Raw genomic sequence first — 72,089 nt, 5'->3', positions numbered from 1 at the left:
CCAGCCTCTGTTGCCCCATGGTGTGCCTCCAAGACCCCCCTGCGCGTCGCTATAGCCCCCGCAGTGCTGGCGACACGCAGCATGTCGCCAGCACAATGTTTACCTAAGCGCTGTCTGTTAGCGCCGCTCCCCCGCCTCCTCCGTATCGGCGCTACCCGCCTGCGTCCCTTCCCTCCCGCTGATTGGAGGGAAGTGACACGGGCGGGTAGCGCCGATACGGAGGAGGCGGGTGAGCGGCGCTAACTGAAAGCTATAGGTAAACATTGTGCTGGCGACACGCTGCGTGTCGCCAGCACTGCGGGGGGTATAGCGGTGCGCAGGGGGGACATGGAGGCACACCATGGGGCAACAGAGGCTGGTGTTAGTGTGCACAACCAGCTTCTGTGCCCCACTGACATAAGTAAACCCCACCTCGGGTTATCTTTAAAGTAGTCAAAAACTGTTTTAAAAAGTTTGTTAATAAACAAACAAAATGGCCACCAAAACCGGAAGTAGGTTGATGTACAGTATGTCCACACATAGAGAATACATCCATACACAAGCAGGCTGTATACAGCCTTCCTTCTGAATCTCAAGAGATCATTTGTGGGTTTACCTTCTTCCCCCTGCAGCTATCATCCACTGAAGAGTGACAGGCTGATTGTTTCTTCCTGCAGAGAGCTCTACAAGTGTCTGTCTGTAATTCCTCAGTATGTGACAGCTCAGCTCCTTCCACAGCCTAACAGAGGACGATTTATCCAGCTTGTAAAAGGCAGCTCTCTTCTCTCACTGACAAGAGAGTAGAGAGGCTGCCTAATGTAAATAACACACATGGGAGTGTGCATAGAGGGGGCGGGACGTGCATAACAGATCAACAACACTGAAGAGTTGGCAGCTTTCCAGACACAGGGGACAAATCCGACAGGGGGAAAGAAGTGGATTTATTACAGAGACGGTGATAGTAGAAAGTGCTGCAGTAAGCCAGAGCACATTAGAATAGGTTTAGGAACTTGTAGGATAGTAGAAAAAAGGATGAAATTTTTGTTACAGAGTCTCTTTAAAGCGATTGTAAAAATCCCTGGCGGAAAAGAAGAAAAAAAAAAAGAAAAGAAAAATGCTCTTAGTGTGACCAAGCCCTTCCTTTTGATTTGGTTTGAATCAAAGGGGCTGATCCTCTATAATTACCATATTTTTCAGACCATAAGACACACTTTTTCTCCCCCAAAAGTGGGGAGAAAATGTCAGTGCGTCTTATGGTCCGAATGTTACAATTTGGACCGGCTCTGGCATCGCTATCAAATGCCTGCCTCCCAGCACCAGCTTTCCCTGGAAACTCTAATCACTGCAGCCCGCCACCCTCCACTAGCTTTCTCTGGCAATCGATCACTGCAGCCCACCTCCCTACACCAACTTTCCATGGCAATTGATCACCGCAGCCCACATCTCTGCACCACCTTTCCCCGGCAATCGATTACAGCAGCCCGCATCTCTACATCCCCTTTCCCCGGCAACGCGATCACAACAGCCTGCCTCCTTGCACTGGCTTACCCCGCAATGTGATTACCGTAGTGTGTCAGGTCATTTGGGAGAAGGAGATCCGCCACAAGCTGCGCCTCTTTCACAGCAACTGCTAGTGAGCCTGGAAAAAGATCATCGGGCATGGCAAGAGAGTGAGGACTTCCAGCGTCCTCACAGCGTGACCCTGGTGCACGTGCACCGTCAGGTCACAGATATGGTCTGGTACAAGCTGCACTTCTTTCCCACAGCAAGTTTTAGGAGGGAGCTTGGTCGGGAGTAAGACCGAAGGAGTCTGCCTGGGAGCCGCGCATGTTGGAGGATAAGGAGCCGAGTCCCCTGTGAAATTCCCTGGTGGCTTTCTGACCCCCTGATCACCCGCTCCATGTACCGGACAGCAATCCCCTACTGTGACACCCTGCACACCGCTAAGGTGAGAGAGAAGCATCAGGTGTCACCTGTGATGAGTGAACATCATTGCCTGATCTCCCTGTGATCATGCTGACAGCACATTATAGCATCTCATGATTAGTGTAGATGGTTTGTTACTCTAAACTGGGGGGGGGGGCAGTGGGGATGGGTGTAGGTAGGGGGTGGCGGGTGTTACTATATATGGGGGGCAGTGGGGGTTACAGTAGCAGTGGTGATTAGTGTATACCTGGGGGCAGCATGGGTTACTGTAGCTGGGGGAGGAGGTGGGGGTTATTGTAGCTGGGGGTTGGTCAGGGTTACTGGTTATTGTAGCTGGGGGTAGTAGGGATAAGTGTTAATAAGGATAGCAGCAAAGACTATTTAGCTGGGCAGTGTAGCTTAACCTATTTTGGTTCCTGGACGTAGTTTCTACGTCCAGGAACCATGCGCGCTACCGCGCGCCCCCGCGGCCGATCGTGCGCGTGCGCGCGCACTCCCGGCCGTGGATTCGGTAGCCAAGGAATCAATGTATCAGGCTATGGAGCCCGATCATTGATTCCTCTCCCCCGCTGAAAAAGCGACAGCTTCTCTCGGAAGCTGAGCTTTTTCTGGCCGTCTTCTTCCTGATGCGTCACTCTAAGCGCGTGCTACGCTTAGAGTGACGTCATGTAAACAAACTCATGGCCGCCATCTTGTGGCCAAAAAGTAATACTACACCTGAAGAAAAAAAAAAAAAAACAGAATTAACACACATTTACATTATAAATCTATTGTTTACCTCCCACCCTCCCAAAAGTACCCAAATAAAATGTTTAGTATAAAAAAAAAAACCATTACAATAAAAAAAAAAAAAACATGTAAATATTTACCTAAGGGTCTAAACTTTTTAAATATCAATGTAAAGATGAAATATTTCTATATTTTTTTTTATTTTAAACTTGTAAATAGTGATAGATGCAAAATGGAAAAAATGCACCTTTATTTCCAAATAAAATATTGTCGCCATACATTGTGATAGGGACATAATTTTAACGGTGTAATAACCGGGACATATGGACAAATACAATACGCGAGTTTTAATTATGGAGGCATGTATTATTTTAAAACTATAATGGCTGAAAACTGAGAAATAATGAATTTTTCCATTTTTTTTCTTATTCTTCCTGTTAAAATGCATTTACAGTAAAGTGGCTCTTAGCAAAATGTACCCCCCAAAGAAAGCCTAATTGGTGGCGGAAAAAACAAGATATAGATCAGTGCATTGTGATAAGTAGTGATAAAGTTATAGGCTAATGAAAGGGAGGTGAACATTTCTCACGTTAAAACGACGGAACCTGAATCGGTAAAATAGAGATAGCTGGGGGGGGGGGGGGGGGTTAGGGGAGGGGGAAGCTCCACAAGACACCCCTGCACCATGGACACCCGAGGTTTATTATATATTTTCCTTGGTTTTTAGCCTCTAAATCTAGGTGTGTCTTATGGTCCGAAAAATACGGTATATGTTTCCCCTGCAGAGTCCTGGCAATTACAAAGTTACTACAGTTCACTTTGTTAGAAATCAGTGTCTCTGTATTTCAGGTTGGATTTCTGTTTGCTACAAGTAATAAATGGACAGATAATACATTACCTTGCCAGTTTCCTTGTCTGAATTTCTGAATGTTTCAGGTATCTGAATTACTTGTTCAGAGATAGAATTGTCAGACCTCTCCGAGTATTTCATTGGCGAACACACCAGCAAATACTTCACCATTAAAATAGGTGTTCCAGGTCCAGATTTAGCATCTTTCTTTGGGGTTTGTTGCTGTGAGCTGTGTCTATAAGGGGAAAAAAAGTGATCAGATTTAGTCATTGTGAACTATAGGAATTGACAGTGAAGGAAACAGAAGTTACTCTACAGCCATTACTTCGGTTATTTAAAGTAAACCTGTGGGGGAAAAAAAAAAAACAGCCCCTGGAAAGTCCTTACCTTAGGAGAGGGAAACCTCTGCATCCTAAAGAGGCTCCCCCCTTCCCCCGCAGCAAAAGGGATTCAGTGCTGGGACCTCCCAATGATCTCCTTGTTGGCACTTGTAGACCTGCGTGTATGAGTCGTAGCGCCACTCTGCTCGGGCTCCGGCGGAAATAGCAGAGCCCGTTTGGGTCCACTCTACTGCGCAAGTGCAAGCTGTCTGCATCTGACCAGTACAGCGGACCTGATCAGGCTCGGCGTTTTCTGCATGAAATGTATAATATTTTTCTTACATATATTGTTCTAATAAAATTGTATTTGATGTTTACCTTTATTACATCCCTTGAGTGGTGCTGTTTTTGCTGGGTTTCTTTTCTTATAGCACTCTAAAGCGCATATATAAATATGGTGGTCAGCTTCTCCTCCAGGCTGCCAGCGCTGGATTGGGTTGGCGGAGGGAGACTGTGAATGTTACAGTGAAAGTCAGTGGACTTTAAAGGGTAACTGAAGTAAGAGGTATACGGAGGCTGCCATATTTATTTCCTTTTAATCAATACCAGTTGGCTGGCAGCCCTGCTGGTCTATTTCTCTGCAGTAGTATCTGAATAACACCAGAAACAAGCATGCAGCTAGTCTTGTCAGATCTGACATTAATGTCAGAAATACCTGATCTGCTGCATGCTTGGTCAGGGGCTATGGCTAATAGTATTAGAGGCAGAGGATCAGCAGGGCTGCCAGGCAACTCGTATTGCTTAAAAGGAAATAAACATGGCAGCCTCCATATACCTCTCACTTCAGTTCCCCTTTAACCTCCCTGGCGTTATGATTTATTGCAGCGCACGGCCACGGGAGGGTTTTTTTTTGCCTAATTTTTATTTTACATGTAGCTAGGCTAGCGCTAGCTACATGCTTCCCCCCCTCCCTGCGGCGTCCGCCCGTACGCTTCGATCGCCGCCGGCGCATAATCCCAACAGGAGATCCCGTTCTGAACGGGATTTCCTGTATGGGCTTCCCCCGTCGCCATGGCGACGATCGCGATGACGTCATTGACGTCGTGATGTCAGGGGGAGTCCCAATCCACCCCATAGCGCAGTCTGGCGGTGATTGGCCAGGCTGCGCAAGGGGTCTGCGGGGGGGCTCTTTCGCATCGGGTAGCGGATGATTGGCGGTGAGTGGCGGCGATCGCAACAAACGCACAGCTAGCAAAGTGCTAGCTGCGTGTTTGAAAAACAAAATTATGCAAATCGGCCCAGCAGGGCCTGAGCAATCCTCCGTGGCGGCATAGCCCGAGCTCAGCTTGAGATTACCACTAAGAAGGTTAAAGAGGAACTGACACGAAAATCTTAACATTTAAAACACATACAAATAAGAAGTACATTTCTCCCAGAGTAAAATAAACCATAAATTACTTTTCTCCTATGTTGCAGTCACTTACAGTAAGTAATAGAAATCTGACATTATTGACAGGTTTTGGGCTAGTCCATCTCTCCATAGGGGATTCTCAGCATGGCCTTTACTCTTTATAAAGACACTCTCTGAAAAAGATTTTTCCATATGCCTCCATGGCAGCATACATATGGGTTAAGCCCCACCCCTACCAGTTAACAGGTCCTTAGCTATAAAAGAAAGTGACCCCTAGCGAGCAGCATTCTCATTTTTGTCCTCACCTCCGAACAGGTTCCTTAGTGTTTCATCGCTATTTATTTTTATTTTACTCTTACCTCGCCGACGGTTCAGCCTCTCCTGGTCGCAGCCCTGTTGTCATGACTAAATGTCAAATTATTCGGGGACCTTATATCTGGGGTGATGGTGGGAGCTTGATCTAAATGATCTTTTCCCCCCTTTATGGCTGCTCTGCATGACTTAAATACGATTGCAGAGCACAGTGTGATCCTTCTCACCTTTTGTTTTCTTCCTGTCTGCTGTCTGCAGTTGCACAGGTTAGTGGTGCATAGTTCAGCTTCTCCTGCTGGGTGTTTGGTGCTGCTGAGTGTTCAGTGTGATCCCTCTAACCTGTATATTTTGCTCTGTCTGCTGACTGCCCAGGCTCCATCATGTGAGGCATACTTCAGCCTCTCCAGGTCCTGCAGCGTCTCTCTGCTTCCCCTGTCTCACAGTGAAAGGCTCTGAAGCACATGGCTTAGAGTGCATTTCAGCTTGGAAAGCACAGCCATCAGACCAGGAAGTGTTTGCAGTAACTGCTCTCCAATCCCTGCTCTGGACACAGCAGAGATTAGGGTTGCCAGGTCGGCTGATGGAGAAAACCGGACAGGGGGTGGAGTTAGGGGCGGAGTCAGAAGCGCACTTTTATGTAGAGTGGGGCTAAGCAATGGGCTTTTTAAAAAATGTTTTTTACAGTATTTATATCGCACTGACATCTTCTGCAGCACATTACAGAGTACATAGCCATGTCACTAACTGTCCTCACCAGTACATGCACATAAGAGACCACTTTTCACCAGTAAATGCACATAATAAGAGACCGCTTTTCACCAGTAAATGCACATAATAAGAGACAGAGCAGAAAACTATTACAAAACTGGAAAACTATGCAAATAATGCAATGCATTTATGGCGTTTTTGCACAGTGAAGTGGTCGATTTCTTGCGGGAAGTTTTAAAAAAAATTTTTTTTTTCCCACCAAAATTTTTTATTGAGAACAATAAAGTGGACATACATAGGCATAAAGTTAAAATATAAATCTGCGCATACATGTATGTACACATTTTGAGCAAATATAACAAATATAACAGTATAACAGTATAAATTGCGGTTCTTATACATTTTCCATTTAATGTCTCTTCATGGACATTTCTGCCGCAGCGGGCTCAGGCGAGATTGAATGAGATTGAAAGTCACGCCTGGACTATACGGAGGGGAGATAGAGCGGAGCCAATGCACACAAAAAGCGGAAATACAACCAGAGAATTATGGGTCACTCACCATATCTCCAGACTCCTGACCTTACCTTGCTTCCTTCGCAGATGCAGAATCGCATTGCAAATGACGTGAGTGACGCACGTCATGCGTGCGTTGGCAACGCAGCGTTGGCGTTGCCGTAGCAACGTCGGGAAGCGCGGGCTCGGGGGCGGTACTTAAGCTGGCGTAACTTACGCTGCGTAAGCTGGCTGGCTGTGCCTTTGACTGACAGCCAGGCAGCGAATCAGCAGTCGCGCAGCGCTGGCGGACGGGTGGCGGCAAGTGGCAAAAGGCATAAAACCGGACATCTTAATTGTCCGGTTTAACATGCCTTTTTGGACAGGACACAGCGGCCAAAAACCGGACTGTCCGGTCTAAAACCGGACACCTGGCAACCCTAGCAGAGATCTCCTCACAGCTGAGCTCTCCTCCCCTCCTCTCACAAGGCTGGATACACACAGGACTGTGCTGGCTGCAACACTACCTCCCTCTATGTCTGGCTTAAAGGTAAAGGCACTATTATTTGCTGTCCCTCTGATGTTATGCTTCTCAAGCTGCAGGAGGAGGTAAGTTATTCCAAGTATCTTGGTAGCACTATGTACTATATTTTATCATCTGCCATTCTCATTATAAACAGTTATATGAACAGTATTGTGTACTATGTGCAATATAAATGACATAGCATTCCTTGCATGAAAGTATTATCTGATTTCTTATTTTTCTGCTACGTTTCATGTACCTCTTATCTTATTTCATCTCTTGCGGTCCGTTGGACTGCATTCTGGATCACACTGTGCCAGAAACAGATAACTCTAAGGTCAATAGGTAAGAGTCATACAGGTAAGTGACCCCGCTTTTCTACAAAAAAAAGAGAGCACACCTTCCATAAATGGGCTGTACTTTTTTATATACAAGCCCAGGAAGAAGAGAACAAAGGAGGGAAAGTTCCCACCACAGTTCTAGGACATTGGTTCTTTGTCATCATTTGAGATCCTGCTTTAGGCCTGGGCCACACTAGCTCCGGGTGCGGGACGCATCCGCGGTCCGGGCTCCGATTTTCAAAACCCGGAACGCAAACGGATCCGTGCTGCCTTTTTTGCAGCACACGTTTTGGATCCGCTTGCGTTTTTTGTTTTTTTTTTTGCTAGAGGGGGTAGCAGCCAGGACGGGGGGCTGCGGGCAAAGCGGCGGCCAGGGGGGTCACATCCCCCCCCCTTGCTCACCTGGGTGCCCCCCTCCCCGCTCCCCCTCCAGCTCGCATATAATGTAATAATTTGTACCTAATGAAGTTCGGTGAGCCGGGCACTTCCGCCCACACCGCTCGCCGTCACTTCCTGCAATGTCGCCCTCTGTATTTCAGTGGGCGGCATCGCAGGAAGTGACGGCGAGCGGTGTGGGCGGAAGTGCCCGGCTCGCCGAACTTCATTAGGTACAAATTATTACATTATATGCGAGCTGGAGGGGGAGCGGGGAGGGGGGCACCCAGGTGAGCAAGGGGGGGGGGGGGTGGATGTGACCCCCCCTGGCCGCCGCTTTGCCCGCAGCCCCCCGTCCTGGCTGCTACCCCCTTCAGCATGGCGGCCCCCTCCTTCACCATGGGACACTGGAAACTGATCCGTTTCCAGTGTCCCAAAATGTCAGTGAAGAGGGAAGCCCGTTTCCCCATTGATTTTCACTACCCGTACGTGTATACGGGTCCGTGAAAAATGCTGCAAGTCCGGACTCAGCGTTCCGGGTTTAAAAACGTATTCCGCGGATCGCACGCGGATACGTTTTTAACTTGAGTGTGTGCTGTTCCTATTTTTAACATTGGTATCCGTGGCTACGTTTTTCGTCCGGGACAAAAAACGTAGCTATGGATACGTTTTTAAATTAAGTGTGAACTAGCCCTTAGACCTTTATATCCTCACTCAGGATCCTGCTCAAGGAGCAGGTAAATAATCTGCCTGGGAACTAGAGGATCAGGTCCCAGTTAAAGGCACCATAGCCCCCCAGATTGCTGGGCTTGTGGCGATAGAACCATGCCAGGGAAATCAGTAAAGTAGATCTGTTTCCACCAGATGGGAAAAGAGCCAGAGTTCCACCAGATGCACACATCCAAGATGATAAAGCAGGCTGTCCAGGAATCAATGGACTCCTATGTAGGCTCTTTGGTGCCCAAGCATCCTCCCAGCAAATCAATGAAGATACTGAATATCCTCAATCATCTATGGTTTAGCATGATTCCAATGAGTGAGCATACAGATATCTGGTTTCTATTTCTCCTTTATCCAAACCATCTGTGAAGCCATTCACTGGGAAGAGGAAACCCTTCTCCAGGCTAAGAAGCGTCTGAAATAATTATCATTCTCCTTTCCTGTCTTGAAAGAGATCAAATAAAGATGAATGGGAAAAGGTAAGGAGAAAGTCCTTCCTGAAAAAGCAGACTTTCCAAACATCATCCTTTTTCTTCAAGAAAATTCTCCAGTCCTAGCATTCGCTTCCATGGTGGACATGTCAGTCATGTGTCTTGCATGCCATGTAAGGTTAAAAGTCTTGATTACTTTTTAAGATGTCCTAGACCATTAACTTGATATAGATTTAACGATGGTGTATACCAGGGGTCCCCAACCTTTTTCGGCCCGGGGACCGGTAACCGTCCAAAATTTTCTCTGGGGCCCGGGGGAGGGGGGGGGGGGGGGGGGTGTCTTCGCGGCGGCACAGCAAGCACAGTTGCCCCAGTATAGGGAGTCTAGGTACCCCGCTGCAGCTAGTATAGTGCCCCAGTATAGTTAGTATAGTGCCCAGTGTGCCCCAGTATAGCTAGTATAGTGCCCCATGAAAGCTAGTATAGTGCCCCATGATAGCTAATATAGTGCCCCATGTGCCCCAGAATAGCTAGTATAGTGCCCTGTGTGCCCCAGGATAGCTAGTATAGTGCCCAGTGTGCCCCAGGATAGCTAGTATAGTGCCCAGTGTGCCCCAGTATATCTAGTATAGTGCCCCATGTGCCCCAGGATAGCCAGTACAGTGCCCAGTGTGCCCCAGTATAGCTAGTATAGTGCCCATGTGCCCCAGGATAGGTAGTATAGTGCCCCAGGATAGGTAGTATAGTGCCCCAGGATAGCTAGTATAGTGCCCAGTGTGCCCCAGGATAGCTATTACAGTGCCCAGTGTGCCCCAGGATAGCTAGTATAGTGCCCAGTGTGCCCCAGTATAGCTAGTATAGTGCCCCATGTGCCCCAGGATAGCTAGTATAGTGCCCAGTGTGCCCCAGGATAGCTAGTATAGTGCCCCAGGATAGCTAGTATAGTGCCCCAGGATAGCTAGTATAGTGCCCAGTGTGCCCCAGGATAGCTATTACAGTGCCCAGTGTGCCCCAGTATAGCTAGTATAGTGCCCCATGTGCCCCAGGATAGCTAGTATAGTGCCCAGTGTGCCCCAGTATAGCTAGTATAGTGCCCCATGTGCCCCAGGATAGCTAGTATAGTGCCCAGTGTGCCCCAGGATAGCTAGTATAGTGCCCCAGGATAGCTAGTATAGTGCCCAGTGTGCCCCAGGATAGCTAGTATAGTGCCTAGTGTGCACCAGTATAGTGCCCAGTGTTCCCCAGTATAGCTAGTATAGTGCCCAGTGTGCCCCAGGATAGCTAGTATAGTGCCTAGTGTGCCCCAGTATAGTACCCAGTGTGCCCCAGTATAGCTAGTAGTGCCCAGTATGCCCCAGTATAGCTAGTATAGTGCTAGTATAGTGCCCAGTGTGCCCCAGTATAGCTAGCATAGTGCCCCATGTGCAGCTAGTATAGTGCCCCAGGATAGTTAGTATAGTGCCCCAGTGTAGCCCCCCTCCCCCCGCGGCCGCCGCTCCTGTCACCTTATGAGCTGGCGGCCGCTTCCTGGGGGGGGGGGGGGGGTCTTCGCGGCGGCACAGCAAGCACAGTTGCCCCAGTATAGGGAGTCTAGGTACCCCGCTGCAGCTAGTATAGTGCCCCAGTATAGTTAGTATAGTGCCCAGTGTGCCCCAGTATAGCTAGTATAGTGCCCCATGAAAGCTAGTATAGTGCCCCATGATAGCTAATATAGTGCCCCAGAATAGCTAGTATAGTGCCCTGTGTGCCCCAGGATAGCTAGTATAGTGCCCAGTGTGCCCCAGTATATCTAGTATAGTGCCCCATGTGCCCCAGGATAGCCAGTACAGTGCCCAGTGTGCCCCAGTATAGCTAGTATAGTGCCCATGTGCCCCAGGATAGGTAGTATAGTGCCCCAGGATAGGTAGTATAGTGCCCCAGGATAGCTAGTATAGTGCCCAGTGTGCCCCAGGATAGCTATTACAGTGCCCAGTGTGCCCCAGTATAGCTAGTATAGTGCCCCAGGATAGCTAGTATAGTGCCCAGTGTGCCCCAGTATAGCTAGTATAGTGCCCCATGTGCCCCAGGATAGCTAGTATAGTGCCCAGTGTGCCCCAGGATAGCTAGTATAGTGCCCCAGGATAGCTAGTATAGTGCCCCAGGATAGCTAGTATAGTGCCCAGTGTGCCCCAGGATAGCTATTACAGTGCCCAGTGTGCCCCAGTATAGCTAGTATAGTGCCCCATGTGCCCCAGGATAGCTAGTATAGTGCCCAGTGTGCCCCAGTATAGCTAGTATAGTGCCCCATGTGCCCCAGGATAGCTAGTATAGTGCCCAGTGTGCCCCAGGATAGCTAGTATAGTGCCCCAGGATAGCTAGTATAGTGCCCCAGGATAGCTAGTATAGTGCCCAGTGTGCCCCAGGATAGCTAGTATAGTGCCTAGTGTGCACCAGTATAGTGCCCAGTGTTCCCCAGTATAGCTAGTATAGTGCCCAGTGTGCCCCAGGATAGCTAGTATAGTGCCTAGTGTGCCCCAGTATAGTACCCAGTGTGCCCCAGTATAGCTAGTAGTGCCCAGTATGCCCCAGTATAGCTAGTATAGTGCTAGTATAGTGCCCAGTGTGCCCCAGTATAGCTAGCATAGTGCCCCATGTGCAGCTAGTATAGTGCCCCAGGATAGTTAGTATAGTGCCCCAGTGTAGCCCCCCTCCCCCCGCGGCCGCCGCTCCTGTCACCTTATGAGCTGGCGGACGCTTCCTGTCACTGATTCCCCGTAGCCGCTTTGAGGATTGCAGCATCTCCCATTGCAGCAGCGCTTCCTGCGCAGCTGCTGTAAGGAGGGAAGAAAGCGGGGCAGCGGCTTCCTGTAGCGGCGATCGCCGTTACCATGGAAACCCGCGCTGTCTCGCTTTCTTCCCTCCTTACAGCAGCTGCGCAGGAAGCGCTGCTGCAATGGGAGATGCTGCAATCCTCAAAGCGGCTACGGGGAATCAGTGACAGGAAGCGGCCGCCAGCTCATAAGGTGACAGGAGCGGCGGCCGCGGGGGGAGGGGGGTGAGAGGCCAGATCCGCCACGGCCCAGCTGGCAACTGCCCACGGACCGGCAGTGGGCCGCGGCCCGGTGGTTGGGGACCCCTGGTGTATACCACTACTGGAGGGGCATGTAAACCAGCCCTGGCTATATCTTCAGTTGCCACGGAAGTGGACAAGGATTCTGATTCTATCCTGGCAGCTTAGAGAACTTTCATATTGTCTCTAAGTTTATTAGGGAAGCGGCTATAGATTTTGTCCAGTCCACTTAATATGCCAGGCTTTTTGCATGACAGTGAATTGGCCTGTTAAAAAAAAAAAATCTACTCTGCTGATCCCAGCTTCCAACAAAATGTGTTTAAAATTCTGTTTGATGGAAGAAATCTTTTTAGTAACAAGTTGGATCTGGCAACCAACAGTCACCAAGGCTGGTATTATACCAAAGGAGAGAAGACATTGCGGAAGGAAAGACCAGACCATAGGAATTGGCAAACTTCACATGCTAATCTCCATAAGTTCACAAAGCAGTCAGCGCAAAGTCCTATTGACAATTCTGAAGTCCAGATAGTAGCTGCAAGACTTCAGCAGTTCCATATTATCTGGACAAAAACAATAAAGGACGAGTGGGCCACAGATACAGAGTAGTTCGGTTTTTCTTGGATGTGCAAGTTCACTCCACCACTCAGTCACTTTGTCTTTAGAGACCTGCTCTTTTACATTCATGACTCATTGCAGAAAACGGCTGTTATGTTTGTTCCAGAAGAGGAGAGCTTTCAGGAAGTCTACTCTCTTCTCTTCATTGTAAAGAAGTCAGGTAATCTGCGTTCAGTACTGGATCTGAAATTCCTAAATCGTCATCTTTCTGAAAACATTCAAGATGGAGTTACAACAAATGAATGGACCAGCCATTCCCTTACAGAACTGAATATATTCAATAGACTTGGCAGATACATTCATTATTTCAAACTTCTTTCCACCATGCAGTTGGTAACAGTCTTCTCCAGTAACCATCCTCCTTCTCGACATTATCACAGCCATGACAACCTTTTTTGGTACTAGTGTGTCTGGTGGCTCAGTTGAGAAAGCAAAGTTAGGACTTTATCACTATTTAGACAATCTTTTGTTGCTAGCCTCAGATCCCAAGGCTCTACTGTGTTAGCAACAGATTCTTCTTCAAACACTGTCTGTCTTTGGCTGGGTAACAAACAAGGAGGAAAGCCACCTCACTCCTGAGGACCTAATCTTTCCGGGGGCAAGATTCCAATCTATATCCAATGCAGTAACCAGATGAGAAAATTGCTGGCAAAAGTTCGCTAGTGCTGATTATCATACTATATTCATTAATCAAGGTGTTGTATACACCTCCTGGGCACTTTGTCATCTACAATCCAGATGGTCAATGGGTTCACTGGCACATCTGCCCATTCCAACTAGGGTTTCTCCATCAATGAAACCACCAGAGTTACTCTGAGACCATCCTTCTCACTCCCACGATGAGACTGTCTGCGGTGGTGGCTAAACACAAGCTCAACAAATATTAACCAATCGTTCACCCATAACTCGTAAAGATGCAAGCATGGTTTGACAAGTCTACAGGTCGTATTAGCCTAGGTAAAATAGTCAAAACAAAGCTGATCGATCACTGCAAATATACTCAAACTCAGGGTGGCTTATGTGGTGCTTCAGACCTTCAGCCATCACTGGGATGAGACGTCAGTCTTTGATATCAGGTAGCAGAGGGACACAAGGAGTCTGTTCCTCGTGTTAGAGGTCAGCAATATTATCTCTTTCAGCAAGGTGATAATTAAACTATAAACTGAGGAGTTGATAGCATCTCCCCTTTGCAGAGACATGGTCTAGCCCTCTGGGAGCTCAGTATTAGATACATTTTGTATCCAACACTGACGCCAAAACTGACGGAGGATTTTACAGCTGAGAGGAACAGCTGTGTGAGGAATCAAATTGCTCCTAGTACTTGCCCTAATGTGTGCTACAACATACAGCATTTAAAAATAAATGCATACATCGATAGTATTCCTTTAATGTTTTTTTTCCTCCAACTCCACTTATCTTCAAAATTCTGAGGAGACTCCTCCTAGAACAAGTGGTACTCCTGGAGGTGGGTCCATTTTGGCCATGCCAGCCATGAGTCCCTCTAATTTGGAGCCTGAAGTTGGAACCTCCTATTCCTCTTCCAGTCAGACCAAACCCCCTGTCCCAGGACTCTATTTATCATCTGTCTCCTCAATCCCTTAATTTAATGGTTTAAGGATTGTGGTAGGAAACTTAGAGACCTGGTAAACTCAGAATCATTGATAAACACACTGCTAAAAGCAGGGAAAACTACCACAAACTGGAAAATATTTTTTCACAATTGCTCTGGTAAATAATTTTGATCCAATGGCTCCACCAGCACAACATATTCTTAGCTTCCTTCAGATTGGCCTAGAAAAACAATTGGCTCGCACTCTCAAAGTGCAGGTTTCTGCTATCTCTGCTTTGACGTATCACTGCTGGGTCTCTCACCCTCTAATAGTGCAATTTATGAAGGCTGCCACCAAAAACAAGCATCCTAATTGCAACCTTTTTAAAAAGTGGGAACTGCGCAGGTTCTCAGTTACCTAGCAAAACCTCTTTTTGACCCAGTGGAAGACTGCAGGAAATGAGACTTAACCTTAAGAACTATGCCTCTAGTCCCTATCTCTTCGGACAGAAGAGTTTCCAAGCTCCAGGATCTAGGGGCTCATTCTTGACATTCTACTCAGTAGTTTTGAGACCACTACAGCACTTCACTTCCGAGCTTCCCTTTAATCAGGATCGGACAGTGCCATCTTTTATGGATACAAATTCCTCTGATCTGCATGTTCTAGATGTTGCAAGAACACTTGGGGCTCGATTCACAAAGCAGTGATAACCCAGTTATCACGCCTAAAAGACTTTAGGCGTGATAACCTTTGCACCACTGAGTTATCACCGATTTGTGCTGCTCTTCGCGCGAAGCTACCGCGCGTACGCGCGTAAGTGCGCGCGCAAAGTCCCATAGGGCTTAATGGGAGCTTCGCGCGAAGCGGGGATGCTGCGCGCGCGCGTGCGCAGTTGCGCGCGCAAAATTTTGCGCGCGAGTTGCTTCTTATCATGCCTAAAGTGAGTTTAGGTGTGATAAGGGGCTTTTCACTAGCGTGCAAACACTTTGCACCGCTTTGTGAATCAAGCCCTTAGAGCCTATGTGAATGTAACAAGGGAGCTTCAGGAAATCAGAACACCTCTTCATAATTCCATCAGGTCTGAGAGCCAGCTAACATCAAACTCAAAAGATCTCTTCATGGCTCAAATAAATCAACAAAGCCTTTTATTAAGGCTAGCCTATTATCGGGGTTTTTTGACCTTGTCCCTCTGGGTGGCATCACAGTGCACTCTTCTCAGCTGTCCCCTGTGCCACCTTCGCTATCCGGGCAAGGATTCACCAGGCTGCCAGCTGGTCCTCTGTCCATACTTTCATTGCCCATTTCAGAGTCAATCCAGCAGCCTCCGCTTCAGTTTAATTTAGAAAGAAAGTTATTTCTGAATCTGTTAAAGCCTTAATTGAAATTATTTTTGGTCAGCAAGTCTTGTCCCACCCTTACTTTTTTCTGCTAGTTAGATCCCATATATATGCTGCCATGGAGGCATATGGAAAACGGAAAATTGTATACTCACCTAACGGTAATTTTCCTTTCCATGTGCATCCATGGCAACATAGGGATTTCCCTCCCTTTCCTTTTGTTGACTTTTTGCTGTTCTCCGGTTGGGCCAGTCAATGAGAATGCTGCTCGCTAGGGGTCACTTTCTTTTATAGCTGAGGTCCTGTTAATTGGTAGGGGTGGGGCTTAACCCATATGTATGCTGCCATGGATGCACATGGAAAGGAAAATTACCGTTAGGTGAGTATACAATTTTCCGTTATACAAAGATGCTGGCCAGCCTCCCTGCTCTCTGTACACTTTAGCAGTTGGATGGAGCAACTGCCATTCACTAAGTGCTTTTAAAAATAAAGAAAACCCTGAGAATCCCCTATGAGAAGATGGGCTAGTCCAAAACCTGTCGGCAATGTCAGATTTCTACTACTTACTGTAAGTGACAGCAACATAGGAGAAAAGTAATATATGGCTTATTTTACTCTTAGAGAAATTTACTTATTTGTATGTGTTTAAAATTTTAATATTTTCGCGACAGTTCCTCTTCAACTTGAAGGTATTTACATCCAAATCTGGTGAACGGTGTAGGAATTACAACAGTTTGCATATGTGCCTCCCACTTCTTAAGGGACCAAAAGTAATGGGACAGAATAATAATCATAAATCAAACTTTTACTTTTTTCTTTTTACTTGGTTGCAAATCCTTTGCAGTCAATTACAGCCTGAAAGAGAACCTGAGGTGGGTTTTCAGAAACCTATTAGCACACAGAGGTTGGTTGTGCATATAATCACCAGCCTCTGTTACTATACAGCGTCCCTCCAGGCCTCCCCTGCTCTCTGCTGATTTGAGGGAAGGGACGCAGGCAGGGAGCGGCGCTATGGAGGAGGTGGGGGAGCGGCGGAGAGTGACTGTGTGAATGTAAACAGCACAGCGATTTTATTTATGGGGACAGCAGAGCGCAGGGGAGGCCTGGAGGGACGCTGTATAGTAACAGAGGCTGGTGATTATATGCACAACCAGCCTCTGTGTGCTAATAGAACCCACCTCGGGTTCTCTTTAAGTCTGGAAGGCCTAGACATCAGCAGACGCTGGGTTTCATCCCTGGTGATGCTCTGCCAGGCCTCTACTGCAACTGTCTTCAATTCCTTCTTGTTCTTGGGGCATTTTCCCTTCAGTTTTGTCTTCAGAAAGTGAAATGCATGCTTAATCCGATTTAGGTCAGGTGATTGACTTGGCCATTGCATAACATTCCACTTCTTTCCTTTCAAAAAATCTTTTAGTAATGTTCTATTTTTCTCCGTTGTACTACACATACAATTCATCATAAGTTTATTTTCACTTTAGGTTTGCTTTAAAATGTGACTGCTGTTGACAATGGTTTGCAACTTCATCCAGGTCATATCACACAGCTTCTAGGGTTGCTTTAAAGTGAACCTGAGGTGGTTCACTAGCGCTACTTTATACTTACCTGGGGCTGTCTCCAGCCCCATAAGTACCGAGGCCTCCCTCACTGTCTTCCTCGGCCCCTCTGTTATGCCGATATGACTCCCGGAAATCCAAGTAGTCGCTGGCTTCTGTGCATGTACGGCTAGGCATGCACCGCTCACATTGCTCCCGTCCCTTGGAGCGTTCTGCACCTGCACAGTAATACTGTGCAGTCGCAGAATGCTCCAGGGGATGAAAGCTTAGTCGAGGCGCGCGAGTGGCTGAGCCGCCCTTGCGCAGAAGCCCTCGACTGGCGGCGACTAACCGGATTACCAGGACTTGTACCGCCAGAACAGAGGGGCTGAAGAGTCGGCGAGTGAGGCCGCGGTCCTCATGGGGCTGGAGGAAGGCCCAGGTAAGTATAATAAATTAAAATAAAGTAAAATAAATTAGCGCTAGTGTACCATCTCTGGTTCACTTTAAGGCGAGTGAATGAATGGCTGTGCGATTGTAGTCAGATGCACAAATCCCCACACCTGCAGCAAGAACTTCCGTATAATTAATCCAGGCTTCATTTGCTGCATCACTCGTGCTCTGCAACTCGGAAGACCCCACAGTAAATCAGGCCCATTCCACCAGCAGCCATTCACACTTAAGGCATTCATGTCACTTACTTTTTTCTGATAGAAGCCAGGATTGCAAAAAGGATCAGGAAAGATGATATTACACCAGCTGCACTTAGCACCCAATATCTGTACACAGCAGGCTCTGTGGTTGTTCCTGGGGTTGTATCTGTTAGAAAAAGGCAGATTCCTGACATGAAATGCAGCAAGAAACTCTCGTTTAGTCTAAACACAGCTCAATGGCGGCCACATGCAATCATGCTTCAAGGACCACTATCACGAAAATAGTGTTATCTTTGATAAGGTGTGCTATTTGTCATAGCACAGTTTAGTGAATCAACCCCATTGTGTGATATCTGCATGGTAACATGAAACTCTGTTGCTATTCATGTTACCGCTCACAGTACAGAAATCCTTCCCTTGCATTCAAATGTAACGCACCTAGGAACACTTTATCACATGATTACCTATCAGTTTGTGTTGGAGCCACCAATGTCGCGCTTAAACGGACCCCTGCTGACCATGCTGTAGCGTGTGCCGCGTATGGATTTCAAAATTAGTGGCTTCCGGTAACGCACAGTACCTTGTTGCCATTCATTTGCAGCATCGGTGTAACATGTATGATAGCGCTTAGTTCAGTATGTGTTATTACAATGGACCCCAATACACCAATGTGAATGGGCTCATGTTGGGACCACTGCGGCACCTTCCTCCGTGATTACACCTTATATTCTAACGCACCACAAAGTGCATAGTATCAATGCGCACTAAAAATAGATTTTGGAGGGAACTGAACTTTCCAGCTGATCATACCTCTGCTGTGCTCCTGTGCTATGCAAATCCAATTCTGAGCTCAGAGAGAATTGTAACTGAAAACTCAGCAGAAAGTATAGTAAGCCTTGGCTGGAACAGACAGATGTCACACAGAGAGACGATGGGACTGAAGCTAGTAAGTGTCTGGAGTGAACAATAGAGCAATACTGAAGCGAAGCTGAGCAAAGGCTGTGGATCCCATTGAGCCACCTGGTATGCTCTCCGGGGCCCTCAGTCCACCACTAAGCCCCCCCCCCCCTCACACACACCCATTGACATTATTCAATCAATTGGTCGAGTAAGCCTTTGGGAGTCCTCTTGCAGCCTCAGCAGTACTTGCCTCTCCAAGTAAACGAGGGGGTCCATATTGCGCACGTGCAAATCTGGGCTCACGGATGAGCAGTCTTTGAAACTGTGGGACGCAAGTGCTGTTGAACCCTACCGAAGGCACAGAATTTCAACAGGGGACAGCAGTGGATAGAGGGCACGGAGAGGGGATCAGATCTAGAGCCGCCCTTTTCCATAAATGGAGTACATAACTTTTTTCAGCTTCGCTTGTGTTTAGTCCCATGGTCTCAAATGGTGCATGAATCACATGACTCGGGCCCTCGCCTCCAGCATGCCAAGTTACCCACCTTTATACGCTTCTATCACGCCTTCCTTCTCTATGTCCGCAGCAGCTGTAGCCGAATCTATTGTGAGAAATCGGAAAATATTCCAAGAAGATTGCAGAAATCACAATTTCAGATGTTGGAGTCGGAGTCGGGGCAATTTTGGGCATTCGGAGTCGTTGATTTCATAACCTGAGGAGTTGGATGATTTTTGTACAAAATTCACAGCCCTGTTAAGTTTTAGACTAAGGAGTCGGAGTCGAGGAGTCGGAGCCATTTTGGGTACCCGGAGTTGGATTCGGAGTCGTGCTTTCATAAACTAAGGGGTCTAAGTCGGAAGATTTTTGTACCGACTCCACAGCCCTAGTTAAAATGGCTCATGTGTATGAGTTGCCCTAAACAATGTATCCTTGCGAGGGGCATATTTATAAAATACCCTGTTTATAACAGTGGTGGTCAGCTGATATAATTATATTATAGGGGATTGCATTTTGCAGAACTGACACTTTGCGATTCGAAAATCATTCATTTTGGGTTATAGAGCAGCGCTTATGCTGATCGCCACTTTACAGACCTGTGCCACTCTGAAAGTGGAGGATGCCATTAGCAACACCACCACATATGGGAATCCTAAAAGGTGCTATCTGATTTAAAAAATGAGTGAATACCCATATCTTTGTAAACTGGCCCATAAATGTATTGGATTGTATCTGATAAGTCATGATAATAAAGGCTTTTCTCTTTAAAGCAAGTCTGAAGTGAAAAAAAATTATGAGGTAGTGAATTGTATGTGTACTACAGCTAAGAAGTAAAACATTAGTAGCGCAGAAAAGTCTCATATGGTTTTCCAGTACAGGTAGAGTTAAAAAAAAAAAAACTTCAGTTATCTATGCAAGAGAGCTTCTCTGAGCTAGTTGGTATATGACCCAACTTGGGTCAAATACAGTCCTGTTTTCTGAAGAACTTAAAAAGTCAAGAAACAGTGAAAGACAGCTTGAGATAAGGTTTTACTGCAGGAAAGTTCAAAGGGCCATTCTCTCTGCTTTGTTTTACAGTTTAACCACTTGCTGTCCCTATGAAGTGAAAATTAGCTTAGATAACACTGTTTATCTCTGACCTGATAGCATCACTACAGAGTTTTAAAATAATGACAGCAAACCCCTCTCCTCCTCCCGAGGAATTCAATGGCAGAGCTAATTAATAAACAAGTGTAAAATACACATTCCGGGAGCAGACAGTAGCAGATTGTATACATTACTTAATTGTTACATCTAATATATTATCAAAACAAACTGTTTAAATAAACAGGAGGGATAGACATAAAATGTGTGGGTTTAATGTACAATAGAACTGTTTGCATTAAAGCTATTATGTATGAAAGTGCATAAATTGTGTATTTTTTCCTTATTTTCCTTTTAAAATGCATTGAAAATAAGGTAATTACTAATAACAAATATCAGCCACAAAAAGCCTTATTTGACCTGAAAAAACAAACAAACAATATATAGATCATTTAGTTGTGATAGTTATTGATGAAGTTATTGCCAAAGTAATCAGTGGTTAAAAGACAGAGTGTGGTTTCTAAACTGGAGGGCTGTGGAGTCGGTACAAAAATCCTCCGACTCCTCAGGTTAGAATTCCACCGACTCCAACTTCCTCTAATTTGTATATGACAATCTTGTTGATTGAAAGTAAGTAACATAAAATGCATCTCTTAACCATTTCAGCCCGCGGGGATTTTTCGCCTTATGCATCAGAGCAATTTTCACCTCCCATTCATTCGCTAATAACTTTATCACTACTTATCACAATTTATTGATCTATATCTTGATTTTTCCGCCACTAATTAGGCTTTCTGTGGGTGGTACATTTTGCTAAGAGCCACTTTACCGTAAATGCATTTTAACAAGATTAATAAGAAAAAAATGGAAAAAATTCATTATTTCTCAATTTTCGGCCATTATAGCTTTAAAATAATCCATGCTACCATAATTAAAAAACCTATGTATTTTATTTGCCCGTATGTCTCGATTATTATACCATTTAAATTTTGTCCCTATCACAATGTATGGCGCCAATATTTTATTTGTAAATAAAGGTGCATCGTTTCCGTTTTGCGTCCATCACTATTTACAAGCTTATAATTTTAAAAATGTTTGTAGTATACCCCCTTCAAATGCATATTTTAAAAGTTCAGACCCTTAGGTAACTATTTATGTCTTTTTTTTTTTTTTTCTAATTGTAATTTTTTTTTTTTTACTATTAAAACTTTTATTTGGGTAATATTTTGGTGTGGGACATAAACTGTTAATTTTTAATGTTGTTAGCTGTGTAAATAGTAATGTAAAAAATGTGTAGCTGTAGTTTTACTATTTGGCCACAAGATGGCCACCTTCGTTTTTTGTTTCCCTCCTTGTACTTCTCTCTAAGCGGAAGTACAAGGGGGATGCGGAAATCTCTCCGGGCAGAAGAGCCGGAGCCTCACAGGTGAGCGCTTCGGTTTTTCTGCGGGGGAAAGGGATCGGTGATCAGGAACCATGTTCCCTTTCACTGATCCCAGGGCTACCGGGCGGCACAGCGGGGATGCGGGGGCGCGCCCGCGATCGCGGGAGAGAGCGCGCCCAAGCGCGGGAGCGCTGCAGAGCTGCCGCCCGGACGTGAGCTTCACGTCCGGGCGGCGGAAATGGTTAACTGCCAACGCTTAGGAATTTTAAAAGACAACTGAAGAGTGATATGGACAACTCCGAGAGTGATATGGAGACTGCCATATTTATTCCGTTTTAAACAATACCAGTTACCTGGCTATCCAGCTGATCTTCTGCCTCTAATACTTTTAGGCCTCTTTCACAGTGCGACGTTAAAGTCACTCGTTAGAAAATGTTTCAACACAGACTAACGCACAGCAATACTAAGTCTGTGCGACATTCACAGTGCACACATTGCGTTTGTATGTACCGTGTAGCGTTATTAGAAAGTGCTGCATGCTGTGCGTTTAGCAATGAATGTGCTGCGTTATTTGTGTTGCACATGCTCAGTAATGTTTTTTTTTTATGTAAGGCATGCTTCGTTTTCGTTCTATCGCTGTGCCACGAAAACGGCGCACCAAGAGACGCATAAAGAAAATGGCCAAGTTAAAGTCTATATGCATTGCGTTAGGGCCGCGTTGTGCGACCTTAACGTCACACTGAAACGCAACGTCTTACTGTGAAAGAGGCCTTAGTCATAGACTTAGGCCTCGTTCACATCATACGCACTTTCGTGCGCATTTGGAAGAGAGTGTGATGTGGAAACATGCAAGAACAGCAGAACGGTATAGACAGCCCTTCTGCGGTTCACATCAAATGCGCTGCACAGCAGTTCAATGTACTATGATGCCCTTGCATACTGCTACATACATTCTGCCCGAGAGAGAGAGGGAGGGGGATGAGGAGAGAGGGAGGGGGAGGAGGAGAGAGAGAGGGAGGGAGAGAGAGAGAGAGATTTAAGTGGGATAAAACTGACAAAATTCAATAAAATGTGTTTTCCTACTTTTATTACCCATTTAGTTATCATATTTGCTTTTGTGCACAAGTAACATTGTCTGTTTACAAAATTACAAGTTCCCAAAGTACCCTAAAAGCTGCCTTTGCATTTTATTGCATAGCTGTTGTATTTCTATATTAAAACATATCTAGTGATCACTTCTCAGCTCATTTTCAGCACAGCTAGGAATGCATCTGAAAAAGAAAAGATAATGCTATTACTGAAGCAATGAGCTTAAAGAGAATCTGTATTGTTAACATCGCACAAAAGTAAACATACCAGTGTGTTAGGAGACATCTCCTGTTCCCCTCTGTCACAATTTTGCCGCTCCTCGCCGCATTAAAAGTAGTCAAAAACAGTTTTAACCACTTCACCACTGAGGGGTTTTACCCCTTGAGCACCAGAGCAATTTTCACCTTTCAGCGCTCCTTCCATTCATTTGTCTATAACTTTATCATTACTTATCGCAATGAAATGAACTATATCTTGTTTTTCCGCCACCAATTAGGCTTTCTTTAGGTGGGACATTATGCCAAGAATTATTTTATTCTAAATGTGTTTTAATGGGGAAATAGAAAAAATGTGGGAAAAAAATTATTTTTCAGTTTTCGGCCATTATAGTTTTTAAATAATGCATGCTACTGTAATTAAAACCCATGAAATGTATTTGCCCATTTGTCCCGGTTATAAAACCGTTTAAATTATGTCCCTATCACAATGTTTGGCGCCAATATTTTATTTGGAAATAAAGGTGCATTTTTTTCAGTTTTGCGTCCATCCCTAATTGCAAGCCCATAGTTTAAAGAGTAACAGTGTTATACCCTCTTGACAAATATTTAAAAAGTTCAGTCCCTAAGGTAACTATTTATGTATTTTTTTAATTGTAAATTTTTTATTTTTTTTTGAATTACAAAAAAAAATTGGGGAGTGTGGGAGGTAATGAGTTAATTTTTTGTGTAACACTAATTTATTTCTATGTAAAAATGCTTAGGGTGTAGTTTTACTATTTGGCCACAAGATGGCAACAGTAACTTTTTGTTTATTGCGACCTGCGAGCGTCCTTCCGGACGCTCGCAGGAAGTACTAGGAGGCTGTGAGAGTTTGTTTTTTTTCACAATGATCGCGCTGCCCATCGGAGAGCAGCGGATCATTGCGGGGCTTAGCTCAACGAACAGAAATGGATTTTCCCGTTCATTGATCTCCGGGCGAGCGGGCGGCGGCGTGTTTACTAGCGCGGGGAGCGGTGGGAGCGCGGAAAGTACAGATTTCTCCATCCCTGGGGGTTAGAGGATGGAAAAAGGGACGGAGAAATTCGTACGGGCGGGGGTAAAGTGGTTAAAAAGTTTGTTTGTAAACAAACAAAATGGCCACCAAAACAGGAAGTAGGTTGATGTACAGTATGTCCACACATAGAAAATACATCCATACTCAAGCAGGCTGTACATAGCTTTCCTTTTGAATCTCAAGAGATCATTTGTGTTTCTTTCCCCCTGCAGCTCTCATCCACTGAAGAGTTACAGGCTGATTGTTTCTTCCTGCAGACAGCTCTGCCAGTGTCTGCAATTCCTCAGTATATGACTCATCATTTCACAACAGAGGATTTATCCAGCTTGTAAAAGATAAGAGAGCAGAGAAAAGCTGGCTTATGTAAATAACACACACACTCACGGGAGTGTGCATAAAGGGGACCTGGAGGGGGGCGTGCATCACAGATTCACAACACTGAAGAGTTGGTAGCCTTCTAGACACAGGGCGACAAGTCCAACAGGTAAAGATAAGCTGATTTATTACAGAGACTCTGATAGTAGAAAGTGCTGCAGTAAGCCAGAGCACATTAGAATAGGTTTAGGAACTTGTAGGATGGTAGAAAACAGGATGAAATTTTTGTTACAGAGTCATAACACTGAAGAACACATTGCTGTTTTTAAAGAGAGTCTGAAGCGAGAATAAATCTCGCTTCAGACCTCATAAAGAGCAGGGGCATGTGTGCCCCTGCTAAACCGCCGCTATTCCGCGGCTTAACGGGGGTCCCTGATCCCCCAAATCCCCTCGGTGCAGCGGGGGAGCGCTTCCTGGTTGGGGGGGGGCTAACCACCGCAGCCCTGCCCCACGCGCGTCTGTCAGCGAGTATCTCCGCCTCTCCCCCGCCCCTCTCAGTCTTCCTTCACTGAGAGGGGCGGGGAGAGGCGGCGATACGCCGCTGATAGACGCGACTGGAGGCAGGGCTGCGGCGGTTAGCCCTGCCTCCAGGAGCGACCAAGTCTGCGACCAAGTGTTGCAGTGGGGGGTTTGGGGGTGAAGGGACCCCCGTTTAGCGGCGCGATAGCGGCGGTTTAGCAGGGGCACACGTGCCCCTGCTAACTTTGAGCTCTGAAGCGAGATTTATTCTTGCTTCAGAGTCTCTTTAACTGTTTGAATGCTGTTCTGCTGCAATTCTTTTTTTGTAGTGGCAAATTTTATGCCAGGGGCGTAACAATAGACCCTACAAGGGATGCAGCCGCAGGTGGGCCCAGAAGCCACAGGGGGGCCTGTCATGAGAGATTGATAACTAAGGGCAAGGAGAGAAAAACGTTCTACTCTCTTCACAATTGTTCTAATGACTGCATCTGCTCAGCCACTGATAAGGAATCATACAAAGTTTGGTAGACAAAGATTTGTAGATAGTCCCTATTCAGTGTGCAGCAGGCTCTTCTGCACAGTGCCCAGCCCCCAGCCTCTCTACCTCTTCCCAAGTGCTGTGTACTGTAGTTATGCTGGAGAAGTCTGCAGAGCCTGTTCTGCTCCATCAGAGATGGACAGAGTGAGTGTAATAAGTTAAGCCTGGGAGCACACTCGTCTGTCAGTTATCTGCACACCCTGTGTGTCTGTATGTGTTAAAACATGCATGTTTTGTCACAGAAGCTAATGTAATGGAAAGAGAAAATGCGTGCAGTGCTTCACTGCTGTCTGTTTTTATCCACATGGGGAAAACACATTCAAATGTGCACTAGCCAACTGAATAACATTGGTTCTCAGTTTACCTGTGCAGACAGGGAGGGTGAGGGGGGCCCATCCAAAGTTTAGTTACGCCCCTGTTTTATGCTGTAAATCTTTTAGAGCAAAGAAATTTGGAGTTTCATACCACTTTAAGTACAGTACATCTCAAACTTCTTATGTTGATTTTCCAATAGGAAGTGATACAGTTCCAGTTTATGCAGGTATACATACTGTGAATGAAGTTGCAGTTTATCTTGTGCTCAGCAGATAGTGAAGATGCAGAGAGATGCAGGGTGCTGGTCACGGTGATCACATCTCTGGTCTTGTTTTCTTTGTCTTCCCGGCTGATGGGATCCCCTTCATTCTGCCACATAATGCTGAGCTTATCTTTCCCGGAAGCTTGGCATTGAACAACAATCGTCTCATCCGCCCTTTTCCTGGGAATACTCGGACTTTCTGTAACAAAATCATTAACCAGAGGAGGTCAAGGAGATGCCAATACTTCAGGCTTGCATGCAATTTTATGCAATTGAATGCATAATTGGAACTGGGCCAATTAATTTCCCAGGAAGTGCATTCAATTGGCGTAATCCCAAACTGCATACAATACCGCCGCACCGAGGTACTCTTCCTGCCGCTTCCCCACAAGGACTATGCAAGTCTATGGAGTAGGGCTGAATGATTTTTGGTTTAAAACCAAAAATCGCAATCAAGGCAATGATGATCTTGGTAGTAAGCTGTGCAGAGGCGCCAAAAGGATAAAAGTATGCTAAAAGGTTTAAAATGTTCGGGTGGCGGTGGTGGACCGGTCACTCCAACAAAGGACACGAAATTGTCACTTAAGGGTAAGACAATTTAATAAAATACTCCACAAACAATTTGCAACGCGTTTCACGGGCACGATCCCGCTTCATCAGGCAATAGACAAACGGAGTATCACTATAAAATGACAGAGATAACAGCATGTCAAATGGACTACAATGTACACATGATTGCACAAAAAATCGTGGTGCATGATTAATCTAAATGGTGCGTTATTTTGTAATATTGTAGTAAACAAACAATTGGCGTAAGTAACATAATTGATAAGGTAGAGAGGAGTAACAGGGTGAAGAGGAAATTTAGTATGTTTAGTAAACATATTTAACCAAAGTGGTGGGGTGAAAGGTAATTTCAGTGTTATAGGGTAGTGTACTATAGTGCATATATGATAAACATGGTATATAGGAGGAGACATTGGTGGTCGGTACTGTTGGCTCGATCTTGGTTGTATCAGGATAAGTTTTAAGGTAATGATGAGGTGGTGGAGTAAAAGAAGAAGTGGTATACACTTGTAGTGCGAACAACGGTTAAGGGGGAAGGTAGTTGTGGGATTGTAAGCATGTGGAAACATTGCTACATTAAGGTAACCAGAAGAATATAGTCTAAACAGTGTTATAAATAGGCTTACCGGCTAGACGTCCAATACACGCTTGGCACCTCTGTACTGTTGTGCCAGCGTGTGACTTGTTATGTAGCTGCAGCGTGTGTAGTTCCGGGGTAGCGCAGGGTGATAGTAATTGTCCAATGAGAATGTGTGGGAGGCGGAGATGAGTTGAGGGAAGTGGCTGCGTGCCAATAGATCGCCGCGTTAGGGGTACGTAGTGTAGTGGGCGGAGCCAATGTACAGGAGGCAGACGGCCCGCAGCGGCTCTGGCGCTCCTATATACTAGTGACGTGGCGGTGTGGGTGGTGGAGAGACTTCCGCGCGATATGCGCATGTGCAAGGGTGGGGAAAGGGTGTGTGTGCGCCATGTTTGTTGTGGGCAACAAAGGCCCCGCCGAACTCATCCCTTCCTTCCTAGACTACCTCAACCACAACCCCGCAGGTTTGCAATTCACTTCCCACCATGACCAAGTTTCAATTGAATTCCTGGACCTTATCCTCTACACCGATTTACATCACATCAAAACCAAAACTTTTTTCAAACCGGTAGATGCCAACAACTATATCCACTACCACAGCTTCCACCACCGCCCTTGGACCAAAAATACCCCTTACAACCAATACAAAAGAATATACCGCAACTGTACAGACGTTCAACAGTACAACATCCAATCTAAAATCCTTACAGCAAAGTTCACCGATCGAAAATACCCTAAAAAACTGTTAAAAGACGCACAACTCAAGGCAAAAACCCATTACCCACCCCCACCCCCATCTAATAAACAGTCAAACGACTTACCCAGGTTCATCACTAAATTTTGTTCCCAACACCAATCTATCCGTAACATTCTAAACCACAGATGGGAGATTCTTCTCCAAGACCCCCACTTACGGTCCATCATACCTAAAAAACCCGCCATAACCTACAGACGCGCTCCCAACCTCCGGGGTCTCCTAGCCCCCAGCAAATTACGCCTACCACCTCCAATTAACACACATTCTCCGACGACACATACATCAGGGAGTGCTCCATGCCACCACAAAAAATGCCTAGCCTGCCAGTTCGTCAACAGCACCACATCATTCTCCTCTCCCATTACTAGCACAGAATACCAAATAAAAGACACCATCACCTGCGCATCAAAATATATCATTTACGTTATATCTTGCCCCTGTCAGCTACAGTATGTGGGCAGAACCACCCAACTAGCCAGAAATAGAGTGGGACAACACAAAAGGAATATATTGAATAGATACCCCTTACACAGTGTTTCACGCCACTTTGCCACCCACCACAACAACAATCCCCAACTATTCCGTATCACTTATATAGAATCCATTCCGCACAACCGCTCCGACTCTTTTGACTCCCTGAAAAGACGCGAAATGTACTGGATCCAAATTCTCAGAACCCTTACTCCAGACGGCCTTAACGAAGTTCTGGAGAAAATCTACTAACCCATTTTTTACAATTCTTACAGTTCTCTTTTTACTTGTCCTCTCGATTTTAACACTTCTCACCTAGTGTGTGACTTCTCATCTGTTTTATACCAGCCCTTAATTGATGTATGCATATATATACTATGTACATTCCCCATGGGCTAACATAAGATTTTATAATGTTGGAATTTTTTATTATTATTATTATTTTTATTTTATGTTTTTATGTTTTAATTTCTTCTCTTATGTGTGCATGTCTAATTATATTGACGCACAGGAACACGGGCATCCACACATAGAGCCCCCTCTTTTATGTATTCACTATGATATATACAGATACACGTGAGTGCATATCCATATGCTACATGTATCTATTATTGATTATTTATGGACCTATATATAAAATTTATGTATGATGTATGTATATTGATGCAGTTATGCACCCGTACATCCCTTTCTCTCCCCCCCCCCCCCCTCTTTCTCTTCCCTTCTTTTTCTCCCCCATGTCTCTCCTAAAGTCACTCACACCACATTCTCCTGTGTATACACTCAGCTAACACCACAAATACCCATACTATGTTACCTCACATTATTACATTACCCTGATATACAGGTTTTGACCACTAGGTGGCAGCAACCCACCACCCCAGTAAACGTAACATATTCCTTCAGATCCACAAATCCTCATATTCCATATGCAACCTCAGGGGGTCACGGGCTACTGTCAGAAACATGTCCCTCCCCCACCACTCATATCTATTGTCATCCACTTGTATGCATTATTCTCCCCCTGCGCCTGGCACCCACCACTTCATGGGCATATTGCCCACAACAAACATGGCGCACACACACCCTTTCCCCACCCTTGCACATGCGCATATCGCGCGGAAGTCTCTCCACCACCCACACCGCCACGTCACTAGTATATAGGAGCGCCAGAGCCGCTGCGGGCCGTCTGCCTCCTGTACATTGGCTCCGCCCACTACACTACGTACCCCTTACGCGGCGATCTATTGGCACGCAGCCACTTCCCTCAACTCATCTCCGCCTCCCACACATTCTCATTGGACAATTACTATCACCCTGCGCTACCCCGGAACTACACACGCTGCAGCTACATAACAAGTCACACGCTGGCACAACAGTACAGAGGTGCCAAGCGTGTATTGGACGTCTAGCCGGTAAGCCTATTTATAACACTGTTTAGACTATATTCTTCTGGTTACCTTAATGTAGCAATGTTTCCACATGCTTACAATCCCACAACTACCTTCCCCCTTAACCGTTGTTCGCACTACAAATGTATACCACTTCTTCTTTTACTCCACCACCTCATCATTACCTTAAAACTTATCCTGATACAACCAAGATCGAGCCAACAGTACCGACCACCAATGTCTCCTCCTATATACCATGTTTATCATATATGCACTATAGTACACTACCCTATAACACTGAAATTACCTTTCACCTCACCACTTTGGTTAAATATGTTTACTAAACATACTAAATTTCCTCTTCACCCTGTTACTCCTCTCTACCTTATCAATTATGTTACTTACGCCAATTGTTTGTTTACTACAATATTACAAAATAACGCACCATTTAGATTAATCATGCACCACGATTTTTTGTGCAATCATGTGTACATTGTAGTCCATTTGACATGCTGTTATCTCTGTCATTTTATAGTGATACTCCGTTTGTCTATTGCCTGATGAAGCGGGATCGTGCCCGTGAAACGCGTTGCAAATTGTTTGTGGAGTATTTTATTAAATTGTCTTACCCTTAAGTGACAATTTCGTGTCCTTTGTTGGAGTGACCGGTCCACCACCGCCACCCGAACATTTTAAACCTTTTAGCATACTTTTATCCTTTTGGCGCCTCTGCACAGCTTACTATCAAGATTTCCACCCTGGTGGAAGGGTGATATACCCTCTTTTCCGTCTACAGAGAGCGACATCTTAATCCTGAGTGGGGACAGGTCTAATCTCCCCACCTGCCTATACAGTGGTTACCTGTGCGGTAACCCATGTTTGTGAGTATATTACTTACTTGTTCATTATCCTCCTGGTTCCAATACGTACTACACCATACCGGGCTCTCGGTTTCTCTGTTTTATCAATGATGATCTTGGGATCGCCAAGGTGGCGCTTTTCGCCGCAGCCGCCTGGTCTGCTCCGCTCCCTTCCTCTGCTTGTGGCCCCCTCCCCCAGTAAGTTCTCATTACAGTCGGCCTCATTGCATTGCACTACCGCACAGTTAGCCACAGGAAAGAGCCGGCAAGCGTTCTCGGCCTGTACCAGGAAGTGTGACGTCACTTCCTGGCAGCCACCGTTACTAGGCAACACTCGTTGCATCTTCCATGTGGCTCACCGTGCAATGCGGTGAGCCTGACTGTAATGGGGACTTACTGGAGGCGGGGGCCGCGAGCAGATGAAGGGAGCGGAACAGGTAAATTCAAAGGCGAGGGGGATCTGGAGGCTGCAGCACATATAAACTGGCTAACCTATCCTGTGGCACATATACACTGGCTAACCTATCCTGTGGCACCTATACACTGGCTAACCTATCCTGTGGCACCTATACACTGGCTAACCTATCCACTGGCTAACCTATCCACTGGCTAACCAGGGCCGGCCCTAGACTTTTTGCCGCCTGAGGCAAAATTTGAAAAAATCGCCGCCTCCCCCAGCCGTGGGGGGGGGGGGGGGGGGGCGGGCGAACTGGAGGGGTAGCGGGCAGAAAGGGGGTATTGGCCCTAGCGGTGGGGAGGGGGGTCGGACCCCTCCTCCCTCGCCTGGGTCCCCCGATCTGCGCTCCTCCTCCAGCGTTAAGTACCAGCGTGCGTATGATTAAGAGGCAACGGGCGGGGGAATCACTCACCTCTTCCGCGTTCCATCGTGCGCTCCACTGACGTCACTTCCTGCAACGCCGTCCACTTACAATACAGTGGGCGGCGTTGCCGGAAGTGATGTCAGTGGAGCACACGATGGAACGCGGAAGAGGTGAGTGATTCCTTTGCCCGTTGCCTCTTAATCATACGCACGCTGGTACTTAACGCTGGAGGAGGAGCGCAGATCGGGGGACCCAGGCGAGGGAGGGGGGTCCGACCCCCCTCCCTACCGCTAGGCCCAATACCCCCTTTCTGCCAGCTACCCCTCCAGCTCGGCGGGCGGCCCCCAGCATCAGGCGGCAGGTGCCGCCCCCCCAGATCTGCCGCCTGAGGCAAATGTTTCACCCCGCCTCATGAGCGGGCCGGCCCTGTGGCTAACCTATCCTGGGGCACCTATTATTATTATTATTTAGTATTTATATAGCGCCGATATCTTCCACAGCGCTGTACAAAGTATATATAGTCTTGTCACTAACTGTCCCTTGGAGGAGCTCACAATCTAGTCCCTACCATAGTCATATGTATACTGTATATTGTGTAGTGTATGTATTGCAGTCTAGGGACAATTTAGGGGGGGAAGCCAATTAACTTATCTGTATGTTTTTGAGATGTGGGAGGAAACAAGAGTGCCCAGAGGAAACCCACACAGACACGAGGAGAACATACAAACTCCTTGCAGATGTTGACCTGGCTGGGATTAGAACCGGGGACCCAGTGATACAAGTGGACCCAGTGATGCAAGGCAAGAGCGCTAACCACTATGCCACCGTGCTGCACCTATATGCTGGCTAAACTATCCTGTGGCACCTATAAATTGGCTAAACTATCCTGTAGCACCTATACACTGGCTAACCTATCCTGTGGCACCCATACACTGGCTAACCTATCCTGTGGCACCCATACACTGGCTAACCTATCCTGTGGCACCCATACACTGGCTAACCTATCCTGTGGCACCCATACACTGGCTAACCTATACTGTGGCACCCATACACTGGCTAACCTATCCTGTGGCACCCATACACTGGCTAACCTGTCCTGGATGTGACTACCTTTACTGGGAGAACTCGTACACACCATCAGTGTGCTGATCCATTGTTGTGTATTGAAAATCGTGAATCGAAATCACAATTTGACAGAAATCGTGCAATTCAATCTTTTGCTAAAATCGTTCAGGCCTACTATGGAGACTAAGAAAAATCAAAATGAGGATCGCACACTACCATGGAGGTGCTAGACCATTGTGAACTGCAAGGAAAAAATCGTGAAGGTCCGCACACTCAATCGATCCAAGATCAAGGTTTATTCAACCAATCGTGACACATATCCACTCCATAAATCCAATGACTCGTTTCGGGGCCCCGTAGGCTCACCTTTGTCAAGGTAAAGCAATACAGAATGGTAACTATGGAGACTGGCACACTTCACGTGATGCGACGTAGTGCAGCGAAAGTATCTAAATCGCCGCAATGGCGACGTAAAGGCTGCAGCGCATTACCACATGATCTCTGTCTACCGCATGGATTGTGTAGTAATGCAAGTCAATGGGCGACACAGGCAGTGTGCACGACGGGCGCGCGGTGGAGCATGGTGCACATGCGCGGACCAACGGGAATCCCAGTGAACTACTTTGTGCCAAACAGGGACTACGTTACTAGGCGGGGGGAGGGGGGCCTATGCATATGACCTTGTTGCCATACCATGGCGCAGGATCATATGAAGCCTCATATCTGCGGTGCGAAGCACACATGTTGCCCCAACCAACTGGACAACCAACTCATTTACATACTGCGCAAGCAAGTGAAACAGACTGCATCACTTGGCCGTATTCAAAACAAGCACATTTTGTTGTTCAAACGACTTGTACGCATGTGGCCAACTGCACAATATCAGCCCAACAGTTGTGTGTGTTGATCCGCTGGATGGATTGGCAAACCGCCTGTTATCAGTCGCTCATCTACAGTAGTCATTTGCCACGTGCAAAGTCTCTGATTAGCTATTTGCTATCATGTGCTGCATCATATTGCATATAGGATTGCAGCAAATCAGAGCTTTTCAAATATATCAAATCACATGGTTCTCCATAAGTTCTCCTAGACATGGCCATCCCTATTAGCCAGTCAAAATTGGAAGGGTGTATGGGTGAGGGGTGAGGGGGGCTTTCTTATGGCGCAAAAAATACAGTATTTATTTTAGCTTACAAAAATAAATAAATTAAAAAAGTTTGTTTTTTTTCAATTTTCGTTTTTTTTTTTTTTAGAGAGAGATAGACTACCAGTAGTCTGCTCTCTTCCTACTACAGAAAGAGTAGATTTGTGACATTATGTGTGCTTCTTGCTGCCCATGTGATCAGCGTGGGCATTGTGATCACGTGCCTTGGCCATCGATCGGCCACCCTCCAAACAGCTTCAGAGCTGCTGTAGCAGCAGAAAGACAATCACAGATGGGAGAGCAGTAGTTGGTCAATCATTCTACATTCACTACTTTAAGATATAAAGTAGTTTAGGAGAACCTGAGACAACGTAAAAAAAAAGCCCCCTGCAGGCAGCCCCTCGCCATCATCCTCCGCTGCCTCGATCCTCTGCTTTGGGTCCCGGTAAGTGAGCGTGCCAGAGCTTAGAGTGCTCTGTTTTTACAGAGCTCCACTCTCCCACACACCCCCATATGGTAGCCAGGTATAGGTGCCTACAGTATAGCTAGTTAGGTATAGGTGCTCCCAGTATAATTAGCCAGGAATAGGTGCAGCTAGTAATAGGTGGTGAAGTATAGATAGCCAGGAATAGGTGTAGCCACTAATAGGTGGCCACAGTATAGGTAGCCAGGAATAGGTGTAGCCACTAATAGGTGGCCACAGTATAGGTAGCCAGGAATAGGTGTAGCCACTAATAGGTGGCCACAGTATACAGTAGGTAGCCAGGAATAGGTGTAGCCACTAATAGGTGGCCACAGTATAGGTAGCCAGGAATAGGTGTAGCCACTAATAGGTGGCCACAGTATAGGTAGCCAGGAATAGGTGTAGCCACTAATAGGTGGCCACAGTATAGGTAGCCAGGAATAGGTGTAGCCACTAATAGGTGGCCACAGTATAGGTAGCCAGGGATAGGTGTAGCCACTAATAGGTGGCCACAGTATAGGTAGCCAGGGATAGGTGTAGCCAGTAACAGGTGGCCACAGCATAGGTAGCCAGGGATAGGTGTAGCCAGTAATAGGTGGCCGCAGCATAGGTAGCCAGGGACAGGTGTAGCCAGTAGTAGGTGACCGCAGCATAAGTAGCCAGGGATAGCTGTAGCCAGTAGTAGGTGGCCGCAGCATAGGTAGCCAGGGATAGCTGTAGCCAGTAGTAGGTGGCCGCAGCATAGGTAGCCAGGGATAGGTGTAGCCAGTAGTAGGTGGCCGCAGCATAGGTAGACAGGGATAAGTGTAGCCAATAGTAGGTGGCTGCAGCATAGGTAGCCAGGGATAGGTGTAGCCAGTAGTAGGTGGCCGCAGTATAGGTAGACAGGGATAGGTGTAGCCAGTAATAGGTGGCCGCAGCATAGGTAGCCAGGGATAGGTGTAGCCAGTAATAGGTGGCCGCAGCATAGGTAGCCAGGGATAGGTGTAGCCAGTAATAGGTGGCCGCAGCATAGGTAGCCAGGGATAGGTGTAGCCAGTAATAGGTGGCCACAGTATAGGTAGCCAGGAATAGGTGTAGCCACTAATAGGTGGCCACAGTATAGGTAGCCAGGGATAGGTGTAGCCAATAATAGGTGGCCACAGTATAGGTAGCCAGGGATAGGTGTAGCCACTAATAGGTGGCCACAGTATAGGTAGCCAGGGATAGGTGTAGCCACTAATAGGTGGCCACAGTATAGGTAGCCAGGGATAGGTGTAGCCACTAATAGGTGGCCACAGTATAGGTAGCCAGGGATAGGTGTAGCCAGTTAACAGGTGGCGACAGCATAGGTAGCCAGGGATAGGTGTGGCCAGTAATAGGTGGTCGCAGCATAGGTAGCCAGGGATAGGTGTAGCCAGTAGTAGGTGGCCGCAGCATAAGTAGCCAGGAATAGTTGTAGCCAGTAGTAGGTGGCCGCAGCATAGGTAGACAGGGATAAGTGTAGCCAGTTGTAGGTGGCTGCAGCATAGGTAGCCAGGGATAGGTGTAGCCAGTAGTAGGTGGCCGCAGTATAGGTAGACAGGGATAGGTGTAGCCAGTAATAGGTGGCCGCAGCATAGGTAGCCAGGGATAGGTGTAGCCAGTAGTAGGTGGCCGCAGCATAGGTAGCCAGGGATAGGTGTAGCCAGTAGTAGGTGTCCGCAGCATAGGTAGCCAGGGATAGGTGTAGCCAGTAGTAGGTGTCCGCAGCATAGGTAGCCAGGGATAGGTGTAGCCAGTAGTAGGTGTCCGCAGCATAGGTAGCCAGGGATAGGTGTAGCCAGTAATAGGTGGCCGCAGCATAGGTAGCCAGGGATAGGCATAGCCAGTAATAGGCGGCCGCAGCATGGGTAGTCAGGGATAGTTGTAGCCAGGATAGAGTCCCAGATGGAGGGGGGGGGGAGGCACGCAGCGGCGGGGGTAAACAAATACTCACTTGCCGGGGATCCTGTATGCATGTGTACTTGCTTCTTTATTCTTCCTGTCCTTGCGTACCATCTCCTTGTAACAGCGCTCAGAGGGTGCTGTTACAGGGAGATGGAACGCAAGAACAGGAAGGAGGAAGTAGTAAGTAATACATGTGGTTTGTGTGCCCGCCGTTGTGTCGCATCCCTCCTGCTCTGTCGCCCCCTGAAAACCGGTAAAACGAGATTGTGCATGGTATGATTACCATGCACAATAAAACTGCAGTATACCCTCATACCGTGGCAACCCTAGTCTCAGTTACTCTTTAACTATCTGGACAGATTACTTTGAGCAACAAAACTCTGAAGTGTGTACCAGTCTTTACTAGAGCCTTCTTCAAACAGAAAATATTTGCATGAATTCACCTTTAAGTGATCAAGTGTGGTTTCCCATTATGCATCACTCCTGAATATGCAAATCATCTCTTTATGCCCCTGAACTTCTGGGGTCTGCTGTCTGAGCCACAGGAAGTCCTAAAGATCCATCATATTCACTTATGAATGGATATGGCATTCCTGTCTGAACTGACCACCAATCTGGGTAATGTTAAGAAGTGGGCCACGTGGCATTCTGGAAATTTGACTAGATTAGGCCTAAGACACACCATGCAGGCTCCGGCTCCTTCTTGCTCTGCTGTGTAGTGTAAATGTACAGTTTGGCTTGATGTTTGCCTCAGTTTCGGGGTATTCTCCCCTCTGCACGGATCTCTTTGTCCCACTGATGCTGTGCTGCTCATGGTGACGTGTCTGTATCCGCTGCGGACTCAGGTCCACGCCGAGGTCACTTCCTCTTGCAGTGCACTCCACTTTGTTTACCACACCTAAATAAATAAAAATATAACATTTGTAGGTAGCGAGATTACACAGGCAAGAACTTGACATTGGCTGAAACCTGTTAATTCATCACAGGCTTGCAAGCGGGATTGAATGTGTTTTCCTTACAATGCAGATCCCCATTGATGTTTACTTTATACAGTAACAGTAAACACTGCAGAACTGCTTGATGCCCTTTTGACACTTGGCCCTGCCCAGCGGTGTAACAATAACCCCTGCAGGCCCAGAGTTATGCAGCAGAGCTGTAGATTTACCTGTCCCAGCACTGCATCTGGTCTCCTTTCCGGCAGCCATGTATACCTCATAACGTGTATCAGGAGCCTGAGGCGTGCAAGCACAGAGTGTGTGCGGCTGCAGGGAAGCACTGAGGAGGCCCAACACAGCGCAGGAGCAGGTAAATGCAATGCTCCACAGCAACTCTGCATTGTGTAGTGGGGCGAGTATAATTTGGGTCCAGCAGAGGGCACCCCTTCCCTCCATGGGAAGGGTGGCCCTATGGCTGCACTGTGCAGGTGCAAAGAACGGCCTGCTCCTGCACAGTAGCATGGTGCTGCTCGTGCATGGATTTTCTTTCTGTGCACAAGCAGGTCAGTGCTGCTGGGCAGGCATGAACCCTACTGGCGCCTGCACAGTGCAGCCTTGCTTGTACACGGAGGAGAGCGCAGCTGCGAAGATGATGAGAGTCTCAGCCTGCAGCAGAGGGTTCGCAGTGATATACAGGTTACTGGTATACTTCAAAATCCTTCTTGATACCTAACCTTCTCATTCTAAAAAATTAAGCTAACCTTCCCCTCCACTATGACCTCAATTCACTAAGCAGTTTAGACCAGTCTACAGATGGTTTTTAGTCTACTGATGGTTTGGTGTAATGTTTTAGACCTGGTCTAACTTTCAGTAAGTACACAATTCACAAAGGCAAACAAGGAGTAACCACGCCCACTTTTTCTGACAGATTAGACCAGCTGATTTCTGTCAGTAAAGTAACTCTGTGAGGTATATTAGATGTGAGGATGGAACCTTTTGAATTAATTATGCAGGAGTTTAATTGTATGCAGAGGAGAGCTCAGCAAAGGAGAAGGATGTCAGTCAAAGCTACTCATTTGTGAATTGCATCGTTTGATCATTTCCCCTGCTTTACCCACCTAATTACCAAATGGTTTAGACCAGGTCTAAAACATTTGGTAATAGTGAATTCCCCTTTGATGCAACTGACCAAACCATCAGTAGACTAAAAACCATCAGTAGACTAGTCTAAACTGCTTAGTGAATTGAGGTCTATATGTATAACATAACAAACATAACATAACAACTATATGTATATGTACCCCTAAAGCTAACCTCCCCTACCCTATGCATAACCTTTTAAGTACCCCTAAAGCCAACACCCCCTTCAAAATATGTATAACTTTATATGTACCCCTAAAGCCAACACCCCCTTCCCGATATGTATAACTTTATATGTACCCCTAAAGCCAACACCCCCTTCCCGATATGTATAACTTTATATGTACCACTAAAGCCAACACCCCCTTCCCGATATGTATAACTTTATATGTACCCCTAAAGCCAACACCCCCTTCCCGATATGTATAACTTTATAAGTACCCCTAAACCCAACCCACCCGCCCTATATGCATAAAAATATATGTACCCCAAAACCTAACATCCTCTACCTTATAGTTATAACCATATATGTAACCCTAAAGCTACCCTCCCCCTACCCTATTGTATAAACCATATTTGTACCCCTAAAGCAAACCTCCCCCTATCCTATATGTACTCCTACAACTAATGTCCCCCTACCCTATATGTATAACCCTATATGTACCCCTAAAACTAGCCTCCCTTTATCCTATATGTATAACCCTATATGTACCCCTAAAACTAGCCTCCCTTTGCCCTATATGTACAGTGGTGTGAAAAACTATTTGCCCCCTTCCTGATTTCTTATTCTTTTGCATGTTTGTCACACTTAAATGTTTCTGCTCATCAAACACCGTTAACTATTAGTCAAAGATGACATCATTGAACACAAAATGCAGCTTTAAATGATAGTTTTTATTATTTAGTGAGGAAAAAACCCTCAAAACCTACATGGCCCTGTGTGAAAAAGAAATTGCCCCCTGAACCTAATAACTGGTTGGGCCACCCTTAGCAGCAATAACTGCAATCAAGCGTTTGAGATAACTTGCATCGAGTCTTTTACAGCGCTCTGGAGGAATTTTGGCCCACTCATCCTTGCAGAATTGTTGTAATTCAGCTTTATTTGAGGGTTTTTTAGCATGAACCGCCTTTTTAAGGTCATGCCACAACATCTCAATAGGATTCAGGTCAGGACTTTGACTAGGCCACTCCAAAGTCTTCATTTTGTTTTTCTTCAGTCATTCAGAGGTGGATTTGCTGGTGTGTTTTGGGTCATTGTCCTGCTGCAGCACCCAAGATCGCTTCAGCTTGAGTTGACGAACAGATGGCCGGACATTCTCCTTCAGGATTTTTTGGTTGACAGTAGAATTCATGGTTCCATCTAGTGGTGCTCAAATACCCCTTTTCAAAATTCGAGTTAGGTCGAATTCGAATAGTAAATTATTCGAGATCAGTCGAATATTCGAGTCGAATAATTTTTACTATTCGATTCGACCTCGGAATTCGAGCTCACTATTCGAGTCGGTATTCGAGCTCATTATTCGAGCTGACTATTCGAAATGGCCTTAAATAGCTTCCAACACTTGTTTTGAGGGTGAATGATGCAAGAATCCTCTTTTTTCCAAGTAACAACAGCAAGTGATTATGTGGGGATGTTCCTTTAAAAAAAAAAAGTTGAAAAGAGAAGTTGTGTCCAGAAATTTGTTCAGTACTGTATATACTTCTTCTTCTTCTTCTTTATCTTCTATATCTTCTTCTTCTTCTTCTTCTATATCTTCTTCTTCTATATCTTCTTCTTCTATATCTTCTTCTATATCTTCTTCTTTTATATTGTCTTCTTCTTCTTATTCTTCATCTTCTTCATCTTCTTTTTCTTCATCTTCTTCATCTTCTTCTTCATCTTCTTCTTCATCTTCTTCATCTTCTTCTTCATCTTCTTCTACATCTACTTCATCTTCATCTTCTTCATCTTCTTCATCTTCTTCATCTTCTTCATCTTCTTCTTCATCTTCTTCTTCTTCATCTTCATCATCTTCATCTTCTTCTTCTTCATCTTCTTCATCTTCATCTTCTTCTTCATCTTCTTCATCATCATCTTCTTCTTCTTCATCTTCTTTTTCTTCATCTTCTTCTTCATCTTCTTCATCTTCTTCATCTTCTTCTTCTTCATCTTCTTCTTCTTCTTCTTCTTCTTCTTCTTCTTCATCTTCTTCATCTTCTTCATCTTCTTCTTCTTCTTCTTCATCTTCTTCATCTTCTTCATCATCATCTTCTTCTTCTTCATCTTCTTTTTCTTCATCTTCTTCATCATCATCTTCTTCTTCTTCATCTTCTTTTTCTTCATCTTCTTCATCTTCTTCTTCATCTTCTTCATCTTCTTCTTCTTCTTCTTCTACTTCTACATCTACTTCATCTTCAACTTCTTCATCTTCTTCTTCTTCTTCATCTTCTTCTTCTTCATCATCTTCATCATCTTCTTCATCTTCTTCTTCTTCTTCATCTTCATCTTCTTCTTCTTCATCTTCTTCATCTTCTTCTTCATCTTCTTCTTCATCATCTTCATCTTCTTCATCTTCTTCTTCATCATCTTCATCTTCTTCATCTTCATCTTCTTCATCTTCTTCTTCATCTTCTTCTTCTTCATCATCTTCATCTTCTTCATCTTCTTCTTCTTCATCTTCTTCTATATCGTCTTCTTCTTCACTTATTTCTCTTTTCAAATTTTTTTTTTAAAGAAATGCAGCTATTTTTGAGCGTAACAAATAGCTGGTGGCGCACGCATGTTGGAAGCGCCATTGTATGTGCTCCCTGGCAGTGGAAACACACAGACAGCAGGAGGTAAATTCAGCAGCAGGAGGAGGAGGATGAGTGTGTGGCAGCAGGCAGTCAATGAGGCAGGCAGCGTGACATAATAGCCCTGGTACCTAGCGGTGATACCAGGGCTGTAAATAAACACAGTAGGCAGGAGGTCCCAGACAGCGGTCGTGCAGCCCACATTGTGTCCAATACACAACTGGGACAACACAGTTTTCAACCCGGGCACCTCAGAAAAATTAAACCTTTTTTTTTTTTTTTTATGGTTTTGTAGTTTTGGTTTTACAACCAATTACACAGATATAGCTATTTTTTGACGTAATAGCTGGTGGCAGAGTGGCAGCAGAAGGTAAATCTGTGTACCCTGGCGTTGGGAAACACAGACAGACAGCAGCAGCAGGAGGAATGGAGGAGTAATGTGAGCAGCTATTGTTTGACGTAATAGCTGGTGGCAGAGTGGCAGCAGAAGGTAAATCTGTGTACCCTGGCGTTGGGAAACACAGACAGACAGCAGCATCAGCAGGAGGAATGGAGGAGTAGTGTGAGTGTGGCAGCAGGCAGGCAGCGTGACATAATAGCCCTGGTACCTAGCGGTGATACCAGGGCTGTAAATAAACACAGCAGGCAGGAGGTCCCAGACAGCAGTCGTGCAGCCCACATCGTGTCCAATACACAACTGGGACAACACAGTTTTCAACCCGGGCACCTCAGAAAAATTAAACCTTTTTTTTTATTTTTTTTATGGTTTTGTAGTTTTGGTTTTACAACCAATTACACAGATATAGCTATTTTTTGACGTAATAGCTGGTGGCAGAGTGGCAGCAGAAGGTAAATCTGTGTACCCTGGCGTTGGGAAACACAGACAGACAGACAGCAGCAGCAGCAGCAGGAGGAATGGAGGAGTAATGTGAGCAGCTATTGTTTGACGTAATAGCTGGTGGCAGAGTGGCAGCAGAAGGTAAATCTGTGTACCCTGGCGTTGGGAAACACAGACAGACAGCAGCATCAGCAGGAGGAATGGAGGAGTAGTGTGAGTGTGGCAGCAGGCAGGCAGCGTGACATAATAGCCCTGGTACCTAGCGGTGATACCAGGGCTGTAAATAAACACAGCAGGCAGGAGGTCCCAGACAGCGGTCGTGCAGCCCACATCGTGTCCAATACACAACTGGGACAACACAGTTTTCAACCCGGGCACCTCAGAAAAATTAAACCTTTTTTTTTTTTTTTATGGTTTTTTGGTTTTGTTTGTAAAACAAATTACACAGATATATAGCTATTGTTTGACGTAATAGCTGGTGGCAGAGTGGCAGCAGAAGGTAAATCTGTGTACCCTGGCAGTGGGAAACACAGACAGACAGCAGAAGGGCAGTACACAGCAGCCCACTGTAGGTGTAAAATGTGTGGCTGCAGGCGACGTAATAGTCAAAGTGAACCAGGCTGGCTTAGTGAGCAGGAGCCAGGAGGTGGTAAAGGGTGGTAAGGCACATTAACGATGGTTCTTAGCCAGTTCATGTCCCCCTCTCGCCGACAACAGGGGCCAGGAACTCGCCTTCCACCCACGCCTGGTTCATCTTGAGAAACGTCAGTCTGTCCACAGACTTGTGAGACAGACGTGAGCGTTTCTCGGTGACCACACCACCAGCTGCACTGAAGCAGCGCTCGGACAGCACGCTGGAAGGGGGGCAGGACAGCACTTCCAGGGCGTACTGCGCCAGCTTGCTCCAGATCTCCAGGCGCTTGACCCAATACTCCATGGGATCAACAGGGGCATCGCTGTCAAGCCCGCTGTAGGACCCCATGTAGTCAGCCACCATGCGGGTCAGGCGCTGGCTGTGACCGGTGGAGGATGCTGCTGCATGCACCTCCTCTCTAGTCACTGCTGCCGGAGCCTCTACAGTCCTGTAGAGCTCGTGGCTGAGAGACAGCAGGTCTGTGGGGCGCTTGCTGCTGGATGCAGGCACCTGCTGCTGCCTCTGTGCTGGCTGCTGGACAGTGGGGGTGGAAGGCTGGGGGAAGGCTTCCTCCAAGCGCTCAACAAGGGCCTGCTGCAAGCTCCTTATTTGTTGCGCTGGGTCTCCTCCTGCAGGCGGCAGGAACTGGCTCAACTTCCCCTTGAGGCGTGGGTCCAACATCATGCTGATCCAGATGTCCTCCCTCTGCTTCATCTGGATCACCCTGGGGTCTCTGCGCAGGCACGTCAGCATGTGCGCTGCCATTGGGAAGAGGCGGGCCACGTCTGCTGGCACATCGACGGCAGTGCTGCTGTCCTCATCCTCCTCCTCTGCCTCGTCAGCCTCATCCTCTCTCCACCCCCGCACCAACTCAGCTGCACTGTGCTGATCCCCCTCATCAGCAGCAAGGTCAGGGACCTCCACCAAGTCCTCCTCCTCCTCCCCCTCAGAGGTGGACTGTGCAGCTGCTTGCCGCTCCTGCTGGTCCAAGGCTGCCGCTCCCTGTTCCAGCAAAGCATCGAGGGCCCTGTTCAGCAGACAAACCAGGGGCACCCACTCGCAGACCATAGCATGGTCCCTGCTCACCATGTTAGTGGCCTGCAGAAAGGGAGCCAGCCCTAAGCACACCTGCTGCATGTGCCTCCAGTCATCATCGGGGACGATGGACGGGATGTTGCTGGTCTTGTCCCTTCTCTGAGCGGCGGAAACAGTGGCCAGGGCAAGGTACTGTTTGACAGCGCGCTTCTGTTCAACCAGACGCTCCAACATCGCCAGGGTGGAGTTCCAGCGAGTCGGAACGTCAAGGATCAGCCGATGGCGTGGCAGATCCAGCTCCTTTTGCACGTCTTCCAGGCTCGCACAGGCTGCAGCCGAGCGCCGGAAGTGACGCACAACGTTCCTTGCCGTTTCCAGCAGTTCGCCCATCCCCTGGTAGGTGCGCAAGAACTTCTGCACCACCAGGTTCAGCACGTGGGCAAGACAGGGGATGTGGGTCAGGTTTCCCCTGTCTATTGCGCCAACCAGATTGGCCCCATTGTCGGCCACCACCTCTCCGACTCTGAGGCCTCTGGGGGTCAGCCAAATCCTCTCCTGCTCCTGGAGTTTGGCCAACACATGGGTTGCCGTCAGCTTGGTCTTCCCAAGGCTGACCAAGTGCAGCAGCGCTTGGCAGTGGCGGGCCTTCACGCTGCTGCTGAGGCGGGGGGCTTGGCCAGGTGTGCCGGAGGATGGCAGAGGATCGGAGGAACCTGCTGCAGTTCCCCTGACCCTGCGGGGTGGCACCACCCACTGTGTTGCTGCTGCTGCTGTGCCCGCTGCTGCTCTCCCATCCTCACCCCCTTCCACCAAGCTGACCCAGTGGACAGTGAAGGACAGGTAGCGGCCTGTCCCGAAGCGGCTGCTCCAGGAGTCCATGGTGACGTGGACCCTTTCACCAACCGCGTGCTCCAGCCCTCGCTCCACATTGGCCATCACAAAGCGGTGCAGTGCAGGAATGGCCTTGCGGGAGAAAAAGTGTCTGCTGGGGAGCTGCCAGTCTGGGGCTGCGCAAGCAAGCAGCGCACGAATGTCGCTCCCCTCCTGCACGAGCGTGTACGGCAGGAGTTGGGAGCACATGGCCCGTGCCAGCAAGCCGTTCAGCTGCCGCACGCGACGGCTGCTGGGAGGCAGAGCCCTAACCACCCCCTGGAAGGACTCGCTCAAAAGGCTCTGGCGTGGCCTTTTGCTGGCACGGGAATCAGCAGACACAGCGGAGGAGGCCACTGAGGACTGGCTGCCAGAACAGGCCTCAGTGTCGGCGGCAGGAGTTGCAGAGGGGGGAGGAGCAGTGCGTTTCCGCACTCCTGCTGGTGCTGCTGGAGGAGCAGGAGGGCGGGTGGCTGCTGTTGCTGCTGCTGCTGAAGGCTGTGCAGTGATGGGTGTGGTGCCACTGCCAGCACCAGATGCCTTCAGCCTCTGGAACTCCTGATGCTGGTGGAAATGTTTCGCAGCAAGGTGGTTGATGAGCGAGCTGGTGCAGAACTTTAAGGGGTCTGCACCTCTGCTCAACTTCCGCTGACAGTGGTTGCAAGTGGCGTACTTGCTGTACACTGTGGGCATGGTGAAAAAGCGCCAGATTGGTGACAGAAACATCCCCCTACGGCATGGAAGCGCTGCTGCCTGTCTCCCTGTGGTGGTTTGGGAGGGGGCTTGGGGGGCTTGGGTGCGGCTGGTGGTGGTACTGGCAGATGCTGCTGCTGCTGAGCCTGAGACACCAGCAGGCTGTGGGACCTGCCTACTGCTGCTGCCAATGCTTGCAATGATGCGCCTCCTTGCAAGGCCCACAAGAGCATCCGCCTCCTCCTCCTCAGAGCTGCTGAGGACGACATCCCCTGGAGGTGGTGGCACCCAGTCTCTGTCTGTCACCGGGTCATCAACATCCTCCCCCTCCTGAAACATGTCCTGCTGGGATGAGGACCCCCCAAACTCCTCTCCTGATGCATGGATGGGCTGCTTGACTGTCGCCACAGTCTTGCTGTCCAATCCCTCATCCCCCAAAGTGCCCATCAGCATCTCCTCCTCAAGATCGCCAACAACAGCAGACAATTTACTCATGATGCCTGGGGTCAAAAGACTGCTGAATGACAGGTCGGCGAGTGACGGTGAACTGGCCTCCTCCCCAGACCCTGCTGGGCGGCTGCTGCGAACAGGGGTGGTGGTGGTGGTGGTGAGGGTGGAGGCCTCAGATGCAGAGCTGATGGCGGGCTGCTCATCCTCCGTCATGAGTTGCACCACAGTGTCTGCATGCTTTTCCTCAATGGGACGTTTCCGACCCGGCTGGAGGAAAATCGGAGCAGGTGCTACACGCTGCTGCTGCTGTGTCTCTGCAGTAGAGTTGGGCCGAACCTCCGATTTTCGGTTCGCGAACCGGGTTCGCGAACTTTCGCGAAAGGTTCGGTTCGCGTTAAAGTTCGCGAACCGCAATAGACTTCAATGGGGATGCGAACTTTGAAAAAAAAAAATAATTATGCTGGCCACAAAAGTGATGGAAAAGATGTTTCAAGGGGTCTAACACCTGGAGGGGGGGATGGCGGAGTGGGATACATGCCAAAAGTCCCCGGGAAAAATCTGGATTTGACGCAAAGCAGCGTTTTAAGGGCAGAAATCACATTGAATGCTAAATGACAGGCCTAAAGTGCTTTCAAACATCTTGCATGTGTATACATCAATCAGGTAGTGTAATTAAGGTACTGCTTCACACTGACACACCAAACTCATCGTGTAACGCACCGCAAACAGCTGTTTGTGTAGTGACGGCCGTGCTTTACTGGTGCGCACCATGGCGAGAGTGCAGGTTTTGGTGGCTTTACAGCCCATATGGTCACCTGGCTGATGTAGCTGAATGACAGAACAGTGACTGTCCAGCTGATCAAATTTGGTCTGACCACAATGAGGCAACGACCTTATTATCGTGGGTGTGCCCCCCGAGACACTCATCTAGGCGCCGGTCATTGCTCCATTGTGATACGCAAGCCCCTTCACCACGGCAAGGTAATGATCACGAAGGGGAATGGGCGCATGTACATGCCTTTTCTTTTGTTGTTGCAGCTGCCCGCAGTGCAGCCAGAAAAATTAGGCAGTCATGTACACGCACCCGAAAAATTATTACAGCGGCCGCTGCTAGCAGCGGCCTAAAAAATTCAGCAATCCGCCTGGAGTCCCGGACCCTGTTGGTGGTGGCGGAGAAGGTAGTCAAGCGGCCTGCAGGCAGACATGCTGTGTGGAGGGACTGGGAGCGACTTAGTCTTCTTGGGGCAGGCCAGGCAGCCAGTCACACGGCGTGCAGGCAGAGATGCTGTATGTGCGGGGACTGACTTAGTCTTGGGGCGGGCAGCAGCCCTCCGGGATCCATGCCTCATTCATTTTGATAAAGGTGAGGTACTTAACACTTTTGTGACTTAGGCGACTTCTCTTCTCTGTGACAATGCCTCCAGCTGCGCTGAAGGTCCTTTCTGAGAGGACGCTTGCGGCAGGGCAGGAGAGAAGTTGGATGGCAAATTGGGACAGCTCTGGCCACAGGTCAAGCCTGCGCACCCAGTAGTTCAAGGGTTCCTCATCGCTGTTCACAGCAGTGTCTACATCCACACTTAAGGCCAGGTAGTCGGCTACCTGCCGTTCCAGGCGTTGGTGGAGGGTGGATCCGGAAGGGCTACGGCGAGGCGTTGGACTAAAGAACGTCCGCATGTCCGACATCACCATGAGATCGCTGGAGCGTCCTGTCTTTGACTGCGTGGACACGGGAGGAGGATTAGTGGCAGTGGTACCTTGCTGGCGTTGTGCCGTCACATCACCCTTAAAGGCATTGTAAAGCATAGTTGACAGCTGGTTCTGCATGTGCTGCATCCTTTCCACCTTCCGGTGAGTTGGTAACAGGTCCGCCACTTTGTGCCTGTACCGAGGGTCTAGTAGTGTGGCCACCCAGTACAGCTCATTCCCCTTGAGGTTTTTTATACGGGGGTCCCTCAACAGGCAGGACAGCATAAAAGACGACATCTGCACAAAGTCGGATCCAGTACCCTCCATCTCCTCTTGCTCTTCCTCAGTGACGTCAGGTAAGTCAACCTCCTCCCCCCAGCCGCGAACAATACCACGGGAAGGTTGAGCAGCACAAGCCCCTTGCGATGCCTGCTGAGGTTGTTCTCCTGCCGCTGTCCCCTCCTCCTCCTCCTCCTCCTCCCCCAAAGAAACACCTTGCTCATCATCCTCTGAGTCTGATTCGTCTTCTGCACACGACTTCTCTTCTTCCTCCTCCTCCCCCCTCTGTGCTGCCGCAGGTGTTGAGGAAACAGCTGGGTCTGATGAAAATTGGTCCCATGCCTGTTCCTGCCGTAACGGTTCCTGGTCACGCTCATTCACAGCTTCATCCGCCACTCTACGCACAGCACGCTCCAAGAAGTAAGCGTAGGGAATTAAGTCGCTGATGGTGCCCTCACTGCGGCTCACCAGGTTGGTCACCTCCTCAAACGGCCGCATGAGCCTGCATGCATTCTCCATCAGTGTCCAGTTGTCGGGCCAGAACATCCCCATCTTCCCAGACTGTTTCATTCTACTGTAGTTGTAGAGGTAGTGGGTCACGGCTTTCTTCTGTTCTAGCAGGCGGGAGAACATGAGCAGGGTCGAGTTTCCAGCGAGTCGGGCTATCGCAAATGAGGCGTCATGTTGTTTTTGCGCTGAATTTCCGCAAAGCGTGCCATGGCTGTGTAAGACCGCCTCAAATGCCCACAGAACTTCCTGGCCTGCTTCAGGACATTCGCTAAGCCAGGGTACTTTGCCACAAATCTTTGAACCACTAGATTCATGACATGTGCCATGCAGGGTATGTGTGTCAGCTTCCCCATATGCAAAGCGGCAAGCAGATTGCTGCCGTTGTCGCACACCACGTTGCCTATCTCCAGGTGGTGCGGGGTCAGCCACTCATCCACCTGTTTCTTAAGAGCAGCCAGGAGAGCTGCTCCAGTGTGACTCTCCGCTTTGAGACAAGCCATGTCTAAGATGGCGTGACACCGTCGTACCTGGCATGCAGCATAGGCCCTGCGGAGCTGGGGCTGTGTAGCTGGAGAGGAGAACTGCCACTCAGCCAAGGAGGAGGAGGACAGCGAAGAGCATGTAGCAGGAGGAGAGGAGGTGGCAGGAGGCCTGCCTGCAAGCCGTGGAGGTGTCACAATTTGGTCCGCTGCGCCCTGCTTGCCATCGTTCACCACCAGGTTCACCCAATGGGCTGTGTAGGTAATGTAGCGGCCCTGCCCGTGCTTGGCAGACCAGGCATCCGTGGTCAGGTGTACCCTTGACCCAACGCTCTTCGCAAGAGATGACACCACTTGCCTCTCAACTTCACGGTGCAGTTGGGGTATGGCCTTTCTCGAAAAATAAGTGCGGCCTGGCATCTTCCACTGCGGTGTTCCGATGGCCACAAATTTACGGAAGGCCTCAGAGTCCACCAGCCGGTATGGTAACAGCTGCCGAGCTAACAGTTCCGCCACGCCAGCTGTCAGACGCCGGGCAAGGGGGTGACTGGCCGAAATTGGCTTCTTCCGCTCAAACATTTCCTTCACGGACACCTGACTGCTGCTGTGGGCAGAGGAGCAGGAACCGCTCAAGGGCAGAGGCGGAGTGGAGGAGGGTGCCTGTGAAGGTGGAAGGGAGAAAGCGGCAGAAGCAGATAATGCACCTGATGGAGGAGGAAGAGGAGAAGGAGGGTGGCTTTGCTTTTGTGTGCTGCTGCTGCTTTTGCTCAGGTGGCCATCCCATTGCTGTTTGTGCCTTTTCTCCAGGTGCCTTCGTAAGGCACTTGTCCCTACGTGAGTGTTGGCCTTTCCACGGCTCAATTTTTGTTGGCAGAGCGAACAGATGGCTTTGCTCCGATCTGAGGCACACACATGAAAAAATTTCCACACCGCTGAGCCACCCTGGGATGTGGGCACTATGGGGACCTCAGCAGCTGATGCTGAAGGGCAAGTTGGCTGGCTGTACATAGGTGGCAATACATGGTGCCGGACACTGCCACCAGCTGTTTCTGACGAAGAGCTGCCCCAGCTTCTTTCAGCAACTTCTCTCCTCCTCCTACTCTCTGACTCCCCCTCTGAACTGTCCCCCTCTTCATCTCCTCTATTGGGTACATACAGAGGATCCCTATCATCGTCATCATCGTAATCATCCTGCCCAGCTTCGCTTGCCTCAGACAAATCCAAACATGCACCAACATCAGTAGGTCCTTCATCCTCCTTACACGTTACATCCATAATGTTGCCGCGTAACTCAGACATATGAGCTGGTGAAAATTCATCTGGCTGTAACAACAATGGCTGTGCATCAGTGATTTCACCACTAAATAATTCTTGCGAAGTGTCAAATGCAGCGGAAGTGGTGCTAGTAGTAGCACTGGTGGCTGAGCAAGATGAGGTGTTCTGTGTCGCTAAATACTCAACCACGTCCTGACAATCTTGGGAGGTGATGGGACGTGCCTTCTTCCGAGCACTGTACTGTGGGCCAGGTCCACACGAAATTACATTTACACGACCTCGCGCAGACCTGTCGGGTGGCCTTCCTCTGGCTCTGCCACTACCTCTTCCTCTACCTGTTTTGTCCATATCGGGTATGCACGGAGTGGTATATCACACTGCGTGCACTCACGTAGGTAGGTGGGTTCACTTAACTGCACAGGTATGCACACTGATGCGGTGGGTTCACTGAACAGAACAGGTATACAGTGGCGGGTTCACAGAACAGGTATGCAGTGGCGGGTCCACTGAACAGAACAGGTATGCAGTGGCGGGTTCACTAAACAGAACAGGTATACAGTGGCGGTTCACTAAACAGAACAGGTATGCAGTGGCGGGTCCACTGAACAGAACAGGTATGCAGTGGCGGGTTCACTTAACTGCACAGGTATGCGCACTGATGCGGTGGGTTCACTGAACAGAACAGGTATGCAGTGGCGGGTTCACTAAACAGAACAGGTATACAGTGGCGGTTCACTAAACAGAACAGGTATGCAGTGGCGGGTCCACTGAACAGAACAGGTATGCAGTGGCGGGTTCACTTAACTGCACAGGTATGCGCACTGATGCGGTGGGTTCACTGAACAGAACAGGTATGCAGTGGCGGGTTCACTAAACAGAACAGGTATACAGTGGCGGTTCACTAAACAGAACAGGTATGCAGTGGCGGGTCCACTGAACAGAACAGGTATGCAGTGGCGGGTTCACTTAACTGCACAGGTATGCGCACTGATGCGGTGGGTTCACTGAACAGAACAGGTATGCAGTGGCGGGTTCACTAAACAGAACAGGTATACAGTGGCGGTTCACTAAACAGAACAGGTATGCAGTGGCGGGTCCACTGAACAGAACAGGTATGCAGTGGCGGGTTCACTTAACTGCACAGGTATGCAGTGGCGGGTCCACTGAACAGAACAGGTATGCAGTGGTGGGTTCACTAAACAGAACAGGTATGCAGTGGCGGGTCCACTGAACAGAACAGGTATGCAGTGGCGGGTTCACTAAACAGAACAGGTATACAGTGGCGGTTCACTAAACAGAACAGGTATGCAGTGGCGGGTCCACTGAACAGAACAGGTATGCAGTGGCGGGTTCACTAAACAGAACAGGTATGCAGTGGCGGGTCCACTGAACAGAACAGGTATGCAGTGGTGGGTTCACTAAACAGAACAGGTATGCAGTGGCGGGTCCACTGAACAGAACAGGTATACAGTGGCGGTTCACTAAACAGAACAGGTATGCAGTGGCGGGTCCACTGAACAGAACAGGTATGCAGTGGCGGGTTCACTTAACTGCACAGGTATGCGCACTGATGCGGTGGGTCCACTGAACAGAACAGGTATGCAGTGGCGGGTTCACTAAACAGAACAGGTATACAGTGGCGGTTCACTAAACAGAACAGGTATGCAGTGGCGGGTCCACTGAACAGAACAGGTATGCAGTGGCGGGTTCACTTAACTGCACAGGTATGCGCACTGATGCGGTGGGTTCACTGAACAGAACAGGTATGCAGTGGCGGGTTCACTAAACAGAACAGGTATACAGTGGCGGTTCACTAAACAGAACAGGTATGCAGTGGCGGGTCCACTGAACAGAACAGGTATGCAGTGGCGGGTTCACTTAACTGCACAGGTATGCAGTGGCGGGTCCACTGAACAGAACAGGTATGCAGTGGTGGGTTCACTAAACAGAACAGGTATGCAGTGGCGGGTCCACTGAACAGAACAGGTATGCAGTGGCGGGTTCACTAAACAGAACAGGTATACAGTGGCGGTTCACTAAACAGAACAGGTATGCAGTGGCGGGTCCACTGAACAGAACAGGTATGCAGTGGCGGGTTCACTAAACAGAACAGGTATGCAGTGGCGGGTCCACTGAACAGAACAGGTATGCAGTGGTGGGTTCACTAAACAGAACAGGTATGCAGTGGCGGGTCCACTGAACAGAACAGGTATGCAGTGGCGGGTTCACTAAACAGAACAGGTATACAGTGGCGGTTCACTAAACAGAACAGGTATGCAGTGGCGGGTCCACTGAACAGAACAGGTATGCAGTGGCGGGTTCACTTAACTGCACAGGTATGCGCACTGATGCGATGGGTTCACTGAACAGAACAGGTATGCAGTGGCGGGTTCACTAAACAGAACAGGTATACAGTGGCGGTTCACTAAACAGAACAGGTATGCAGTGGCGGGTCCACTGAACAGAACAGGTATGCAGTGGCGGTTCACTAAACAGAACAGGTATGCAGTGGCGGGTCCACTGAACAGAACAGGTATGCAGTGGTGGGTTCACAGCACAGGTATGCAGTGGTGGGTTCACAGCACAGGTATGCAGTGGTGGGTTCACAGCACAGGTATGCAGTGGTGGGTTCAATGAACAGGTATACAGTGGCGGGTCCACTGAACAGAACAGGTATGCAGTGGTGGGTTCACAGCACAGGTATGCAGTGGTGGGTTCACAGCACAGGTATGCAGTGGTGGGTTCACAGAACAGGTATGCAGCCAGACAGGAACAAGCTAAGCCTAACTAATCTTTCCCTGAGAGACAGTCTGCAGCAACTCGCCCTACTCTGACTAATGCAGGCACACGAGTGGCCGTAATGGCCGCCGCTGCCTGCCTTATATAAGGGGGGGTGGGGCTCCAGGGGCTAGTGTAGCCTAATTGGCTACACTGGGCCTGCTGACTGTGATGTAGAGGGTCAAAGTTGACCCTCCATGTGCATTATGGGGCGAACCGAACTTCCGCAAAGGTTCGCCTGCGGGACGCGAACGCGAACCACTGAAGTTCGCATGGAACCGTTCGCAGGCGAACCGTTCGGCCCAACTCTACTCTGCAGCGTGAGTTGCAGATGCTCCTGCTGGGCGGCGCCCAAGGCGTCCACGGCCAGTGGCTATGGGAGGAATGTTAGCCACTGACGCTGCTGCTGCTGCTGCGGAACTGTGCATGGTGGCGCGCCCGCGCCCGCGGCTTGCCACAATGCTGCTCCCTCTCCTCCTGATTCCCTTGCTGCCCTTCCCCTTGCCCAAACCGCGCTGGCTGCCACTTCCAGACATCTTCGATGTTTTGGGCGTATAGACAAAAGTTTTTTAAAAGGGCGGGTGAAAAGTGGGGTACTTTAATGGAGTGGGTTGGTGGGTGAGGTGACTGAGTGAGTGTCCCTAGTACAGTAAGTAAGTAGTAACAGTCAGGAAGTACAACTAGCAGTTACAACTTACAATAATCAGTAGTAATCACAAGTAAATTTAGTGTGTGTACACTACAGACAGTGAGTGCACGCACGTGCAAACACGCGCAGGAGCTAGCCTATGAACAGTGACTGAGTGAGTGTCCCTAGTACAGTAAGTAAGTAAGTAGTAACAGTCAGTAAGTACAACTAACTAATTACAATAATCAATCAGTTATCAGAAGGAAATAGAGTGTGTGTAGTGTGTACACAGACAGTGAGTGCACACACGCAGGAGCTAGTAGCCTATGAACAGTGACTGAGTGTCCTAGACTCCTAGTACAGTAAGTAGTAACAGTAAGTACAACTAACTAATTACAATAATCAATCAGTTATCAGAAGGAAATAGAGTGTGTGTAGTGTGTACACAGACAGTGAGTGCACACACGCAGGAGCTAGTAGCCTATGAACAGTGACTGAGTGTCCGAGACTCCTAGTACAGTAAGTAGTAACAGTGAGTACAACTAACTAATTACAATATTCAATTACAATAATCAATCAGTTATCAGAACTTGGAAATAGAGTGTGTGTAGTGTGTACACAGAAAGTGAGTGCACACACGCAGGAGCAGCTAGTAGCCTATGAACAGTGACAGTGAGTGTCCTAGTACAGTTACAATATATAACTACAATACTAATACAATCAGTAGTAAAGGACAGCAGAAATACTGGTATAGAATAGAGAGAAATAAACAGAGGACAGGAGGACAGCTGCCCACACAGGCAGGCCCTGAGGCCTAAAGCTGTAAGCCTGCAGCAGCTGTGTCTGTCTCTATGTAACACAAAAGCTACTAACTAAAATACAATGTCTAACTAACTAACAACAATATAGGTGTGTATAGGAGGTGTATGTGAGCAAAAACGCTAGGTAAATGACCACAATAAAGCTCTTGCTAAGCCAAAGCACAAAGGAGCAACTCTCTCTCTATGCAAGTCTCAGGCAAGGACGGAGAAACGTAACATGGCGGCCGCTATTTATAGGGTAGGGGCTGGCCAGGGTCCCCCTCTGTGATTGGCTGCCGTCAGAGGGCCTGGGAGCCCTCTGATTGGCTCTAAGGACATCAATCTGGGCTATGACGCTATTCGAGCTCGGTACCGAGCTCGAATAGCGCCGTTTGCTCGAATAGCTCGAATAGTGAATGGGCTATTCGAGTGTACGCGAATAGCCCATTCGAATAGCTGCAGCTATTCGGAGCTCGAATACCGAGCTCGAATAGCTGAAAAAGAGCTCGAATATTCGAGCTACTCGAATATTTGAGCTCTGCTGAGCACCACTGGTTCCATCTATCACAGCAAGCCTTCCACGTTCTGAAGCAGCAAAACAACCCCGGACTATCACACTACCACCACCATATTTTACTGTTGGTATGATGTTCTTTTGCTGAAATGCTGTGTTACTTTTATGCCAGATGTAACGGGACAAACACCTTCCAAAAAATTCAACTTTTGTCTTAGCGGTCCACAAGGTATTTTCCCAAAAGTCTTGGCAATCATTGAGATGTTTTTTTAGCAAAGTTGAGACGAGCCTTAATGTTCTTTTTGCTTAAAAGTGGTTTGCGCCTTGAATATCTGCCATGCAGACCGTTTTTGCCCAGTCTCTTTCTTATGGTGGAGTCGTGAACACTGACCTTAATTGAGGCAAATGAGGCCTGCAATTCTTTAGATGTTGTCCTGGGGGTCTTTTGTGGCCTCTCGGATGAGTTTTCTCTGCGCTCTTGGGGTAATTTTGGTCGGCTGGCCACTCCTGGGAAGGTTCATCACTGTTCCATGTTTTTGCCATTTATGGATAATGGCTCTCACTGTGGTTCGCTGGAGTCCCAAAGCTTTAGAAATGGCTTTATAACCTTTACCAGACTGATAGATCTCAATTACAGTACTTCTGTTCTTATTTGTTCCTGAATTTCTTTGGATCTTGGCATGATGTCTAGCTTTTGAGGTGCTTTTGGTCTACTTCTCTGTGTCATCAGATAGCTCCTATTTAAGTGATTTCTTGATTGAAACAGGTGTGGCAGTAATCAGGCCGGGGGGTGACTACAGAAATTGAACTCAGGTGTGATAAACTACAGTTAAGTTATTTTTTAACAAGGGGGGGGCAATCACTTTTTCACACAGGGCCATGTAGATTTTGAGTTTTTTTTCTCACTAAATAATAAAAACCATCATTTAAAGCTGCATTTTGTGTTCAATTATGTTATCTTTGACTAATAGTTAACGTTTTTTGATGAGCAGAAACATTTAAGTGTGACAAACATGCAAAATAATAAGAAATCAGGAAGGGGGCAAATAGTTTTTCACACCACTGTATAACCCTATATGTACCCCTAAAACTAGCCTCCCTTTACCCTATATGTATAACCATATATGTACCCCTAAAACTAGCCTCCCTTTACCCTATATGTATAACCCTATATGTACCCCTAAAACTAGCCTCCCTTTACCCTATATGTATAACCCTATATGTACCCCTAAAACTAGCCTCCCTTTACCCTATATTTATAACCCTATATGTACCCCTAAAACTAGTCTCCCTTTACCCTATATGTATAACCCTATATGTACCCCTAAAACTAGCCTCCCTTTACCCTATATGTATAACCCTATATGTACCCCTAAAACTAGCCTCCCTTTACCCTATATGTATAACCCTATATGTACCCCTAAAACTAGCCTCCCTTTACCCTATATGTATAACCCTATATGTACCCCTAAAACTAGCCTCCCTTTACCCTATATGTATAACCCTATATGTACCCCTAAAACTAGCCTCCCTTTACCCTATATGTATAACCCTATATGTACCCCTAAAACTAGCCTCCCTTTACCCTATATGTATAACCCTATATGTACCCCTAAAACTAGTCTCCCTTTACCCTATATGTATAACCCTATATGTACCCCTAAAACTAGCCTCCCTTTACCCTATATGTATAACCCTATATGTACCCCTAAAACTAGCCTCCCTTTACCCTATATGTATAACCCTATATGTACCCCTAAAACTAGCCTCCCTTTACCCTATATGTATAACCCTATATGTACCCCTAAAACTAGCCTCCCCTTACCCTATATGTATAACCCTGTATGTACCCCTACAACTAGCCTCCCTTTACCCTATATGTATAACCATATATGTACCCCTAAAACTAGTCTCCCTTTACCCTATATGTATAACCATATATGTACCCCTAAAACTCAGAACCTCAGAAGCGCTCATGGCTCAGCACAACACAAAGTTCAGTCTATCAGAAAGTCACCATCCAGAAGTTCAAAACAACCGACAGGATCTCCCAGAGTTGTAACCGGTTCCTTGGTAGCTTGGCCAACACGTCACATAAATATAAAGAGAAAAGGGCACATAGCGTAATTCAATACTCATGTATTGCCCATCACCAATCAAAGTGAATTAGAATACCACCTCGTGCAGGATCCTGCACGAGGTGGTATTCTAATTCACTTTGATTGGTGATGGGCAATACATGAGTATTGGATTACGCTATGTGCCCTTTTCTCTTTATATTTATGTGACGTGTTGGCCAAGCTACCAAGGAACCGGTTACAACTCTGGGAGATCCTGTCGGTTGTTTTGAACTTCTGGATGGTGACTTTCTGATAGACTGAACTTTGTGTTGTGCTGAGCCGTGAGCGCTTCTGAACTTTTTTGCATACTGATTGATAGGCTGTTTACAGATTGCCATTTATCAGTGCGCTCCACGTAGTGACACTCTATTCCATAAGCGCAGACTTTTATTTTGTTTTTAATTATAACCCTATATGTACCCCTAAAACTAGCCTCCCTTTACCCTATATGTATAACCATATATGTACCCCTAAAACTAGCCTCCCTTTACCCTATATGTATAACCATATATGTACCCCTAAAACTAGTCTCCCTTTACCCTATATGTATAACCCTATATGTACCCCTAAAACTAGCCTCCCTTTACCCTATATGTATAACCATATATGTACCCCTAAAACTAGCCTCCCTTTACCCTATATGTACAACCCTATATGTACCCCTAAAACTAGCCTCCCTTTACCCTATATGTATAACCCTACATGTACCCCTAAAACTAGTCTCCCTTTACCCTATATGTATAACCCTATATGTAACCCTAAAACTAGCCTCCCTTTACCCTATATGTATAACCCTATATGTACCCCTAAAACTAACCTCCTTTTACCCTATATGTATAACCCTATATGTACCCCTAAAACTAGCCTCCCTTTACCCTATATGTATAACCATATATGTACCCCTAAAACTAACCTTCCTTTACCGTTTATGTACAGTATAACCATACAGGGAGTGCAGAATTATTAGGTAAATGAGTATTTTGACCACATCATCCTCTTTATGCATGTTGTCTTACTCCAAGCTGTATAGGCTCGAAAGCCTACTACCAATTAAGCATATTAGGTGATGTGCATCTCTGTAATGAGAAGGGGTGTGGTCTAATGACATCAACACCCTATATCAGGTGTGCATAATTATTAGGCAACTTCCTTTCCTTTGACAAAATGGGTCAAAAGAAGGACTTGACAGGCTCAGAAAAGTCAAAAATAGTGAGATATCTTGCAGAGGGATGCAGCACTCTTAAAATTGCAAAGCTTCTGAAGCGTGATCATCGAACAATCAAGCGTTTCATTTAAAATAGTCAACAGGGTCGCAAGAAGCGTGTGGAAAAACCAAGGTGCAAAATAACTGCCCATGAACTGAGAAAAGTCAAGCGTGCAGCTGCCAAGATGCCACTTGCCACCAGTTTGGCCATATTTCCGAGCTGCAACATCACTGGAGTGTCCAAAAGCACAAGGTGTGCAATACTCAGAGACATGGCCAAGGTAAGAAAGGCTGAAAGACGACCACCACTGAACAAGACACACAAGCTGAAACGTCAAGACTGGGCCAAGAAATATCTCAAGACTTATGGACTGATGAAATGAGAGTGAGTCTTGATGGGCCAGATGGATGGGCCCGTGGCTGGATTGGTAAAGGGCAGAGAGCTCCAGTCCGACTCAGACGCCAGCAAGGTGGAGGTGGAGTACTGGTTTGGGTTGGTATCATCAAAGATGAGCTTGTGGGGCCTTTTCGGGTTGAGGATGGAGTCAAGCTCAACTCCCAGTCCTACTGGAAGACACCTTCTTCAAGCAGTGGTACAGGAAGAAGTCTTCATCCTTCAAGAAAAACATGATTTTCATGCAGGACAATGCTCCATCACACGCGTCCAAGTACTCCACAGCGTGGCTGACAAGAAAGGGTATAAAAGAAGAAAAACTAATGACATGGCCTCCTTGTTCACCTGATCTGAACCCCATTGAGAACCTGTGGTCCATCATAAAATGTGAGATTTACAAGGAGGGAAAACAGTACACCTCTCTGAACAGTGTCTGGGAGGCTGTGGTTGCTGCTGCACGCAATGTTGATGGTGAACAGATCAAAACACTGACAGAATCCATGGATGGCAGGCTTTTGGCGTCCGGTTAAAAATGGCACCAGCCAAATAATGGCGCCTGGTAACGCACGATAATTTTTTTAAAATTATATTTATCGTTTTTACGAAAACTATATTTATCATTTTTACAAAAAACGATATTTTTCGTTTTTGAGAGTGGAAAGTTCCTTTCCTAGATATGTGTGTGTGTGTATATGTGTGAGTGTGTAAAATATATATATATATATATATATATATATATATATATATATATATATATATATATATATATATATATATATATATATATTCTCACACACACACAGGGATCAAAGCCCATATTCAACACGTTTCAAAACGATTTATTGTTTTATGACTTACATTTCAAAACGATATTTATCATTTTAATGAAGTTATAAAACGATAAATATAGTTTTTAGTGCGGCGCCATTTTTTAACTCATAAAACGATAAATATTGTTTTATAATGCAAATTAATGCGGCGCCATTATTACACTGTAGGTGCTGGCGCCATTTTTAACTGATCCCGGCTTTTGAGTGTCCTTGCAAAGAAAGGTGGCTATATTGGTCACGGATTTGTTTTTGAATGTCAGAAATGTATATTTGTGAATGTTGAGATGTTATATTGGTTTCACTGGTAAAAATAAATAATTGAAATGGGTATATAGTTGTTTTTTGTTAAGTTGCCTAATAATTATGCACAGTAATAGTCACCTGTACACACAGATATCCCCCTAAAATAGCTAAAACTAAAAACAAACTAAAAACTACTTTCAAAAATATTCAGCTTTGACATTAATGAGTTTTTTGGGTTCATTGAGAACATGGTTGTTGTTCAATAATAAAATTATTCCTCAAAAATACAACTTGCCTAATAATTCTGCACTCCCTGTATATGTACCCCTTTATAGAGGACAGAGATTGCCAGTTGACAAGTACCACCTGGAGTATCATCTCAGGTACCTCTTGAAACCTATGAATGTCTTAGGAACACTCCTGAATTGCACATAAATTATTTCTTATTATACTGATATATTATTAAAGAGCTAAAATACTTATTACGGTTTATGTATGATTTATCAGATAGTAATAGTAAGGCTACACTAGAACACCCTAATTGCCCCCACCCACTGCTGCCCCCAACTCACCATTATCCTAGGGGCTTTCCGTAGTGCCTGACGTGAAAAATTGCTCCAACTCACCAAGTTTATTAAGGCAAACTTCTCCGGTGTAGGCCCCTTCTGGGAACACAGTAAAGAGACAATTGTAGCAAGCTTCATCTTCTGTCTCCAGCTTAGAGATCTGTATTGAGGATATGGTGGAATTGGCTTGAAGAACAGAAACATGATTCTCGAACCGTCTGTGGATGTTTATTCCGTACTGCTCGCTGTGTGCAACCATGTTCTGGGTGTTCTTACCCCTCTTCTTCTGCCAAGTGACTTGCAAGACATCCTTATTAGCTAGGAAGTTACACGTTAGCGTCACATCTTCTCCAAGCCCAACTGTGCCATCCTGTCTGCAGGTGACCCTAGGCTCCAGTGCTGCAAAGCAAGGGGCAGAACAATGTTACCAATAAATGCCAATGCCATAATACAGTAGAGTCCCGGTTATCTATAGCTCAGCTAAGCAGCAGTCTCAACCAACCAGCACAAATCACCGGCAGTACTCACAGTGGTGAAGGACAACTTCTTAGGCCGTTTGTGGGCTCTGCTGTGCTTACAGTGGGCTCCTCCAAGTTTAATATACTTTCAATTACTGTATATTAACATTTCATAGAGAGTTCATGGTATGTATATAGAGTGGGATATAATGCTCTATTAGCAGGGCCTATTTTGAACATTAAGAACAGTTTCATACTGCTAACAGGCATTTTTGGTGCCGTGCGGTGCCAGGGTCGCTCCGCATTGCCAAAAACAATTTAGTTAATACGCGGTAATTCCAATCTGGCAGCAGGCCAAGCAGGACATGTGGCTCTCTAGTACTCTCCTCCAGTGGCTGAAGAAAGGAACTGCGTCCAAGTGTATTGCTATAATACACTCTCGCGCATGCGTGCCGCAATGCAAAAGCAAGGCTTTTTTTTTTTTTTTTTTTTCATTTACGCAGTCCCCATAGACTTACATGACTTCCAGTCGGCTGTGCAAATCGACGGTAACATAGGTATGCACTCACATCGGGGATGCGGCAAAAACGTCACTTCCGTTGCAACATGTCAGTATGAAAGGACTCATAGACTTTCATCGGCGTAGCGTTGGCCTGCAGCAAAACCAAGCCACCACAACACGTCAGTGTGAAAAGGCCCCGAGTCTCAAGCAACCAGAAAGCACCCTTATCCGGCATAAGCTGATTCTCGGTGTCGGAGACTCACTGTACGCATGAGGAAATTATAAAGGGAGGGGGGACACCAAGAGCCCAATAGTGTGATATTGTATAGATGATAATTAATAATGAGTAATATAACAATTTAATACTCACAAACCAGGGTTACCATTAGGCAACCACTGTGAAGGCAGGTGGGGAGATTAACCTGACCCCACTCAGGATTAAAAGTCGCTCTCTGTAGATGGGAAGAAGATGGGTACAACCCTCCACCAAGGGTGGACTTAGCAATATGTAGAAGCTTTCCAGAGGTGCCAATAGAATAAAAGTCACTTAAACGAGCTTAAAACCGATGGGGCAGTGGTGGGCCTATCCCATCCATGCAGACTGAGCGCTCAGTGTGGTTTTGATGCTGATAAGCTGTATGCTCCTTTTTGGTTGGCCTGATGAAGCGGGATTGAGCCCGTGAAACGCGTTGCCTATTTTTACTGTGGAGTATAAATAAAATTGTTGTTTGACTGTTGATGCCACAGTCCTTCCTTTGTTTGCTTTGTCCGCATGGATGGGATAGGCCCACCACTGCACCATCGGTTTTAAGCTCGTTTAAGTGACTTTTATTCTATTGGCGCCTCTGGAAAGCATGAGGAAATTATGCTGAATGCCTCCAATATAGGGGTGTCATCACGCTGGATAATATGGTGGTCAGGGGTTTGCACCTTGTTCCAAATGATGCCAACATAGCAAGGAGATTCTGTAGGAGTTATATTAATACACAACTCAAACTCTTGTTTAAGAACTTTAGGCCCCTTTTATACTAGGACGCTTTCATTGCATTGCATTCCCCTAACGCAACAGCAATGAAAGTCCTATGGAGTCTAGCACACTTAGGGCTGGTGCACACAGAGAACGCTTCTGAGCGCTTTTAAAAACGCTAGAGCTTTGAAAAGCGCACCAGAGCAGTGTGATTTTTTTTTTCCCCAAACGCAGCATTTCTGAAGCAATTCAGCCTCAATGTTAAGTATAGGAAAGCGGAAGATCGCTGTAAAAAAAAACAAAAAAAAAACAAACAAAAAAAAATTTGCTACACCAATACGCTCCAAAAACTGCTAGGCATATGCTCTGAAAAATAAATTCCAAAAAACGCTTAGCATTTGCGATTCTGCTAGTGTTTTTAGGTGTGCACCGGCCCTAACCCCGTTGCATCGAAAGTGCCCGATTTGCCTCTGAGCCGTCGCAGATAGCAGCGCATTACCGTCGCACCTCCACAGTGACTGAATGCATGTAAGTCACTGGGCGATGCAGAAAATTTAAAGGATAGGCCCAAGCAGTTTAAAAAAAAAAAAAAATCAAAATCCACTTACCTGGGGCTTCTTCCAGCCCCTGGCAGCCATCCTGTGCCCTTGCGCGCAGGCGCAGTACAGTACAGTCCCGATGACGTCGGCCAGACCACGTGACCTGCGTGGTGGAGCGCACAAGAAGCCGGCTTCTGCAGCGGAGGACACCGGGAGCCACCGGAGCTGCGGCGAGGGCACAGGACGGCTGCCAGGGGCTGGCGGAAGCCCCAGGTAAGTGGATTTTGATTTTTTTTTTTAAACTGCCTGGACGTATCCTTGAAATACCTTGGTGGCGGTGTGCAAGTGCTGGAACAACTCAAATACAAATGGGGAACCCAGGAATCCCAGTGATATACTTCTTGTGCAGCAGGGAGTGCGTCAGTGGACATGCATATGACCATGTTGGAGCACTCTGCCGCAGGGTCATATCAATGCAGTTTTTTGCATTGTGATGCAACAATGTTGGGGGGGGGGGGGAATTGCACCGCAAAGGTCAGGTGTAAAACCGGTATAAAAAGCTCATAGTATTGAATATCTGTTGACCCTCATACTACATGGAAGTGGTAAAATTGGTCAATCATAACTGAACGTGTGTATCAGGCTTAAGGCTTCTTTCACAGTGGGACGTTACAGGCGCACATTAGAGCAGCCTGTAACGCAGCCCAACTCACAGTAATGAAAAATCAATGGGCTGTTCACAGTGCCCACGTTGCATTGCACAGTAACTCTGCACGTTATTTGAAAGTGCAGCATGCTGTGCGTTATACGTTAGACTGTTTGCACTGTGCACATGCTCAGTATTGTGTTTTTTTTTATTTTGAACAGGAGAGGAGGGGAGAGTCAGCTATTGTTAGCCAGATGGCTAATTAATATTCACTGCACTGCCCTGTGGTGATGGGAAGTTCGTCTGGATTCATTGAATCAATTCATTGAAAAGAGCCGGACTTCCCATCACTACTGCTGTGTTTTCTTCCTGGAGCGGCCGCTGATTGGCTGGCGGGACAACGTGATGCGGAGTGTTTCGATCACGTGGTCCCCGCAAGGCTTTCAATTAGGATTGGCCAATCACTGACCAACTTCAGCCCTTCATTTTAAATGGGAAAATATAACTGCAGCCAATCTTATACTGTTAATGGCAGGGTTCTCAAACTTGGCACAGTTGGTCATTGGGTGACTGGGATTAATATTCAGAAAAGAAGGTGGAGCCTACCACAGCCAATCAAAATTCACCTATTGATTTTCAAGGGGAATATTTAAAACTAGCCGACCGGCGGCGTACCATACGCCGCATAAGAGGGTAGAGGGCAGGAAGGGGGTATTGGGCACAGCGGCAGGGAGGGGGGTTGGACCCCCCCTCAACTGGGTCCCCCATGTGTGCTCTACCTCCAGCCTAAGCTCAGCAGGAACCCCCCTCCCCTCACCTGGGTCCCCCATGTGCACTCCCCCTCCTGCTTAAGCACAGTAGCAGCCGCCACTATTAGTAAGAGGCAGCGGGCGGGGATGACTCACCTCTTCCGTGTTCCATCGTGCGTTCCACTGTCGTCACTTCCTGCAATGCCGCACACTGTATTGGTGTAATTTGCCTTTTTAAAACAGAAGGAAATCTGCAATAATTCAGCTTTAAGTGAACATTTGTGGTTACCCACAATGCACTGCTACTAAATATGCAAATTACCCCTTTTCCCCCTTGGTTAGCCAAGCAAACATCCAGAGCCGCTGGTGCATAGCAAGCATATAGCTTTAAATTTTACACAGTCATATCAAACCCACATGTAGACAGCCTGTTTCAGACTTTTGGTCCTCATCAGTACATGGCAGGGATTGATACAGCTGTATGAGATAGGGCTTGGACCAGTACAACAGAGTAACCAAGCAGCTCAGGGTGACCCAAACCACTCGGAATGTATAGGGGGATAAAAGGGACCAAAAAGACCTCCTACTAAAAAAAGCAAAGCTTGATGTAATTTGCCTTCCTAAAACAGAAGGAAATGTGCAATAATTCAGCTATAAGTGAACATTTGTGGTTACCCACAATGCACTACTACTAAATATGCAAATAATTCCTTTTTACCCTTGATAAGTCAAGCAAGCCTATAGCTTTAAGTTTTACACAGTCATATCAAACCCACATGTGACAGCCTGTTTCAGACTTTTGGTCCTCATCAGTACATTGCTTAGTAAGCCAAGCAAGCATCCAGAGCCACTGATGTATAGCAAGCATATAGCTTTAAATTTTACACAGTCATATCAAACCCACATGTAGCCACCCTGTTTCAGACTTTTGGTCCTCATCAGTACATGGCAGGGATTGAAACGGCTGTATGAGATAGGGCTTGGACCAGTACAACAGAGTAACCAAACAGCTCAGGGTGACCCAAACTACTAAGAATGTATAGGATGATAAAAGAGACCAAAAAGCCCTCCTACTAAAAAAAGCAAAGCTTGGTGTAATTTTCCTTCTTAAAACAGAAGCAAATCTGCAATAATTCAGCTATAAGTGAACATTTGTGGTTACCCACAATGCACTGCTACTGAATATGCAAATTATCCCTCTTTGCCCTTGGTTTAATATGACACTACTTCTTGCTTGGACCAGCCCCTTCTTCTTGCTTGGACCAGCCCTGGGGGCAGGGCGCTACTTCTTCTTCTTGTTTGAAGGTTGAGGCACTTACTCTATTATATAATTACTATTCCCCCTCCAGGCCGCCATGGATAGTGGGGGAATGATATAATTCGGCTTCCAGCGATTGCTGGAGGTCGAATTATTGTGTTTTTTTAAGCAACTTCGGCTCCGTCTTCTGACGGCGCCGACGTTACTCACTGAGCGCCGCTATAGACTGATTCCCATTACAGTCTATGGCGGCACTCGCTGCGCCCAAATCTAGCAGTGCTGAAAAGCACTGCTCCACGACCGCTTTGCAGTATTGGTTTTTTGACCCTGCATAGTTTGACATGCGAAAGCAAATGCATATTTGCATGAGCATTGCCTCATGAATAGTCAATTAGGCCAGATTTGCAAAGCCAGACTTGCTAGGGTTAAGCCTCCTTTCCACAGACTGTTGATAGGCAGTGAAATGCCTCTCAAACTCTCTCAACTGCTCACTGCTGCCTAGTAACTGCTTGTTGCTGCCTGATAACTGCTTGTTGCTGCCTGATAACTGCTTGTTGCTGCCTGATAACTGCTTGTTGCTGCCTGATAACTTCTTACTTGTGCCTGGTAACTGCTTGCTGAGCACACAGCTCAACAGTCCGTGGAAAGGAGGCATCAAACTTGGTCTTTGAGCACGCATACATTTTCCATTTTCTCATGCAAAGTACTTCTTCTTCTTGCTGGAAGGTTGAGGCCCTTATTCAATTATGAATAGCCAATTAGGCCAGATTTGCAAACCCAGACTTGCTAGGGTTAGGCCTCCTTTCCACGGACTGTTAATAGGCAGTGAAATGCCTCTCAAACTCTCTCAACTGCTCACTGCTGCCTAGTAACTGCACACTGCTGCCTGGTAACTGCTCACTGCTGCCTAGTAACTGCTTGTTGCTGCCTGATAACTGCTTGTTGCTGCCTGATAACTTCTTACCTGTGCCTGGTAACTGCTTGCTGAGCACACAGCTCAACAGTCCGTGGAAAGGAGGCCTCAAACTTGGTCTTTGAGCACGCATACATTTTCTCATGCAAAGTACTTCTTCTTCTTGCTGGACGGTTGAGGCACTTACTGAATTATATATATAGATGCTGCCATTCTAAGGCCACATACACACATCAGACTAAAATGAAAGATCACAGACCAATCTTACCACCCTTCCTGTAGTATAAGAGCCATACTCTACACAGTCTTTTCTATGGAGCTGAACTCCACACCAGGAAAAAAATCTCTGCAGGCTGCTGCACACACAGATGCTGTACAGACACAAAAGATCAGTATCTGCAAAAGATCTGTTCCTGCCAAAAATCCATTCCTGCAAATTGCAATGATAGTCTATGAGATCTGCAGATCATCATACACACATGATTTAACTGACATTCATCTGCAGATCAGATCCACCAGGATGGATTTGCAGATCTGCAGATCTGCAGATGAATGTCAGTTAAATCATGTGTGTATGATGATCTGCAGATCTCATAGACTATCATTGCAATTTGCAGGAATGGATTTTTGGCAGGAACAGATCTTTTGCAGATACTGATCTTTTGTGTCTGTACAGCATCTGTGTGTGCAGCAGCCTGCAGAGATTTTTTCCTGATGTGGAGTTCAGCTCCATAGAAAAGACTGAGTAGAGTATGGCTCTTATACTACAGGAAGGGTGGTAAGATTGGTCTGTGATCTTTCATTTTCCAAAGACTATGGTCTGATGTCTGTATGTGGCCTTACACTCTTAATGGCAGAGGCCTCAAACCTGCTACAGTCGGTCATTGGGTGACTGGGGTTCAAATTCACTACAGTGGCGGAGCCACAAACAGCCAATCAGATTTGTTTGATTGATAAACTGCTTCCATTCTCACATTACTGATACCAAGGACCCCAAAGCTTACAAATTTGGTAATTGAGTGACTGTGTGTCAAGGTTACAAAAAGTGGGAGGAGCCAACAACCAAATTTTTCAATGGAAAAATGTAAACTGCAGCCATTCTTACATCATTATTGGCAGGGTTCTCAAACTTCCCATAGTTGGGCACTGGGTGACTGAGATTAATATTCAGTAAGATGGGTGGAGCCTACAACAGGCAATCAAAATTCACCTATTGATTTTCAAGAAGAATATTTAAATATTGCTGCCATTCTAACAATGTTAATTACATAGGTCTCAAACCTGCTACAGTTGGTCATTGGGTGACTGCACGCCCCCATCAACGGGAGAGTTCTGTGTCTGCAAAATACTACTGCGCAGAATGCTCCCAGGTGCAGGAGCGCGACGAGAGTGCCCTTTAATGGAGGAAGGTTTGCTTAAAATTGTTTGGAGAAAGGGAGGAAATCCTGCCTAGGGCTGCTACACTGTCAAGTTGCTGAGCAGATTTCAAAAGCACATATAAAAGATTTACCTGCCAGATAGATTATTTCCAACATGTCCGATCTGAATTCTGATTGATTTTCCTATCGTTTTTCTAATAGATTTCCATAGGAGTGAACAGAAATCGATCAGAAAAACGAAAGGAAAATTGAAAAAAAATGTATTAAACTTCAGATCCAACGTGTTGGAAATAATCAATCTGGCAGGTAAATCCGCCAGAAAATTGTATGGTGTGTACCTAGCATAAGGCTCTGCATGGCAGTACATCCTGACAATGCACTGCAGCATTCATTCTGAGCCAAACACAGTGCTGTCCGATTCAGTATAACTGAAACACTGATCTTTTTTGTCTGTTTTAAAGATCATGAAATTATTGTTGTTTTAAAGCGCCAACATATTCCGTGGTGCTGTACAAAGTAAGAAATGAACATGGAGTACATAATAATGCAGACAATGGTGTACACCAGATATAGACACTGGTACAAAACACAGAACTAGTGACAAATGTAACATGATGAATAAAATGTATACCAGATTACAAGATACAAAATGAATAACAAACTAGAATATACAAAGGACGAGAGAGCCCTGCCCTTGCAAGCTTGCTATCTAAAGAAATTATGGTGGTGGTATACAATACTCATATCTAGAGGCAGTGTGTTTTTAGGTTATCTAGTAAGGAGTATAACTTGGCCAGAGGGAATGGCCTAAGATAGAGCACATGCTTGGCTGAATCAAATGAGTTTTGAGGGAGCGTTTAACTACCTAAAGACCGCCCCATGCCAATGGGCGTGACCGCGGCGGCAGCCCCAGGACCGCCTAACGCCAATAGGCGTCAAGTCCTGGGGCCGGCTACTGCAGGAGATCGCGTGCAGGCTGCGCGCGCATCTCCTGTTGGTAGGCGGAGCTCCGCCTTCAGTCTCCGAGCGGCAATCACATCTCTGGAGACTGTTAGACGGCGAAACCGCCATTAAGTACAGTGCTGCGATCCACGGCAGCGCTGAACTGGGGACAGCCGTGCAGAGCCGGGACAAGGTCCTCCAGCACCCAAGGCTGAGACACCAAAGTGCGCCCCTCCATCCCTGCCACCCCAGCCGTCACACACTGATTGCTATTAGACTAAGAGGCGCCACAGGGCCCACAACCTCCCCAACCCCTTAATATCTAGTTATCTGGCTAGCAGTCACTGCCATGTATCCCCTTTTCGTATTTCTTTCTGCTTCACACACAATTAGGAATGACAGCTGAATGAATTCTGCGCCCCCTCCTACACTGCGCCCTGAGGCTGGAGCCTCTCCAGCCTATGCCTCGGCCCGGCCCTGCAGCCGTGTGACACGGCTGTCCCCCTGTGGGACACAGGAGCGATTGGCAGTGATAGGCTAAAGCCTATCACAATCGATCGCTGTGATAGGCTGTCCGGGGGAGGGAGGGTGATTAAAATTAAAGTAAAATGTACATTTTTATTTAAAAAAAAACAACAACACCTGGGGGCGATCAGACCCCACCAACAGAAAGCTCTGTTGATGGGGAGAAAACGGGGGGGGGGGGGGGGGGTTGAGGAAGGAATTACTTGTGTGGTGTGGTGTGGTGTGTGGCCCTGCAGCTTGGCCTTAAAAAAAAATGGCCTGGTCTTTAGAGGGGTTTAGCACTGTGGTCCTCAAGTGGTTAAAGATTGGAGAGTGACGAATGGGTTGTGGAAGGGCATTCCAGAGAAGGAGTCAAGTATCAGAGAAGTCTTGTATATGTGAATGGGAGGAGTTGATTCTAGAGGAGGACAAAACAAGGTCATGTGCAGATCGGAGTTTGCTGCTAAGTTGGTATCTAGAAACAAGTGAGGGAATGTTCATGTAGACAGATCCAGAGAGGGCCTGGAGCGGAGCGTGCGACTGCGTAAGGCACTGCATGATGGGGTAGCCGATTCCCCGGCAGTGATGGAGTTAATTTGGTTGGGGGGCAGGGTTTGTTGTGCGGACGTGTTAGGCGCAGGGGTGGTTGGGTAAGGCGGTAAAGGAAGGGGGCGGGCCATTCAGCTTCTACTAGCGCTGGTGGAAGAAGCTGTAGCCCGTGCCCCCTTCCGTTTCAGCGTGCTGGAGAGCCTGGAGGATTTGGTCAACAGGATCCGGGCAGAGGCTGCATCGCGGGGCCCATCATGGGTCCAGTTGCAACTAGCGGCGATGGGAGCGAGTGTGGCAGCGGGGGCTGGGACGCCCGTGGAGCTGGCTGCAGATGCGGCGACCAGCGCTCCGACCCCACACGTAGGTGAGAGAAGGATGTCCCGCCCACCAGATCGGCTCAGTCTAGAGCCACATGGCAGAGCTCAGCGCAGAGCAGGGAGCCCCCACGGGGACCCTCCGCCTCCCCCTGCAAAAAGAGCATCAAATGGTTCTCAGGGGGCTGGCGGGAGGAATCCCACACATCATCAGGACTCACGAGGAGAGGGGCCGTCGGGTGTGGCCCCCACCGGCAGGAGTGTAGCTGCAACCGGAGGTGATGCGGCCATTAGTCCCCACGCGGCGCAGCTGACTAAGAGGGCCCAGAGCAAGGACACTCGTACTGCGGGCGCCGCCCCTTCCAAAGCGGCGGCGGTGGCCCGTCCAGGCCATGGTGGGAGTAGGAGCTCCAGCGGCAAGGCTAAGTCGGGAGGTCGGGCAGCTGTGCCCAAGAAGAGAGGCAAGTCGAGGCAGGACAACAGGAGGCAGCAGGCGGAGCACCGCGATCGGCGGCCCAGTGGCCAGGCGGCCAGGGGTACTTCCGCTTCTGAAGCGGAGTCTGCAGGCGAAGAAGAGGTGGTCGCATCGGGTGGATCCGGAGTGACGGCTGGCAGGGACGTGCGTCCGGAACAGCCAGGTGAGGCCAATTTAGCTGCTGTTAGGGCCTTAGCCACATTGTTGTTTGGGATGTGTGGGGGAGGTTCTGGGGGTTTAGGTAATGTGCCCGGGTTAGGGGGGGCTTCAGTGCAGTTGCAGGGGACACCCGGGGGGGGGGGGGGGGGCAGGTGTTACGGGGGGATCGATGGTACCGCCGGGGAACGCCTGGACACATTCAGGAGTAGGGGCGGCAGGCGCCCCGGGTACGCTGGTCTCAGGTCGGGGTCCCGTTAGCGCAAGGGGTGGTGCAGGTGGCGGCACCAGCGTCATTGGGCTTGGTGGGGGTGCAGACGGAGGCGGCGGTGCAGACGGAGGTATCTTCAGGTGAGGTGGCGAGGTCAGACCGGGCGGGTCAGGTGCGTTTAGCGGACGCGGCTCATGCGGAGTTGTATGTGTGTTTTAATGGTCTCCTGGGTTCTCACTTGAAGCAGGAAGTTAAGGAGAGGATTTGGAAGGGAGAATATATAGAAATATTCTCCTTGCTTCCTCTGGAAAAGTTCAATCTGGATAAAGGGAAGCCAGATGAGAAGAAGAGGGAAGAGGAGCGCAGGTATAGATTGATACCGCGCACTTTCCAGAATTGGTTTCAGGCGTTTTCGATTCTGGCAAGTGTGATTGGGGAAAAGCAGCCCGAGCATTGCTCGGCTCTTTTTGGTTATATGGATTCGATAGGGGAGGCTCATCGATCTTATGGTGGTAATGCGTGGTTGCGTTACGATGAGCAGTTTAGGCAGACGAAGTCGGTTCGATCCGCGGTGAGATGGGACCATAAAGATATTACTTTATGGATGCATCTTATGATTCCCTCTAGGAGCCCGCAGTCCTTTCAGGCAACGGCCAGTGGATCGGCTTCCGGCGGTCAGCTGGCCAGTAGAGGAAAAGGAGTGTGCTGGCAATATAACGACGGAGCGTGTCGATTTGGTCAATCCTGTCTTTTCAAGCATGAGTGCTCCAATTGCGGTGGCTCACACACGGCAGCAAGATGCTACAAGCAAAAGAGAAGCAGACAGACAGATTCTTGGCACAAGAGGGACGACGCCGGTGAGGGTGGCAGAGATGGCGGGGTATCTAAGCAGGTTTCCTAATCGGGAGGTGGCCGAGTTTTTACATTCCAGTTTTCAAGATGGTTTTGTCATTCCGAGTAATTGTTCGTTGCGGTGTAACCCCCCTTTTAAGAACTTAAAATCCGCCAATAACCGCCCTAGGTTGTAGATATTAAAATAGCGAAGGAAGTGGAAGCGGGGCGTTTGGCGGGCCCCTTTCAGTCCTGCCCCTTAGATGATCTGGTGGTGTCACCTCTGGGGGTGGTGCCAAAGAAGGAGCCTGGATCCTTCCGCTTGATTCATCACCTATCATTTCCACAGGGCGCTTCAGTTAACGATGGTCTGGCAAGGGATGACGCGTCGGTGGTTTATACCTCTTTTGATGCAGCTGTAAGTTGGGTTAGGCGTTTAGGGCGGGGGGGCACGTTTGGCAAAAACTGACATTGAGTCGGCTTTTCGGTTGCTACCAGTTCACCCGTCCAGTTTTCGTTTGCTTGGTTGTTTTTGGAGAGGTAAGTATTTTGTGGATAGATGCCTTCCCATGGGTTGTTCGATTTCGTGTGCGTTTTTTGAAAAATTCAGCGGTTTCTTAGAGTGGGTGGTGAGGGACGTGTCAGGTGTGCAGTCGGTCATCCATTATCTGGATGATTTTCTGTTCATGGGTTCGGGTGATTCGCCGGATTGTGCATACGCCTTGGCCACTATGAGACATGTTTGTGAGCGCCTCGGAGTCCCGTTAGCTGAGGAAAAAACTGAAGGGTCAGTTACGATACTGAAGTTCCTGGGCATCACGGTTGACACGGTGGCGATGGAATGCAGGCTACCCCAAGACAAGGTAGATGACTTGAGGGCGGCCATTTTTTGGGCTGTTCGTTGCAAAAAGATGTCCTTGAGGGAGGTGCAATCCTTAGTGGGTAAACTGAATTTTGCCTGCAAA

General features: G+C 47.4%; 1 protein-coding gene across 1 annotated transcript; it reads right to left on the bottom strand.

Annotated features, from left to right (window-relative positions):
- Positions 1–22,960: 22,960 nt before the first annotated feature.
- Positions 22,961–67,298, bottom strand: LOC137545281 (nectin-1-like). The gene is made up of 5 exons (XM_068266394.1): positions 67,274–67,298; positions 59,792–60,130; positions 36,741–36,956; positions 26,006–26,230; positions 22,961–22,992 (listed from the first exon to the last, which is right to left on the bottom strand). Exons 1-5 carry the CDS (start codon positions 67,296–67,298, stop codon positions 22,961–22,963), a joined length of 837 nt encoding a protein of 278 aa, XP_068122495.1.
- Positions 67,299–72,089: the final 4,791 nt, after the last annotated feature.

The sequence above is a fragment of the Hyperolius riggenbachi genome, chromosome 2, assembly GCF_040937935.1.
Source record: "Hyperolius riggenbachi isolate aHypRig1 chromosome 2, aHypRig1.pri, whole genome shotgun sequence".
NCBI classification, from domain to species: domain Eukaryota; kingdom Metazoa; phylum Chordata; class Amphibia; order Anura; family Hyperoliidae; genus Hyperolius; species Hyperolius riggenbachi.
Note: the sequence above shows the minus strand (reverse complement) of the source record. Positions and strands in the feature narration are given on the sequence as shown.

Coding starts and splice junctions, on each gene's coding strand:
- LOC137545281 (XM_068266394.1), bottom strand. CDS start 67,298: ATGTTGGAAATAATCTATCTGGCAG. Junction 60,131..67,273: donor GGAAATAATCTATCTGGCAG/GTAAATCTTTTA, acceptor CTTGCTTTGCAG/CACTGGAGCCTAGGGTCACC. Junction 36,957..59,791: donor AGTTTGCCTTAATAAACTTG/GTGAGTTGGAGC, acceptor TTATTTATTTAG/GTGTGGTAAACAAAGTGGAG.